At 43.6% G+C, this 60,948-nt stretch overlaps 1 protein-coding gene across 1 annotated transcript; it reads left to right on the plus strand.

Moving 5' to 3' along the window:
• The first annotated feature begins 7,621 nt into the window (after positions 1 to 7,621).
• On the plus strand, positions 7,622 to 60,677 carry LOC120910119 (hippocampus abundant transcript 1 protein-like). Its single transcript, XM_040321995.1, has 12 exons — positions 7,622 to 7,833; positions 27,376 to 27,471; positions 27,556 to 27,618; positions 27,724 to 27,851; positions 28,209 to 28,323; positions 33,303 to 33,521; positions 37,095 to 37,208; positions 48,711 to 48,782; positions 49,100 to 49,212; positions 56,565 to 56,662; positions 59,315 to 59,481; positions 59,757 to 60,677. The coding sequence occupies exons 1-12, from the start codon at positions 7,750 to 7,752 to the stop codon at positions 59,967 to 59,969; spliced, it is 1,482 nt and encodes a 493-aa protein (XP_040177929.1). The 5' UTR covers positions 7,622 to 7,749; the 3' UTR covers positions 59,970 to 60,677.
• The last annotated feature ends 271 nt before the right edge of the window (positions 60,678 to 60,948 follow it).

Consider the following 60,948-nt stretch of genomic DNA (forward strand, 5'->3'; position numbering starts at 1 on the left):
CTTTAGGGGTGCGCGCTATATGCGGGAGCGCGCTATACCCCGATAAATACGGTAGTTCTATATATTTATCTTTAATTTTTTAGAAACTACATTGTTTATATGAATAGAACTATAAAGCATTAACTAAAAATATGAATGCCTAGAAACAAACACAATCAATTTATTCATAAATCTGCAGTTGTCTTAGTATTCATAAGAATATGGGTTTTTGAAGAGGGTTGGTAAGAAGCAATTATTATCATACACAAACATTGTGGGGACACTGACAGATAGGGACACCTCCATATAGCTGGGTGCTATGATTAATCCCATTTTATATAATGCTATACGGTGGTGTATCATCCATGGGTGCAATAGGGGGCTCACACATTTCACAACATAGGGAGACACAGGTTCTCTGTCTGGGGAAGGAGCCAAGCGGGTCGTGTATAGCCCTTGCTATTTGGATCATTGTTCCATCTTTATCACTTGTTATGTGGAGAAGATCTGGCGTTGTAAGAGAGGCAGGGGTAAAGGATTGAATGAAACATCCCTATATCATCCTGAGAGATGACAGCATGTACTCACGTAACCAGCGTGCAGGGCCGGACTGGGGATAAAAACCAGCCCTGGAAAAAACATACCATCCCCACAGCATTATACCAGCGTAACAGCATAGCGTCATTATTTTCTTGTTCATGAAAGGGAAAACCATACATTTCAAAGCACATTTGAAGAGCGTATTATATATAGATAAGACAGATATGAAATCAAATAGGGCTTTATATATATATATATATTGTAACGGAACATCCCACACTCCGCTTGAGTGCTTCCGTCATATACCGCTTCCTATCAGTCTGGATATAGATATCAGATGTTCCAGCTGCTCTCAACACACAACGAGACAAGACTTGTTTGTGTGCTAAACATGGAGGCCTGGATTCACGTAGCACTTACGCTGACGTATCTACAGATACGCCGCGTAATTGTCAATGTGCGCCGTCGTATCTATGCGCCGTGCCCATAGAACTAGATACGCCTGAAAATAGGCTTCCTCCGACTGACGTAACTTTCCTACGCCGGCGTATCTTGGGCGCATATTTACGCTGGCCGCCTAATTGCAAATATACAAATGAGGGAGATATGGCGATTCACGAATGTAGTTGCGCCCGGCGCATAATATATGCGGTTTTCGTAAGGCTTATGTCCGGCGTATAGTTATTCCACCTAAAGGAGGCGCATCCAATGCAAAGGTATGAACTAGGGTTGTCCCGATACCGATACTAGTATCGGTATCGGGACCGATTCCGAGTATTTGCGGGAGTACTTGTACTCCCGCAAATACCCCCTATACGAAATAGAATACTTGCACCCCCCCGCCGCCGCCGCTACGCCGCATCCCCTTGGTTAATACGGGCGGGGAACATTACAGCTTTCATTTGAATAGCTGTAGTGTTTCCCGCTGCGTATAGACACTCCCCCTTGCTCGGGTGAACTGTCCAATCCCGAGCAAGGGGGAGTGTCTATACGCAGCGCGGCGCGAAAGACTACAGCTATTCAAATGAAAGCTGTAATGTTCCCCGCCCATATTAACCAGGCGGCGGTGCGGCAGCAGGGATGCGGCAGCATGTACGGTAAGGGGGACATGGCTGCATATATGGGGGGGACATGGCTGGATATGGGGGGAACATGGCTGCATTAGGGGGGGACATGGCTGCATATGGGGAGGACATGGCTGCATATGGGGGGAGACATGGCTGCATATGGGGGGAGACATGGCTGCATATGGGGAGACATGGCTGCATATGGGGGAGACATGGCTGCATATGGGGGGACATGGCTGCATATGGGGGGGGACATGGCTGCATATGGGGGGGGACATGGCTGCATATGGGGGGGACATGGCTGCATATGGGGGGGACATGGCTGCATATGGGGGGACATGGCTGGATATGGGGGGGACATGGCTGCATATGGGGGGGACATGGCTGCATATGGGGGGGACATGGCTGCATATGGGGGGGACATGGCTGGATATGGGGGGGACATGGCTGGATATGGGGGGGACATGGCTGGATATGGGGGGGACATGGCTGCATATGGGGGGGACATGGCTGCATATGGGGGGGACATAGCTGCATATGGGGGGACATGGCTGGATATGGGGGGACATGGCTGGATATGGGGCACATGGCTGCATATATGGGGGGGACATGGCTGCATATATGGGGGGGACATGGCTGCATCTGTGGGGGGACATGGCTGCATCTGTGGGGGGACATGGCTGCATTTGTGGGGGGACATGGCTGCATTTGGGGACACATTTAAAAAAAAGTATCGGTATTCGGTATCGGCGAGTACTTGATAAAAAGTATCGGTACTTGTACTCAGTCCTAAAAAAGTGGTATCGGGACAACCCTAGTATGAACGATGGAAAAGCCATCGTATTTTACGTTGTTTACGTAGTACTACGTGAATAGGGCTGGACGTAGGTTACGTTCAGTGATTCGACGTATCTTAGGCGTTCGTTCCAACGTGATTCTGGGCATGCGCACTGGAAAGCGTCCACAGGATGGTGCATGCGCTGTTCGTTCGGACCATCATTTGCATGGGGTCACGGTTCATTTAAATGGATCACGCCCACCTTCCACCTACTTTGAATTAGGCGGGCTTACGCCGAGGAATTTACGTTACGCTGGCGCAACGTTGGGAGCGAGTGCTTTGTGAATACTGTGCTCGCCGCTCTGCGCGACATCGGCGTAGCGTATATTCGATACGCTACGCTGGCATAACTATGCGCCGATCTACCGGCCCGGAGTGTTTAACCACTTAAGACCCGGACCTTTAGGCAGCTAAAGGACCTGCCCAGTTTTTGCGATTCGGCACTGCGTCGCTTTAACTGACAATTGCGCGGTCGTGCGACGTGGCTCCCAAACAAAATTGGCGTCCTTTTTTTCCCCACAAATAGAGCTATCCTTTGGTGGTATTTGATCACCTCTGCGGTTTTTATTTTTTGCGCTATAAACAAAAATAGAGTGACAATTTTGAAAAAAATTCAATATTTTTTACTTTTTGCTATAATAAATATCCCCCAAAAATATATAAAAACATTTTTTTTCCTCAGTTTAGGCCGATACGTATTCTTCTACCTATTTTTGGTAAAAAAAATCACAATAAGCGTTTATCGATTGGTTTGCTCACAATTTATAGCGTTTACAAAATAGGGGATAGTTTTATTGCATTTTTATTAATTATTATTTTTTTATTACTAATGTCGGCGATCAGCGATTTTTTTCATGACTGCGACATTATGGCGGACACTTCGGACAATTTTGACACATTTTTGTGACCATTGTCATTTTCACAGCAAAAAATGCATTAAAAATGCATTGTTTACTGTGAAAATGACAATTGCAGTTTGGGAGTTAACCACAAGGGGGCGCTGAAGGGGTTAAGTGTGACCTCATTTGTGTTTCTAACTGTAGGGGGGTGTGGCTGTAGGTGTGACATCATTGATTGTGTTTCCCTATAAAAAGGAACACACGATCAATGAGGGCGCCACAGTGAAGAACGGGGAAGCTGTGTTTACACACAGCTCTCCCCGTTCTTCCGCTCCGGGGACCGACGGCTGGGCACTTGAGGACGTACCTGTACGTGCTTGTGCCCAGCCGTGCCATTCTGCCGATGTATATGTGCAGGAGGCGGTCCTTAAGTGGTTAATAAAACCAAGAATGCAACCTTATATACAGTTTAAAGAGGAGGTAACCAGAACATAAATTAACATGAGCTAATTAACTAATCATTTACCCAGACGAGGTGACTCCGAGATATGACGTTTCAGAGTAGACGTCTAGTCTTCGCTCACCTGCTATACCATACCAGTGGGTCTCAACTCAGGGGTCGAATGATGATTTGCCAGGGGCCACCAAATCCTGGGCTGTTCCTGAAGCCCGCAACTCTCTCCCTCTCTTCCAGCCTTTTTGCAGTCGTAAACAGGGCTGTCCCTGGAGCCTGCGGCCGTCCACTCAGCCTCTTTGCAGCCGCCCATTCAGTTTGAGGAATGGCTGGGGGTCAGAGACTAGAGGTCAGCTAACTGGTGAGGAATGTGAAGTGGGAGGGGCTGGAGAAGACCCTATCTCCTTATTTTGGTAGAGGTGTCAGTGCTACGAGACACCACAAAGTCAGAGACACAGTAACACTACCTGTGATTATAGTTCCCACTACAGTCCCCACTACAAGTCCCTACTACAGTTCTCAGATCAGCAGATGACCTTGATCAAGAGCTGATCAGAACTCTCCCCAGCATTGCCACTCATCCCAACTCCCTGCAAGCACTGTCACTCATTCCATTCTCCCCCACAAAGGAGTAAGAGAAGGAATACAAATAGAGAATACATGGAAGGAAGAAGAATAGAGGGGGATGAACCAAGAAAAAGGGAGAGAAAGAACAAGAAAGATGGCTAGAGAGAGGGATGGGGGACAAAAAACAAGAAATTAGGATAGAGAGAGATAAAAGGAAAAGAAAGGAGAACAAAGAGAAAGAGTGGTACATCCTAAAATGTACTATAAGGGGTTTTATTACTGTACGAGTGGAGGGGACTCAGGGAGCGCTAAATGTCCGTGGGTTAGGGGCGCAAATTACTGCTGGGCATCATTTCAGCCAGTGTCCATGTTGCCAGTCAGTGCCCATTTGTGGGCACTGATTGGCATCGATTGTGTTAATTTTATTTTTTTATTGGTGTTTTTTTTTTGCTCTTTTGAGCACCAGGGAGTGCCCCCCGGTGCGCAATCTACTGAGCTGGCCAGAACCACCTCTGCAGGGAGTCTATTCCACATTCTCACAGCTCTTACTGTGAAAAAACCTTTCCGTATTTGGAGATGAAATCTCATTTCCTCTAGACGTAAAGAGTACCCCCTTGTCCTCAGGGCCCTTTCACACTGGGGCATTTTTCAAGCGCTTTAGCGTTAAAAAAAACGCCTGTAAAACGCCTGAAAGAAGCTGCATCTGCAATCCCAATGTGAAAGCTCGAGTGCTTTCACACTAAAGCGCCTAAAAACACCCCAGTGTGAAAGTGGTCTTGGCGTTAAAAAAAAGCGCCCGAAAGAAGCTGCATCTGCAATCCCAATGTGAAAGCCTGAGTGCTTTCACACTGAGGCGCTGAGCTGGCAGAGCGTCAAAAAAAGTCCTGCATGCAGCTTCTTTGCAGCGCTTTAGACCCCTTTCACACTGGGGCGTTTTTCGGGCGTTTTTTAGGCGCTTTGGCGTTTAAAAAAAGCCTGTAAAGCGCCTGAAAGAAGCCTCATCTGCAATCCCAATGTGAAAGCCCAAGTGCTTTCAGAGGCCTTTCACACTGCCAGCGCCCGAAAAACGCTGGTAAAGCGCTGCTAAGACCCCTTTCACACTGAGGCGCTTTTCAGGCGCTTTGGCGTTAAAAAAAGCGTCCTCAATGGGAAGGGGGCTTTAGGAGTGGTGTATTAACCGCTCCTAAAGCGCTGCAAAGAAGCTGCATGCAGGACTTTTTTTGACGCCCTGCCAGCTCAGCGCCTCAGTGTGAAAGCACTCAGGCTTTCACATTGGGATTGCAGATGCAGCTTCTTTCAGGCGCTTTTTTTAACGCTAAGACCACTTTCACACTGGGGTGTTTTTCAGGCGCTTTAGTGTGAAAGCACTCAAGCTTTCACATTGGGATTGCAGATGCAGCTTCTTTCAGGCGTTTTACAGGCGCTTTTTTTAACGCTAAAGCGCTTGAAAAATGCCCCAGTGTGAAAGGGCCCTTAGGAGCGGTTAATACACCGCTCCTAAAGCCCCCTTCCCATTGAGGAAGCTTTTTTTAAAGCCAAAGCGCCTGAAAAGCGCCTCAGTGTGAAAGGGGTCTTAGCAGCGCTTTACCAGCGTTTTTCGGGCGCTGGCAGTGTGAAAGGCCTCTGAAAGCACTTGGGCTTTCACATTGGGATTGCAGATGAGGCTTCTTTCAGGCGCTTTACAGGCTTTTTTTAAACGCCAAAGCGCCTAAAAAGCGCCCGAAAAACGCCCCAGTGTGAAAGGGGTCTTAGTGTTGATCGTAAAGTGAATAAGACCCCTTTCACACTGGGGCGTTTTTCGGGCGTTTTTTAGGCGCTTTGGCGTTTAAAAAAAAGCCTGTAAAGCGCCTGAAAGAAGCCTCATCTGCAATCCCAATGTGAAAGCCCAAGTGCTTTCAGAGGCCTTTCACACTGCCAGCGCCCGAAAAACGCTGGTAAAGCGCTGCCAAGACCCTTTTCACACTGAGGCGCTTTGGCATGCGACTTGACAGTTCCAAGTCGCATCCCATTGGCGGCAATGGAACCGTTCCAATTGCTGCAACTCTGAAAAAAGGTTCCTGCGCCATTTCTGTGCGAATTGCTAAATTGTGAAATTAAGTCACACAGATATCAGCAAGCTGCACGTGAAATCACACTGCTTTGAAGTAGTGCTGAAATAGCACGACTTCAAAACCGCACTGGTGTTATCCAGATCTTAAAGTGGGAGTTCACCCGAAAAACTATTTTTAAGATTGATTCATGCTCATTTTGTGAAGGGGAATCGGCTAGTTTTTTTTAAATCGAAGCCGTACTTACCGTTTTAGAGATAGATCTTCTCCGCCGCTTCCAGGTATGGTCTTCGGGACTGGGCGTTCCTATTTGATTGACAGGCTTCCGACGGTCGCATACATCGCGTCACGAGTAGCCGAAAGAAGCCGAACGTCGGTGCGGCTTTATACGGCGCTTGCGCACCGACATTCGGCTACTTTCGGAAAATCGTGACGCGATGTATGCGACCGTCGGAAGCCTGTCAATCAAATAGGAACGCCCAGTCACGCAGCCCATACCCGGATGCGTCGGAGAAGATCGCTCTCTAAAACGGTAAGTACTGCTTCGATTTTAAAAAAAAACACCCGATTCCCCTTGACAAAATGAGCATCAATCTAAGGTTAAAAATTACGTTTTTGGGTGAACCTCCACTTTAATTGATGCGATTTGGATCTGACGTTACAGGAAGATTACACAGGCATTCCCTGAAGCTGCTCCTAAGTCGCTTGGCAAAGTCGCACGACTTTCATGTCGGAGCTACGTGCCCCCAGCCATAGGCTCAGTTCACACTGCCGCAACCTGAAAGTCGCATCAAAGATTGAAAAGAACTTTTGCAATCATGTTAAAACTTATAAGAGCCTTTAGTAACTGTGGTTAGATATGAGTAAACTGTGAACTTGCTCCAGCAGCTTCTCTGTTTCTAGGTGCAACCCCCAAAGCAGGGCTGTCATTGCATATAATGCTGATAACCATTCTAGTGTCCCTGGAGAGAGCTAGAACTGCCTCAGTGCCTCTCAGTGTTTATATGACCGCTAGAAACATGGACACATATGGAGAGGTCGCACACAGCTGCTAGTAGCCGTAAAAACCATAAACATATGGATTCCACTGCCTGTAATGACAGCTCACGCTTGTGCCACACTCAATATGGAGCCGCTTTCTAGTCCCTCATCCACGGCGCGTCACATGCCCCAGCCAATCAGCGTCTGCGTTAGAGCTAAAGGACATCAAAGTCTACCAATGATAGTCTCCGGCGAGAAAATGCTGACTCCTCATTGGTCCCACAGAAGGCGATGGGTGGAGGGAGCACTGGAGCCCGGAAGCGGGTGAATGATGCGGAGGGGGGGCCGCCGTTTCCATGGTAGTGTGGCCCGGTGAGCTGTGAGGGCCTACCTGCGGAACCTTTCCCGGTGTCGGGATGACGGGCCTGAGCTCACCATGACCGGGGAAAAGAAAAAGAAGAAGAGGTTAAGTCGCAGCATCCTTCTGGCTAAGAAAATCATCATTAAAGATGGAGGGACGGTAAGTGAGTGATGGCAAGGCGACACACAACTGGTGGTTTGGGAAGTGTGGTGACAGGAATCATTCCAACACTCTCCGGGGTGACAGGAACATATGGCGGGCACTGGTCATTTGCATATGATGTCATGGTGGTGCTATTGACCTGCCATGGTGTATGACTTCGTACACTAGAGGCAGCTGGCAGCTGTCAGTGATGGGATGAGACCTGAGAGTATGGCCCAGTGCTGGGGATTGGTGGATGGATGGGGAGACTTCTATACATCTACAGGTGACACAGTGCTTCTGAGGCCTTCCAGGCCTGGAAAGTTCCATACACAGGGGCTTCATGTGTCAGGGTTTGAAGTGCATGAGTCGGTCTGTGTTGTCAAATGGCAGCCAATCAGATTCCTGCCTTTTATATTCCTTGAAAAAGATTGATTGATTGGCAACCTCATGCCTCCATACATGAGCCAAATTCTTTCGCCTTTTATATTCCAGGAAGGATTTGCTTCGGGCACTTTAAAGTAGTATATTAAACCCTCAGCGTTCTGCTCCACCCAAAAGTGCAAGTTCTGCTTTATGCATCCCCCTCCTATGCCAGATTTGGCATGTTGTATGTTTTTTGGGGATCCCTAGCTCCCCCATTTGGGCTGCCTAGGCGACTCAATGGAAGTTCTCTTCTCCCCCTCCCTCGCTGCAATCTTCTGGGACATGTCACAGGTCCCAGAAGATTACCCGGCCATTGAGGAGGCGCAGTGTGCATCCAGCTCTAAAGCCACAAGCTGTCACTGCCAGGTGCCGGCACCGGGGTGAGGAGAGAACGGAGGGTTTTCAGGCGGCCGCATCACTGGACAGTGGGACAGGTGAGTGTCTGTTTGTTTATTAAAAGTCAGCAGCTACACTTTTTGTAGCTGCTGACTCTTAATAAACAAAAAAGGACTAGAACGCTGCTTTAAACATGTGGAGTGCTATAAAATAAACATTCCCCAGACCCTACTTAAACACTTACCCTCAGTTCACATTTGCCTGCAGCCTGTGGGCTGGATGTGGGTGCAGGAATCGCACCCGTTCCCCGCAGACATATCGCGTTGCTCTTATGTGGCACACATTCTGCATGGCACCCCCACGCATCTTAGTTTGCAGGTGCGGGAACCAAAGGGATCTCAGTCCAGTGATGTGCCCATCTGCAGCCGCTCTTCTCTCTTTTCTCACAGGACACTTGCAAGCAGCTAGAGCTATTGGCTCCTGCTGCTGTTAGTCAAATCCTGAGAGGAGGGAGCGGGGCTGAGCCCCTGTGTGTGAGTGTGTGTCTCTCTCTCTCTATATATATATATATATATATATATATATATCTATCTATCTATCTATCTATCTATCTATCTATCTATCTATCTATCTATCTATCTATCTATCTATCTATCCATACATACATACATACATACATACATACATACATACATACATACATACATACATACATACATATCTCTCTATAGATATACATACATACATACATACATACACACAGACACACACACAGCCCAGCTCAGGACTGAGCCTGCACTAGTGCCCCCATAGCAACCAACTTGCTATGGGGACATGCAGAGAGGAGAAGGAGCTAAGATTGCTGATGGGGTAGAGGTCCCACAAGAGGAGGAGCCAAGATTACTGATGGGAGACCCCACAGGAGTAGGTTCATGGCCACTATGTGAAAAACCATTGCACAGGTAGGTATAACTTGATGCCTGTGTTATAGCCAAAAGACAGCTACAGCGCGGGCCTAAATTGCTGGGAGCGCGTACATGGACGTGCTCGCGCGGGCGATGCATTCTGTGATCACCGAGTCCTTTACCATGTGATCAGCTGTCAGCCAGTGACGCTGATCACATGATGTAAACAGAAGCCTGTAATGAGATAAAAAAAAAGGAATAAAAAATAAGTCGATTACCAGCTTGAGTAAACAGGACATCGATCCCACACACTGACAGCCAGTGCTGCCAATCGGTGTCCATCAGTCTCGCCTATCAGTGGAGCCTCATCAGCGCACATCAATGAAGGAGAAAAATTACTTGTACGCAAAATTTTATAACAAACTATGAAAGTTTTTTTTTTTCTTCAAAATTTTCATTTAAAAAAAAAAAAAGTTTTTGCTAAACCCAGCATTGATTAAATACAGCCAAAAGAAAGCTCTATTTGTGTGATATAAATTTCATTTGCATACGGTATAGCATAACCGCGCAATTGTCATTCAAAGTGAAACATCGCTGAAATTGGCCTGGGCTGGAAGGGGGTACAAGTAAGCAAATGGTTAAAGTCAAAACCAAAAGGTACTTATGGGCCAAATGCTGCTTGAAATGTTCCAGCTATAAAGAAAACCAGCGCTGACAGAAAATGGAAGTAATGCAGTTGCTGAGCTTCTGCTTGGCTTGAGTACTTTATTAGCTACAAGCATGGGGCAAGCAAAGTCAGAATAAAGTTTGACCTGAGGATCCTCAAACTTGTTCTACATGATTGTCAGCCAAGCAACTAGCATGGTCAGGAAAGGTGACATATTTCTCTCAGCATACGTTCCCTTGGAAACAAAAAATGAAAAAAACTTGGAAATAAAATGCACTCAGACTTATTCAAAGTTAAGCTTCACTTTAGGGCTTCGATGCCAAGTCATGCACACTATTCCTGCTCTGCCAAATATTATATATATATTTTTTTTATGCCACACACATGACTTCACTGTTGGTTCCCGCCACACTGCAATCTCCATTAACCACTTAAGGACCTTGCCTGTTTTTCAGACTCTGTGTTTACAAGATTAAAACAGTTTTTTTGTTGCTACAAAATTACTTAGAATCCCCAAACATTATATATTTTTTTTCTAACACCCTAGAGAATAAAATGGCGGTCGTTGCAATACTTTTTGTCACACCGTATTTGCGCAGCGGTCTTACAAGCACACTTTTTTTGGAAAAAATTTACTTTTTTGAATTTAAAAATAAGACAATAGTAAAGTTAGCCCAATTTTTTTTATATTGTGAAAGATAATGTTACGCTGAGTAAAATGACACCCAACATGTCACGCTTCAAAATTGCGCCCGCTCGTGGAATGGCGTCAAACATTTACCCTTAAAAATCTCCATAGGCGACGTTTAAAAAATTCTATCGGTTGCATCTTTTGAGTTACAGATGAGGTCTAGGGCTAGAATTATTGCTCTCGCTCTACCAATCGCGGCGATACCTCACTTGTGCGGTTTAAATACCGTTTTCATATGCGGGCGCTACTCACGTTTGCGTTCACTTCTGCGCGCAAGCTCGTTGGGACGGGGCGCTTTAAAAAAATATTTTTTTTGGTTTCTTATTTATTTAAATTTATTTTATTAAATTTTTACACTGTTTTAAAAAAAAAATGGATCACATTTATTCCTATTACAAGGAATGTAAACATCCCTTGTAATAGAAAAAAGCATGACAGGTCCTCTTAAATATAAGATCTGGGGTCAAAAAGACCTCCAATCTCATATTTGGACTAAAATGCAATAAAAAAAAAAAATGTAATTTGAAAAAATGACAACAGGAAAATGTGCCTTTTTAAGAAGCATGGGCGGAAGTGACGTTTTGACGTCGCTTCCGCCCTGCTATGGAGACGGGTGGGGGTCATCTTGCCCTTGCTCACATCCACAGCAAGCAGAAGACGGGACCCGATCGCCTCCGCCGCTGCCAATGGCTCCGGTAAGCGGTGGAGGGTGCAGGAAAGCGGCGGGAGGGGGGGGCCCCTTTCCCGCTGCCGATAACGGTGATCTTGCTGCGAATCCGCCGCGCAGACAACCATTATCGTTTAAACTTTAAAGGACCACTCACTGAAAAGATGGATATCTCGGTTGTGGCAGCAGCTGCTGCCGTTACCGAGATATCCCTCTTCAAAAAGAGGACGTATATAGTCATGCCCGGGTCCTTAAAGGGGTTGTAAAGGAATTTTCTATATTTTTTTTTTTTTTTTCCCTAAATAGCTTCCTTTACCTTAGTGCAGTCCTCCTTCACTTACCTCATCCTTCGATTTTGCTTTTAAGGCTAGGTTCACACTGCTGCGAATTCAAAATCTGCGATTTTGCCGCGATTTCAGCCGCGATTTAAGAGACATCTGTGCAGTGTTCAATGTAAATCGCGGCCCGAAATCGCAAAAAGTAGTACCGGAACTACTTTTTGAAATCGATGCGGCGTCGCACTGATTAAGACAGTGCCATTGCCGGCAAATGCCGCCGATTTGAGATGCGATTTGACATGTGAAATCGCATCTCAAATCGTACCAAATCGTACCCAGTGTGAACCTGGGCTAAATGTCCTTATTCCTTCTGAGAAATCCTCACTTCCTGTTCTTCTGTCTGTAACTCACCACAGTAATGCAAGGCTTTCTCCCTGGTATGAAGAAAGCCTCTTGAGGGGGGAGGGGATGAGCAGGAGTATCAGGACGCCCAATAACACACAGCTCCTTTCTCTATCTGCAAAGTAGAGTGTCCTCGCCCCCTCAAGAGGCTTTCTCCACACCAGGGAGAAAGCCTCACATTACTGTGTGGAGTTACAGACAGAAGAACAGGAAGTGAGGATTTCTCAGAAGAAATAAGGACATTTAAAAGCAAAATGGAAGGATGAGGTAAGTGAAGGAGCACTGCACTAAGGTAAAGGAAAGTATTTAGGGAATTTATTTTTTTTTCATTTACAACCCATTTAAGTGGTTAGCTCTAATGTGGTGTTCAGACTCCACTAGGTCATGTGAAGTATGAACTTTAGCCAATTGACCTCCGGAAGGTTTTACCCCCTTCATGACCCGGGTATTTTTTTGCTATTCATAACTTTGCTGCTTTAACTGGCAATTGCTCAGTCATGCAACACTGTGCATAAATGAAACTTAAGGCTCCATGCATACTAGCGTTTTTTTATAAGCTCAAAAAATGCTAGAAAAAAAACACTGGATGAAAAACGCTGATAATGGTGTTTTTGTGCCGATTTCTAGGAGCGTTCGTGTTTTTTTGCGTTTTTACAGTACATTAAGAAAAAAAATTGCTAGTAAAAGCTGTACGGAGCGTTTTAGTAGCGTTTAGTGTTTTTTTTTTTTTTTTTATTTTTTTTCTGCCAGGAAAACGCTCTCAAAATTTTTATATATATATATATATAAATTTTTTTGCTCTTAGATGCTGGAGCTCATAAAATGCTAATAGACACATGATAACACTATTTAGCTTCTAGAAGAAGAAAAAAATGCTATTAACAGCTTCTAGGACGTGCATGGAGTCTATGTCATTTCTTTCACACAAACAGCTTTCTTTTGGTGTTATTTGATCACTGATTTTTTTTTTTTTTAATTACTATATACCGTATTTATCAGGGTATAGCGCGCACCCCTAAACTTGCCCCGAATTCCTGTGAAAAAAAGATTTTTTTGTACTTACAGTTTTGGTGTCTTCCGCAGCGTCCATCGGCGGCCTCGTCGGGTCCGGCGTCCGTCTGCGGCTTCGGGTGTCCTCTTCGTCGGGTCCGGCGTCCTCCCCGCTCGTTTCCCGCGCCGAGTTTGAATACTGCGCCGACATATACCGAGCGCAGTACACTCGTGTATCGTCGGGCAGGCTCGGCTACTCTCGCGCCGACGTCCTGTACGTCCAGTGTACTGCGCTCTGTATATGTCGCGGGAAAGCGGGTATCGGCGTATACCGCGCACCCACGATTTTGCCCTGATTTTCAGGGCAAAATAGTGCGCGGTATACGCCGATAAATACGGGAAACAAAAAGAAGACCGACAATGTTGGAGAAAAAAACCCCTTATAAAACACATCCAATAAAAACAATTGCAATTTCTTCTTGCATTTAGGCCAAAATGTATTCTGCTACATGTCTATGGGATATATATTGTTTGTTTTGCAGCTATAGACTCTATACTGTGATGGGGTGCCAGCAATCTGGCGCTAACAGACACTATCTGGGAGGGTCAGTAACTGACACTGACAATGCTAGTGGCACTAATACAGTGATCATACTGTACACTGGCGCTGTACCCATGACAATGGCTGGGAAGGGGTTGACATCTGGGGCAATCAAAGAATTAACTGTCTGCCTAATAAGTGTAATGTGTGTAATATGTGCTGCTTTTATGAGGAGATCTGGCTGTTTTTTTACTGTGTGTTTGTAAACAGCCGATCAGTAGGTCTCAGCCATAAGGCTCCATTCACACTAATGCGTTTTTTTATGCATTTTTCAGAAATGCAGGGAATTTTTTCAACATGGTTCACATCAATGCTTTTTTGTGCCTCTGCGTTTTTGGAAAGGGTCAGGGACTTTTTTTCCTGCAAAAAGCAGCGTTTTGCATGTAATAGAATTCAATGGACCTGCATCCAAAACGCAAGTACCGCGTTTTTTCCGCGATTTTGCTGCAATTTGCGGTTTGTTTGTTTTTTTTTTGTTTTTTTTTTTTAACCTGTTTATAGCTGGTTGTTAAAGGAAATGTAAAAACAAAATTACAAAAAAATTGCGGTAAAATTGTGTGTCGAATAACGCAGCAAGCACCCAAAAAGCAGTGCAAAAAAGCTCAAAAGCAACATGCATAGGGGTGAATCGAGCCTAAATCATTGTCCGGGACCTGCTGACAAAATCAACAAGGGTGCGCACCACGCCCCAAATCCGAATGCAAGCTGACAACGTTTACTTACATTGCTGAGAATGCAGCTCAGTCAAATCTAATGTGACTAAACTGCAAGTAGTTAATGATTTTAAACATTTTTGAAGAAAAGGGGAAATGGAAGTGTATGTAAACCCTAACAATGAACTTGTCCCCTTTTTGGTCTGTTTAATACACCATTGAAAGTATTTGTTATATTTAGTAAGTGCAAAAATACCTGTTGATCCTGCCAGAAATCTGCACTCTATGCCTGTACAGCACTACTTATCAGTCGGAATGCTCTCATCTATCTTTGAGGACTGTAGAACACATCTCCCACCTATGTTGTTGATGTGAAGAGAGGGGAAGGTGTTCTGTAGTCCTAGTCTAGGATGACAACAGTGAGTGTCCAGTGATATGGAACAGTGGGGGAGTGTTGTCATATCAGGACAGAAAATGTGTTACCGGCAGAATCACTACATGAAAATAAAGAGGAAAAAGGTCTAAAAAGAAACCATCTGCATCCATAAAATAGACTAATAAGCTGCAATATACTGCATTATATGTTCTTATTGTCTTTAGATACTTTAAGGGACTGCACTGGAACCCAGTAAGTGCATCTCCACTAAACTTGGAGTTAAACATTGGGGCAGTGAGTGTGACGTTTAACAAATAGTCACTGGTCACCAAACAGCAAAGCGTCACTCCTGCGGCATGTGTACACTCCTGTGTGGCTGCTTTTGCAGCTTATAGTGTTACTAAACCTACAACAGTCTGTATATGCCTTAAAGCCTGCTTGTTATACTCACTGTGGAACCTAAGGGGTTAATCCTCTGCATTATGTAAAAAGGCTGTTTGATCCTGTATGCACAGATCCTCCCCTTCTTGCAATGTCTCCAAAACATGTTCGGATAAGACAGAGTTACTGGATTCAGGCTTCACATGCTCAATTTCTGCACTGAACTGTACTAGAATGCAAAAAAATGCACTGGAATGCATGAAAACGCATCAAACATGCACATGCAAAATGGCATCCTGTGGTGTGAACCCCGGCTCACAGCCTAAATTTAGACCACTTTCACACTGAGGCGCTTTCACACTAAAAACAGCGCCTAAAAATCTCACGAAAACCTATTTCCATTAAAATCACTGATTGCTTTCACAATTGGGCAGTGTGCTGGCAGGGCTGTGAAAAACTCCCCTCTCCATTGAAATGAATGGAAGGCTCTTCAAAAGTCGCTCAGTGTGAAAGTGGCCTTATACTTGTGTGGGGAACCGCATGTGATTCGGACAGGATTTGCACCGTATTCCTGTTCAAATCACATGCAATTCTTTGCAGTGCGATTTCAGCCCATTCATATTGTATGGCTCAAATTGCACCGCATCCACAGCAAAATGAGGCAGGATCTTTTTTTTTTTTTTTTTTTTTTCGCACCGGAATTGCATTGCATTCGATCCAATTCAGGCAAACACACTGCATTTTGCAAGCTGTTTTGGGTTGTCATTAGTTTGACATTGACACCTGCAGCAGATTGCATGAATGCTGTGCGATTTCAGTGTAGTGCGGGAAATGCACAGGATTCTCGACGGCATCTCGGCTAGATTCGACAGGCGTACGTCTTCGTACGCCGTCGGATCTTAGATGCAATTTTTCGGCGGCCGCTAGGTGGCGTTTCTGTCAATCAGCGTCGAGTATGCAAATTGGCTATTTACGGCGATCCACGAACGTACGTCGGCCCGGCGCATTTTTTTTCGTCGTTTGCGTTCGGCTTTTTCCGGCGTATGAGGCGTACTCAATGTTAAGTATGGCTGTCCTTTCCGCGTACAATTTAGAATTTTTTGCGTCGTTTGCGTAAGTAGTTCACGAATAGGAATTTGCGTAGAATGACGTCACTGTTGTAAGCATTGGCTGGTTCCGGTTTAATTTCGAGCATGCGCACTGGGATACCCACAGGGACGGCGCATGCGCAGTTAAAAAAAAACGTTGTTTACGTCAGGTCATGACGTATTAACATAAAACACGCCCCCATCACAGCCATTTGAATTCCGCGCCATTACGCCGCGAGAGATACACTACGCCGCCGTAATTTACGGCACGGATTCGTTGTGGATTCAAACTACAAAAGATAAGTTACGGCGGCGTAGCGTATCTTAGATACGCTGCGCCTGGCGCAGATGTATGTGGATCTGCCCCTATAACTTTTGCACAAACCAATCAATATACGCTTATTGCAAATTTTTATTACATTTTTTCTACCAAAAATATGTAGAAGAATACATATGGGCCTAAACTGAAAAAAAAATTGTTTAAAAAAAAAAAAAATGGATATTTATTATAGCAAAAAGTAAAAAAATATTGTTTTTTTTTTTTTTTTTTTTCAAACTTGTCACTCTTTTGTTTATAGCGCAAGAAATAAAAATCGCAGAGGTGATCAAATACTACCAAAAAGCTCTATTTGTGGGGGAAAATGTTCATTTGGGTACAGTGTTGCATGACCGCGCAAGTGTCATTTAAAGTGTGACAGCGCTGAAAACTGAAAAATGGCTTGGGCAGGAAGGGGGTAAAAGTGCCCTGTATTAAGGTGGTTAAAGAAAAAAAAAAAACTTAAAATGCATACAAAAAACACTGGTTAAAATGCACTGAAAAATGCATCAAGCGCAGCTGCATAGATGTGAACCTAGACTGAATATTTTGTAGCTTGAAGCCCAAGGCCTCGCACACTAGCTCTTATGGGTGTTTTTTCTTTCTGAATCTAAACACTCCTTCATGTTAGCCTATGTGTCCATGCCCACACAGGCATTTAGAGGAGTAGGGAAGGAAAAAAAATAAAACGTGCCAATGCATCCAGGAGTGTTTTGGCAGAAAAAACACTTGACGCCTGTAGACGTCTTTAGCACTTCAGAGTTGATTCATTCATTTGAATGGCCAGAATAAATTATTATAGCCAATTAAAGTGGTTGTAAAGGTACAATTTTTGTTTTCTTCTGTCTGTAACTCCACACAGTAATGTGAGGCTTGCTCCCTGGTGTGGCGTGACATGCTCGCCCCCTCCCTTGGACTACAGGAGAGTCAGGACACCCACTAATACACAGCTCCTTTCTCTATCTGCAACGTAGAGCGTCCTGACTCTCCTGACTCTCCTGTAGTCCAAGGGAGGGGGCGAGCACGACACTCCACACCAGGGAGAAAGTGTTTCATTACTGTGTGGAGTTACAGACAGAAGAAGAAAAAAATTGTACCTTTACAATCCCTTTAAAGCCCAAGCGCTTGATTTTTTTCTGCCAGGAGGAAAAGCATCTTGGAGAGATGGCAAAAACGTCCAGCGTGCATGAGGCAAAATAAATGTCGGTACTTATAAATAAAGGCAATTTCAGCGACTTTTCACTATCCTATGATTGCAGCATCAGAAGTGAGACCTCATTTTAACTTTTATTTACTTATTCAGCTACCGTGAATTTTGCCACCACTCACCAGATGTGTTGACCGCCTATATTCAGTAATTCAAATATGGCCGAATTATGAGACCACATTTTTTTTCTACATTATTGGGTAACAAAAAATAAGCATTGGGCTGATAAAGGGTTAATGCTTTTAAGTATGTCTGAAACCCTGCCAATATGAAAGCTTTATACAGAGCAAATATTAACTCAGGAGCAGGTTACTGCTGTTCATAGCCTCTACCCCCAGCTCTAGTCTGACGCTCCACTTTGCTTGGTGTTGCTCACCAGTTTTCATCCTTTTTGTAAAATGACTATAAGCTTAGAAAAAAAGGGGGGGCTGGACCAGGCTAAGATATATTTTTATGTATATATTTTAACCTCAGCATTCTGACCACTGAATATTGGAATGACTAGAGAATAAAATATAGGGTAATTTTTTTTGTAAACAGAAGAAAACTGATGAATACTGATTCAGGTTCCACCAGTTTGTACATCTGTCATCAGTTCAGTTTACATTAGTTTGCACTTCAGCTCTGATCAGTCTACATCCGTTTTTGCATCCTTTTTTTTTTATTTGTTGAATAAACAAATCGGGTTCAGGTGACTAAAGTATATACAAGAAATATGTCTCTTGCCTAAAAACAGACGACATCCACTTGCATCTGTTCAGATCTGTCTAAATGGGAAAGGATGCAGCCTTGTTCATTTTAAATACAGGCCGATAAGTTCCGATATGTGCATTTATAACCTCCGCTTTGCTGCTGGTGAATAAACTCTTTTCCAATATCACACTGTGGGGTTTATTTACTAAAGACAAATCCACTTTGCAAGTGCAGTCGCTGTGGATCAGAGGGGGACATGCAAGGAAAATAAAATAGCATTTTTGATTGCTCATGATTGGATGATAAAATCAGCAGAGCTTCCCCTCATTTCAGATCTACACCTCAGATTTACAGCGACTGCACTTCCAAGTGCAATTTCAGTGCAATTTCAAGTGTACTTTGCACTTGTAGTGCAAATTGGATTTGCCTTTAGTAAATCATCCCCTATTTATTTGTGTGTATATATATATATGTGTGTGTGTATATATATATATATATATATATATATATATATATATATATATATATATATATATATATACACACACACACACACACACACACACACACACACACACACACACACATATATATATATATATATATATATATATGTGTGTGTGTGTGTGTGTGTGTGTGTGTGTGTGTGTGTGTGTGTGTGTGTGTGTGTATGTGTATATATATATATATATATATATATATATATATATATATATATATATATATATTATATAAATAGCGTTTTGATAGGTCTGAGGAGAGTATTCTGAATGTGACCAGCTACCCTGATACTTATATGTGGCAAAAGCGCAGTTGATCTCTTTGTAAAAAAGGGTCTAGCTATTTGGTAAGGAGTGCAATTTTTTTGTGTGGTGGTGAAGGCTTGCCTTTGGATTGCAATTCACATGGTGTGCTAACACTACAATTTTATTTGGACTTGTAAAAAGTATTTGTCTGTATACCTATATTTTTATATGTTGCAACACTGTTTGTTTTTGTTTGCACTATGTTAAAGTGATGGTACCATATGTGGATGTATGTGTGTGTGTGTTCCGATATTTTTGGTCGATTGACCAGGCCATTGTTTTTGCTATTCAGCATGGGCGTCCCCTCCATAGGGAAGGGGGGGCAATTCCCACCCCCTCTGTAATTGCAAGAGAGGACACTTGACTTGCCCCCTGTGTTACAATGGCCGCCACGGCCGTCTCCGCGGCAGCCGTGGACTTTTTTTTTCTAATTCTACTGCTGGCCTGGGGCTGCTCTGTCTGTTCCGACTTATTCACCGCGATACATACAAACACATCCGTACCTCCCTCCTCACCCCTGGCCCGAGGATCGGATTAGCTCTGCTGCTCGGGCCCCTGCTTAACCTTTCTGGCTATTCTGTTCCGTGATTGGCTGCCTCAGCTTGCCTGCCTGTGTAAATGTATGTTGCACTTGCTATGCCTATGCCGATCCGGCCGGCACTGGCTCCTCCCACAGGTGCATGGTGTGTAGTGGCTGAGGCGAGAGAGAATACGCTGCCAGTGCCTGCCCTGGGCCTATGATCGATCGCTGAAGAACCACAGGTAACATCAGCAGTGCCACAAACACTGTTACACACACACACACACACACACACACACACACACACACACACACACACACACACACACACACACATATATATATATATATATATATATATATATATATATATATATATATATATATATATATATATATATATATATATATTTTTTTTTTCCAGCAATAGCTCAGCTCTCCAACTTTACAAGCAGCAAATTGCAATATATAATCTCCTCCCAACTGGCACAGTGGTGTGGTACAGGCTGTGCCACACCACTGTGCCATCTAGGAGGAGAATATTATATATTGCAATTTGCTGCTTGTAAAGTTGGACAGCTGATCTTTTGCTGGAAAAATATATGTGTGTGTAACGGTGTATGTTATATAATCTTCAGACTTCTTCACTGTGTATGGAACTGGAAGTTACTCAGTCTCTCACTCTCAGGCATACCAGTCCATGATGCCCAGCAGCCCATATAAATATAACCTAGAGATTAAAGAATGTACATCTTTTTGTATTGCAATACATCTGTGTTGTGGGCGGCCATATTTTGATCTTGATGAAAACAACCTATACAGTTTTGCTTCAGGTTTCTCAAACCTTTGCATGCCTGCGCTTTATGCGATAATGACTAAGCCCCTCCCCTTCATGACATTGTCAAAAAGGGACCGAGCATAGGTGACCTTAAAATGATGCCCCCCTGAAAAAAGTTCAGCAGACGCCCATGCTATTCAGCACTGTGCTACTTTTAGACCCTATTCACACTGAGGAGCTATAACGCTAAAAATAGCGCCCTGAAAGAGCTGCTGCTGTCTCTCCAATGTGAAATCCCCGGGGATCACACTGGAGTGGTGCGCTAGCAGGACAGTAAAAATGTCCTGCTAGCAGCATCAGATCCCAGACAATCGGCCTATTTTTCATAATAATCGGCTGATGCCGATATCTTAAAAAAGGCAAAATATCGGCTAATATAGCGGCCGACCTCTAGTCATGTTTACATACAGGGATGCACAGCTCTTCCATGCATCCCTGTGCAGGCTGTACCAATCATGGCAGTTTTGGATGCAGCAGCTGCATAGACACAGCCGCTGCTCTCTATTTGAGATCCATGCAGATGCACGGCCCCAAACGCAGACAGCGTGCATATTTCTAAAGGGTAACTATAATGCCTCGTTCACTTGGGGAACCGCCTGTGGAGGGCCGTGTTTACTCACATGGGGAATGTCTCACAGGTGCATATGTCACATTGGAAGCAGCTGCTGTGTCCCAATGGACAGCAGTGGGACTGCCTGCACGTGGATGAGTTTGTTTTCGCATTGTGAGTGTTGCGTTTTCATATATCTTTGTTTGGCCCTTTTGCAGTCATTGTTTTAAAGTGATGCTAAAGGATTGTTTTTTTTGTTTTTTTTTAAATAACAAACATGTAATTTTTACCTCCACTGTGCAGCTCGTTTTGCACAGAGTGGCCCCAAACATCCTTTTCTGGGGTCCCTTGGAAGCTCTTGTGGCTCCTGCCTGCATTAGATGACCCCCTAGGAGAAGCGCTCTCCCGAGGGGGTTACCTTGCAGGCACGCTCCTGAGTCCAGCATTTGCGTCCATAGACATGAATGCCGGACTCGCCCTAACCCCAGCGCCTGCCTCATTAGATTTAATTGACGGATGCATTAAGGTGGAAAAAACACAAGCCTTTACAACCCCTTTAAGGAAGCTGTGAGTTCACACAATACCATTTTACAGACTGTTTCTGCCAAGTTTCAGATTTTCAATGCAAAGCCACTTTAACTGACAATTGTACAGTCATGCAACACTGTACACAAATTAAGTTTATATACTTTTTTCACACAAATGGTGTATTTGATCACCACGGTTTTTTTTATTTTATTTTTTATTAGTAAAAAAAAGACCAAAAATGTTGAAGAAAAAAAAATTGTACTTACCGTATTTATCGGCGTATGACACGCACAGGTGTATAACACGCACCCTAACTTTAAGAGGGAAGTTTCAGGATAAAAACTTTCCACAGCCCCCTCCGTATAACACGCAGCCACAGTTTACCCTCTTTTTTCAGGGTAAAAAAGTGAGTGTTATATGCCAATAAATACAGTAAATATCCAATAATAATAATAAAAAAATCTTCATAGATTTAGGCCAAAATTTATTCTTACCAAAATGGAAATTTTGGTAAGAAAAAAAAAAAAGAAATTCCCAATAAGTGTATTTTTTTTATTGGTTTGTAAGAAAATTATGACATCTACAAGCTATGGTGTGTGTGTGTGTGTGTGTGTGTGTGTGTGTGTGTGTGTATTTTATATATATATATATATATATATATATATATATATATATATATATATATATATATATATATATATATATATATATATATATATATATATATATATAATCTCACACTTTGTACTGAAATTTATGTAGCTATAGACGCTATAGTTGGACTGTGATAGTGTGGCAAGCAATCTGGCGCTAACCGACACTGATGTCGCTAGTGACACTAATACAGTGATCACTGATAACACGGTACACTGACACTGTACTGATGACACTGGAAAGGTGTTGACTTTGTGCTTGACAATTGTAATGTGTGCTCCTTTTACTTACTAATCTGGCTGTGTTTTCTCCCTCCTTTTCACAGAGAAGAAACAGCCAAATGTTTTTACACACTGAACTCTGTGTGTGTGTGTGATTGGACACACCTAATCCGCAAGTTCCAGCCAAAATCATTGGCTGAAATCTGCTGCCGAACTCGTGCTGTGCCCAATCACAGCAAGGGTTGGCAGGGGGCGCCTGCATGCGTACCCCACACCCAGATGCAAGCCGGCAATGTACATTTACGTTGCCAAGCTTGCACCTCCCACCTGCTCACAGTAGATTTACTCGAATGAGGAGTGAGAGTCCCTGGAGAGCCGAGGCTGTCGTGCACATTGATGGGGATCAGGTAAGTATTGGCTTGGGGGCTGCTGCACAGAGAAGGTTTTTTTACCTTCATGCAAAGAATGCATGAAGGTAAAAAACCTTGATCCTTTAGATTAGAACCACTTTAAAAGAGAAGTATTTTTTTTTTTTTTTTTTTTTTTTTTTTAATTACCTATTCATACTTACCTCGGTGGATGGAGCATCAGACCAATGCTGCATCTGTTCCCCGTCATCTCTGCACTGAGAACCGAGCCACCGAACACCACCAATGACTCTGTTCTCACAGATCCCCAAGCAGAGCAATGCTGACTGCCAGTCAGCATCGCTTCTGCTCTATTTCTCAGCGCTCATTGGATTGCTGAGCAGTGGAGGGGCAGGGAGCGGCCGTCTCATCGGCTCGCTGAGACTGCCGTCAATCAGGGCAGCTGGCGGATCCAGACTTGGAAGTTGGGATGACGCAGTGCCCTGACTGATGGCAGTGACGTCAGCAGAGAGCGGACTTCAGACCACTCTCTGCTGAAAACGGGTCACAGGAGTGCAAAACTAATTACACTTCTGTGACCCAGAGAAAAAGCCCAGCCTAAAAAGCTCAGGCTGGACTTTTAGTTTATCTTTAAACTTTATTCTTTTTGGTTATATATCACAATGGCTATATCTGTGTCTGTAGTGCGTATTCAAGCCTTAATACTAGGGGTGTAACGGATCGTCACCGATCCGTGATCCGAACGGGCCACCCCGTTCGGATCGGCACACCCCGCGATCCGCGGAGCGCTCCGGAGCCTAGGCCTAGGAAAGTCCCCGGCTTCGGCCTAGCTCCGGAGCGATCTTGCTCCACCCAGTCTGCTTGCCAGAGCCCAGCGTGACACGCCTCCCCGCCTCCCCGGGGAGGCGTGTCACGCTGTGCACTGGGCTCTGGCAAGCCGACATGGAGAGGGAATAGTAGCAGAGAAGCACTAGTGTGAGAGGAGGAGGGGGGGGGGGGGAGAGCACATTTCACAGGTGGATTAAAGAGGAAGCAGGTGAGGCTGTTTGGGACTTGTTAAAAGTACAATCTTGATGTTTTTACAGCTCTATATATAAATATATATATATATATATATATATATATATATATATATATAGAGAGAGAGCTGTAAAAACATCAAGATTGTACTTTTAACAAGTCCCAAACAGCCTCACCTGCTTCCTCTTTAATCCACCCGTGAAATGTGTGTGTGTGTGTGTATATATATATATATATATATATATATATATATATATATATATATACATATATACATACATACATACATACATACATACATACATACATACATACATACATGTATATATTACACACACATTTTTTTTTTTTTTTTGCACTGATCCGAAAATGATCCGATCCGTGACTCCTGATCCGAGGATCGATCCGATCCGTGAGTTTTTTGATCCGTTACACCCCTACTTAATACTAAAAAATACTAAAATACGGCTAAAACGAAAATGGCATTTTAGTTGGACTGACTAAAACCGAATCGAAATTTGACATCAAAATGAAAATGTAAGTTCACCTTTACAGAAAAATCTGTAAGGTAACCTTACACAGGACCCCCACTTTGCGCCCCCCCCTGTCAGCTGACCTGTATGGTGGGGATCGCACGTTCTGAGCCCCATATTGCCGCCTCACGGCTCCGGTGCTTAGAAATCCCCTCAGTTTTCTCTCTTCTTTTTCCCCGCTGAGAGGACGGGCTACGCGGGTTCTGATTAGTCGGCGCCGACCAATTAGAATGCTCCTAAACGTCTCTCCTGACGGGGTACGTTTTTAGGAGATATAGCTTTGGGGATTTCTAAGCCCCGGAGTTGTGGGCCGGCTATACCGAGGCTCAGAATGGGCGATCCACCATGCAGGATTAGGAGGGGTTTTCTGTAAAGGCAAATTTGCCCTTTAACACTGCATTTGAGCCTCAGTAGGGCTATACAATGTTACCTCCTAGTTTCCTGGGGGGCTGCTAATGATATCGCTAACTCTCATGCCAAAGATTGTGGTTGTATTTATATGTTCTATCTTGCGTTTACATGACGCAATGAAATTTTTTTTGTAACTGTTGTGAACCCTAATCTTAAATTATAAATGAAACAAACAAAAAAATCAAAAATTTCTGTGCAAGATATGGCTATGGCCAGGTTTATGAATTGTCATTTTTCTTTATATTAGTTGTGTTAAAATTTACTAGTAAGGCCCCGTACACATGGTCGGACCGAACCGATGAGAATGAACCGAAGTTCAGTTTCATTGGTCCAAACCGACCGTGTGTATGGCCCATCGGTCTGTTTTCCTTCGGTCCAAAATTTTAAAACATGCTTCAAAACCAAACCGATGGACCGCTGCCCGATCGGACCAAACCTATGGTTAGTACAGAAAGGCATCGGTTCAAAACCTGCGCATGCTCAGAATCAAGTCGACGCATGCTTGGAAGCATTGAACTTCGTTTTATTCAGCACGTCGTGTGTTTGACCTCACCGCGTTCTGACCCGATCGGTTTTTGGAACGATGGTGTGTACACATCATCAGGCCACTTCAGCAGTGAACCGATGAAAACGGTCCGTCGGACCATTCTCATCAGTTTTGTCCGACCGTGTGTACGGGGCCTGAGAGGGTGGGTTTTAGCATTTTGTGTATGAGCTTGTGTAAGAGGCCTGTCTCTCACTCGTACCATATGGTACACTTGTTGCTATTTTCTTATTGTCCTGTTTTCTATTCTTTAAAGTGGTTCTCAAGGCTGAAGTTTTTTTTTACCTTCATGCATTCTATGCATGAAGGAAAAAACCTTTTCTGTGCAGCAGCCCCCAAAACGTACCCGAGGCCGATCTTCCTTCAGCGCTGTGCACGAGAGCCTCAGCTCTCTGGGAACTCTCCATCATTTGGTTGAGACAGCAGCGGAAGCCAATCAATCACAGTCATTGAAGAGCGAGGGGCAGGGCAGGGCTGAGCCACGCAGAGCAGGGGTTGGGAGTGAGTCTGCCTGGGTGCTCCTAATAGAAATTAGCTTACTCTTGGGACAGGAGGGAAAGCCACTGCACAAAGCAGGTTAGTTGGACATGTTTATTATTTTAATGTAAAAAATCTGAGCCCTTTTAATCACTTCCTGCCGGCCGTACGACTATGTATACGGCCGCAGTGTGGATGCCAATTGCCGGGAGGCCGTCTAAATACGGCCTCCAGCCACAGGGGGGCGCGCGAGCACCGACGACGGTGGCGCAAGCATGCCCGCCGCATCACTGAGATGCCGATGCGCGTGCCTGGTGGCCGCGATGTCCGCCAGGCACCCACGATCAGCGGTTACACAGACAAGGACGTGGATCTGTCCTGTCAGGGAGAGAGGAGACCGATGCTGTGTCCCTTGTACATAGGGACACAGATCGGTCACCTCCCCCAGTCAGTCCCCGTCCCCCACAGTTAGAAACACTATGCAGGGTACACATTTACCCCTTCCTCACCCCCTAGTGTTAACCCCTTCCCTGCCAGTCACATTTATACAGTAATTAGTGCATATTTATAGCACTGATCGCAGTATAAATGTGAATGGTGTCAAAAGTGTCTGATGTGTCTGCCATAATGTAGCAGTCCCAATAAAAATCGCAGATCGCCGCCATTACTAGTAAAAAAAAAATAATAATAATTCTGTCCCCTATTTTGTAGGCGCTATAACTTTTGCACAAACCAGTCGCTTATTGCGTTATTTTTGGTAAAAAAAAAAAATGTAGAAGAATACGTATCGGCCTAGACTGAGGAAAAAATAAGTTTTTATAAGAAAATTGGGCTATTTATTATAGCAACAAGTAAAAAATATTGATTTCTTTTTCAAAATTGTCGCTCTTTTTTTTGTTTATAGCGCAAAAAATAAAAACTGCAGAGGTGATCAAATACCACCAAAAGAAAGCTCTACTTGTGGGGGAAAAAAGGACGTCAATTTTGTTTGGGAGCCACGTTGCACGACTGCGCAACTGTCAGTTAAAGCGAGACCGTGCCGGAAGCTGAAATTTCACCTGGGCAGGAGGGGGGGTATATGTGCCCAGTAAGGAAGTGGTTAATATCACTTTAATACAATATTAAAGAAAAAAAGAATTGTGCAAAGTTGTAATTCTGCATATGTTGGCACTTGGCAACATTATATAGGAGGCTGGAATAATGAAATTTTGTATAAACAGATTGACTAGCTATGTGTCTTCTTTCATTTTAATATAACATGCCTGACACCAACTTGTAATTATCCGACTCCCAGATCACGATTACATATGTCAAATATTATTTGCTTTACACAGCAAGAACTTGTTGGAGCCATTTGACCTTCATATAGGTAATGCACATTCACTTCTCTTTTCTCTTCTCTCTCTTACCCAGCGGCAGGGGGTTGGTGAACCAAGTGTCTACCATGCGGTGGTGGTTATATTCCTAGAGTTCTTTGCCTGGGGTCTGCTGACAACTCCCATGTTAACGGTAAGAGAGATCGCCACCCAGATCTGCTGTAAATGTTACTCACTTTTTCAGGAGAAGCTAAACATCTGATGGTTTTTCTTACAGGTACTGCACCAGACCTTCCCACAACACACATTTTTAATGAACGGTTTAATTCATGGAGTTAAGGTAACAATATGGCAATGAATGCCTATCCACATAAAACAACTACACATTACAGCTTTAGTTTCTTGTGTGTATCTATGCCACCCTAATTCTGCCTCAATTCTTCAGGGAATTCTCTCCTTCCTTAGTGCCCCCCTCATTGGAGCATTGTCAGATGTGTGGGGCAGAAAGTCATTCCTTCTCCTCACTGTTTTCTTCACCTGTGCGCCTATACCTCTGCTCAAGATCAGCCCTTGGTATGTAATGACAGCAGTCGTAGATAGTTGGCAACAATATATATACTATGTTGTATCATTTATCAAACGTACAGCAATGTAATAGTTCATTCAGGCACAATCATAAATGAGGCTACATTTCCTTCTTTTCATTTCTCTATGTAACATTTTGTAAAAAGTGATTTTTATTTCTTGTGAAATTGTATTTCTCTATACAACTCATATAGGAAAAATACAATGTTTGCCTATTAGTTTCATGTCATTATGTTTTTTTCTCCATGTCTTTCTTGATATAACTATTATGAATGTGGGATTATAGTTTACCTTGTTATCTTTTTTTATACTCTCCCACTCTGATGCTTGTGGGATTTCATACAGGTGGTATTTTGCTGTGATTTCTATGTCGGGTGTCTTCGCTGTCACATTCTCTGTGATCTTTGCTTACGTGGCTGATATCACCCAGGAACATGAGCGGAGCACAGCATATGGCCTGGTGAGCTCTACATATTTACCTGCAAAATGATTTTTAATTTTAGATGATACTCGAAAAATTTGAATATTGTGCAAAAGTTCATTTATTTTACTAATGCAACTTAAAAGGTGAAACTAATACAAGAAATAGACTCATTACATGTAAAGCAAGATAGTTAAGCCGTGATTTGTCATAATTGTTATGATTATGGCTTACAGCTCATGAAAACCCCAAATCCACAATCTCAGAAATTATAATATTGTGAAAAGGTGCAATAGTCTAGTCTCAAAGTGTCCCACTCTAATCAGCTAATTAAGCCATAACACTGGCAAAGCGTTCCTGAGCCTTTAAATGGTCTCTCAGTCTAGTTCAGTAGGAATCACAATCTTGGGAAAGACTGCTGACCTGACAGTGGTACAGAAAACCATCATTGACACCCTCCATAAGGAGGGAAAGCCTCAAAAGGTAATTGCAAAAGAAGTTGGATGTTCCCAAAGTGCTGTATCAAAGCACATTGATAGAAAGTGGAAGGGGAAAGTGTGGAAGAAAAAGGTGCACAAGCAGCAGGGATGACCGCAGCCTGGAGAGGATTGTCAGGAAAAGGCCATTCAAAAGTGTTGGGGCCTTTCACAAGGAGTGGACTGAGGCTGGAGTCGGGGCATCAAGAGCCACCACACACAGACGGATCCTGGACATGGGCTTCAAATGTCGTATTCCTCTTGTCAAGCCACCCCTGAACAACAAACAACGTCAGAATCGTCTTACCTGGGCTAAAGAAAAACAGACCTGGTCTGTTGCTTAGTGGTCCAAAGTCCTCTTTTCTGATGAGAGGAAATTGTGCATCTCATTTGGAAACCAAGGACCCAGAGTATGGAGGAAGAATGGAGAGGCCCACACTGCAAGATGCTTGAAGTCCAGTGTGAAGTTTCCACAGTCTGTGTTGATTTGGGGAGCCATGTCATCTGCTGGTGTTGGTCTTCTGTGCTTCATTAAGTTCGGGGTCAACGTAGCCTTCTACCAGGGTATTTTGGAGCATTTCATGCTTCCTTCCGCAGACGAGCTCTATGGGGATGATGACTTAATTTTCCAGCAGGACTTGGCACCTGCCCACACTACCAAAAGCACCAAAACCTAGTTCAATGACCATGGGATTACTGTGCTTGATTGGCCAGCAAACTCACCTGACCTGAACCCCATAGAGAATCTATGGGGCATTGCCAAGACAAAGATGAGAGACATGAGACCGAACAATGCAGAAGAGCTGAAGGCATCCTGGTCTTCCATAACACCTCAGCAATGCCACAGGCTGATAGCTTCCATGCCACGCCGCATTGAGGCAGTAATTGCTGCAAAAGGGGCCCAAAGCAAGTACTGAGTACATATGCATGCTTCTACTTTTCAGAAGTCCGATATTGTTCTACAGTATATACAATCCTTGTTTTATTGATGTCATGTAATAATCTAACTTTCTGAGATTGTGGATTTGGGGTTTTCATGAGCTGTAAGCCATAATCATCACAATTATGACAAATCACGGCTTGGACTATCTCATATATTAGTTTCACCTGTAACTGGTGATTTGCTCTACAGCAATATTGAACATGTTGGTAAACCTGCCTTTCCACTTGTAGTCTGTGCTTTATCATACTGTGCTTTTTTACCACCTGGCAGCATTAAGGTAGTCTCTACTTTGTGTTACAATAACAGTAAATAAACTTGTGTGTGCTTAGTTGTCTTACTGTCTACACCCTTCCTAAAGCTAGGAAATGGGCACTGGGCAGATCACATATCACTGAATATTTAATGCAAAAACATTGCTACTATTAAATCTTAGTTTCTCCAAGGAGCCAAACATTGCCATTCTAACTACACTGCACCTGCTTTTAAGCCCTCAAGCCAGAGATCTTGTTCCTAAAAGCTGTGGTGCCTGCACACTGAAAGAACAGCCAAACTCCAAGATTTATTTGTATTTATTAATCTTTGTCTGAGCTTTGCTCATGTCCTGGGCATAGAGGAGGGAAAGATACAATTAAGATAATTGACACAATGCTAAGCATCACTTAAATCCTCCTCCCCCCCCCCTAATTTTCTGTCTCCATTGGGAAGCTTTCCCTCCTGTCACTCAAAACAGAGGAAATCCCTCCAAAGTGAGATAATCCCTTGTCACCATAACAAGTGTCCCTATTGAAAGATTTTCCATCTTTTCCTCTTCTGGGAACAACCCAAAATGTAGGATTTTCTTTTACTTAAATCTTCAGTGAAAATGGTACACAAGACAAATCGGGTGAATCTCCCTAAGGAGGGCATAAACGGCAACAAAAACCTCACAGGTGTTTTTATCCCCCCCCCACACACACACACACACACACACACACACACACTCTCTAAAACAATATTTTTGCCTTTGTTTATATTGCAGTTTACAAAATTCTTAAAGGATAAGTTCACCTTTTTTTAAAAGATATTTATAAATGTACATCTTTTTGCAGGTAAAAAAATTTGCATTTATTTAATTTTACTAGGCCATTGCTACAGTTACATTTTACACCCTGAATATGGGTCTAACATGTTACAAAGGCATAACTAAAGGAAGAGATGCTCCCCCTTTTCAACAATCCCTCCAGCTCCGACATGTTCTCCTGTGTGCCGGTTTTCAGGCCTCTTTTTATTGGCCAGCGGGGGATGACGTCACTCCTGTGCATGCGCAGGAGATAATCATCCTGGCACGCAAGATCGGGCACCCTGTAAGCTGAGCCACACATGCACAGCTCGGCTTACGTTGCGGGGATCGATGTGGTCAGGCAGGTTGGTGTAGTTTATTGCAGAAGAGACATTGTATGTCTCTTCTGCAATTAAAAGCCTGCATGCTCACAGTGAGGTACAGCAGAACTTCAGTTCCACTTTAAATATGATAGTGATGCATTTTTTTTTTCCAGCCACTAACATATTTCCTGTCTCCATTCCATATAGAGGACTAACGGAAATGCCATTGGACAGCAGCATTGCCAATTTGGGGAAAGGATAGTGTTAGACTAAGAGATTTAGATGTACTTTTAACATTTTAAAGCTGAATTCAGCTAATATTTTTTAAGCAGTGTACAAAAATGAATACAAGCTGAGCATTCTAAGCAACTCATGTTCATGTTAAATGGTTTGTCTCAACTCTCTAACCGATACTTTATCTGGACAGCTTAGTCTGTTAAAGAAAGTTGGCTGCCTCGCCAAGTGAAAAAATTAAACAAATTCAGCTAATACATCTAATAATTGGAAAGCTGCATTTAAAATACATTTTGTTTTTTTTGGTTTAATGGCACTTAAAAAATCTCCCACTAGAAATCCCTAGTGGGTGCTTTTCCCTGCTTCAGAAAATGACCAGCATGTTTCATTTTAATAAATTGAAATATGCACTGTGGGTTTGAGTTTGTGCAGATTGGTTTTGTAAAACCTGCTCTGTGCTTGGATTGTTGTGAAGGAGCAGTCATTGAAACCTGCTGCACTTCATACTTTGAGACCTGGAGCACTTGTACAGTAATTATAAAGTATGCCTTGCAGCAGGTAATCCCATTGGAACTTGTAAAACTAGAATGGATGCCCTTGGGATGCTGTGCTATAGGACACAATCTGCTATGTTATGTTTTTTATTCTTTATAGTTATATGCACTTTAAAATAAAGTGCTCTTATCTTGCTTTCCTTTCCTTCTGTGTGTCAAACTAGCTTTCCAGATGCATACTTACCTCAGCCTAGCAACCAAGGCCTTTGGGATTTGTTTACATCCTGTTAATAAAGTCTGCATATTGGCGTCTCCTTAGTATATCCTCCCTAGTATAATTATTTTTACTTGACTTGTTTTAACAACTGAAAATAGGCATTGTTAGACTGGAAAGTCCAGTATGGCTAATTAAGAATTCTTTTTGCAAGCAATTATTGACAAAGGTAGTGTTCTTCCTCAAGCACGTGGTAATCTCTACTGTAACAGCCTAGATTTGGCTAGAAGGAATCCTCCACTGCAAACCTACCGCCACTTTGTCCCTGAATGTTTACACTCAATTTAATAATACTGTGGGGTAGATCCACATACATTTAGATCCGCGCAGTGTATCAGAGATACGCTACGCCGTACCTTACCTGGCGGAATTTCGAATCCTCAACGATTTCGCGACGTAGTGTATTTCTGGCGGCGGAATTCAAATCGGCGATTAGGGGGCGGGTTTCATTTAAATGAAGCGCGTCCCCACGCCGAATGAACTGCGCATGCGTCGTCCCGAAATTTCCCGCCGTGCATTGCGCTAAATGACGTCGCTAGGACGTAATTTTTTTAACTTTGACGTGAGTTACGTCCATCCCTATTCACGGATTTACGCAAAAAATAAAAAAAATCTAACTATTCACCGCAAAACACCAGCTTTAACTATACGCCGGAAAAAGCCGACTAGAGACGACGTAACAGAATGTGACGGCCGCGCGTACGTTCGTGGATCGTTGTAAATCGCTAATTTGCATACCCAACACGGAAAACGACGCAAACTCCACCCAGCGGACGCCGAAGTATTGCATCTAAGATCCGAAGCCGTACGCCTGTCGGATCGAACCCAGATGCCGTTATATCTTGGTTTGAGGATTCAAACTAAAGATACGACGCGGGTAATTTGAAAGTACGCCGGCATATCAGTAGATACGCTGGCGTACTCGCTCTAAGGATCTACCCCTTTATGTCTACGAAAAGCCAGATGGAGAAATGCACAGTCTGCTCTCTGTATGTTTGTATGTGGTAAGGCTAAAGTGTGTATGTATGTGTATACATACTTTATTCTGTAATGCCAAAATATTGATGTTGTTCCTACATTTTAGAACAAATTCCAATAAAAATTAAATAAAAAAAGGAACATCAAGCTTGATGTCTGTGAGGCATATAATTTTATTTTTTCCCTAAATGTGTGCTTCTTTAACCTCTGTATTCTATGTCTATATAATTTCCACCAATGTTGCCCATTGTTTTCAGGTGTCTGCTACTTTTGCTGCCAGCCTGGTAACTAGTCCAGCAATTGGTGCCTACTTGGCTCGAGCATACAGCGACACTCTAGTGGTAGTATTGGCCTCTGGCGTGGCACTTCTGGATATAGGATTCATCATAATTGCTGTTCCCGAGTCGCTTCCAGAAGAAATGCGCCCAGTTTCCTGGGGAGCACCCATTTCTTGGGAGCAAGCAGACCCCTTTGCGGTAAGAAATATGTCGCTTTGTAGGGGCATTTCTATGATTCTGTAAAAGGTGTTTAAGAATGAGAACTTGTACCACTTCAAGGGATTTTGTATCATATAGAATACACAAAAGAATGTTCTGATTACTAAAATATGAAGTTTGACTACCCGTATTTATCGGCGTATAACACGCACCTTAACTTTAAGAGGGAAGTTTCAGGAAAAAAACTTTCCACAGCCCCCTGCGTATAACACGCAGGCACAGTTTACCCTCTATTTTCAGGGTAAAAAAGTGTTCTACGTCAATAAATACAGTAATTGCTTAACAAAATAGTAAAAATACGTGCATTGAAATCTGTAGCTGAAATTTCTCAGGGAAAAAAATGTCTGAAGGAATTGCCTGCTTTTGAGCCTGTTGTTGCCAGTGCCTCATTCAACATAAAATGAATAATGTAAAGAAGTCTGCTATTTTGTTTTTCAAATGTTCTTCACAGAGCTTGAACAGCTCTTGTTTTACAGTTGCCTTTACAGTGAAAAGTGTAGTGTTTTCTTTTTTTTTTTATCTGACAAACATTAGTTTTTGTAGCTGCTGGCTGATTTTCTTTGACCGCTTGGTAATACAACATTAAAATAAACATGACATTCAATAAATACACTTCCATCACCAACACAATTCTGAAAATACAAGTAGGTTGGCTATTATGATGACCCTCTGAATCTATTACATTCTGAATTACTCAGCTGGAACAAGTCAGGAAAGTTGTTGGAAAGTCAGAGTCCTTATCTGCATTTGATCTGGGTTAGTGACAGTCATTTAGCATTTTTAGCAGAGCATAGCAATGTTGGGTAAAAAAAGGACCGCCGACAGGACTCGCCTAAATGATTTAATTCACTGTAATCCTACTTGTACTTGGTGGAATTTGTTTTAGCTCTTAAAAATATTACACTCACCCAGACTAATGCTGGCCATACACTCTACGAAAAATCGTCCGAACGAACTTTCGAAAAACGAACGTTTATTTGTGAGCGCAAACGATAGTGCCATCATGTAATGACCGATAAATCGTTCAGTGGACATAAAGAAAAAAAAATTGCTTCGTTTTTTTTTTTTTACATATACCTAGTGCAGAAAGTTTGGACAGGAAACACATTAACTTTCCGATTTATCGTTAGTTTGGCAGAAAATTTCCAAACTTGCCCTTCGTTTTTTTCGGCTCAAAAACATCACAACGATTATCGATTTTGTGCCCATTAACTGTTCGAAAACGAACGAACTGTCTGAACAACCGATTTTCGCCTGATTTTTCGTATAGTGTATGGCCAGTATAAGACATCAAGGGGGAGATTTGCTAAAACTGGTGCACACAGAATCTGGTGCAGCTGTGCATTTTAACCAATGGGCTTCTTAATTCAACTTGTTTAATTAGGCTTTAATAATAAAACCTGGAAGCTGATTGGCTACTATGCACAGCTGCAGCAGATTGGAAACCAGGCAAACCGCTCATCTGTCAGGGAGCAAAAGAGGGATCTGGTGTTTCAGCTAAGGCTGGGTTCACACTACGGTTTTCCCGTCCGTCAGCCGCATACGATTTATATGAAAAAACGTATGCGGCTGAAACGGACGGGAACGTATGGAACCGCACATATGTACGTTTTCCATTGACATTAATGTTAAAGGAAAACGTATGCGGTTGCCATACTGTTTTAAAAACGACCGCAAAACCGTGGTTGAACACGGTTTTGCGGACGTTTAAAAAACGTTTTGCCAGCAAATCGTACGCACCCGGATGCATCTGAGTGCATACGATTTGCAATGCATTCTCTATCTATACGTTTTCCCGTCCGGGCCCGTACGTTTTCAATACTGAAATCGTATGCGGCTGACGGACGGGAAAACCGTAGTGTGAACCCAGCCTAAGCTTTCTTATTTCCTCCAGTATATCCATCCCCCATGCAGTTTGTAAGCACCTCCCAGGGACACACTTAACCTTTTGATCGCCCCTGATGTTAACCCCTTCCCCGTTATTGTCATTTTTTTCTCTTTTTAGCACTGGTCACTGTAATGGTGTCACTGGTCCCCAAAAAGTGTCACTTGGTGTCAATTTTGTCTGCCGTAATGGCCCAGTCCCGCTAAAAAAAAAATGGCTCATCGCCAACATTCCTAGTAAAAACAATACAATAAAGAAGTCCCTAAATATATCCCATAGTTTGTAGGCGCTATAACTTTTGCACAATCCAATTGATATACGCTTATTGAGATTTTTGTTTACCAAAAATATGTAGCAGAATATATATTGGCCTAAACTTATGAAGAAATTAGATTTTGACATTTTTTTTCTTTTTTTATGGGGAATGTTTTATAGCAGAATGTAAAAAATGCTTTTTTTTTTTTTTCAAAATTACTTTTTTTTTGTTGTTTATAGTGCAAAAAATAAAAACCGCAGAGGTGATCAAATACCACCAAAAGAAAGCTCTATTTGTGGGGATAAAAAGAGACAATTTTATTTGGGTACAACGTCTCATGATCACGCAATTGTCAGTTAAAGTAACACAGTACCATATCGCAAAAAATGGCCTGGTCAGGAAGTTGGTAAAACCTTTCAGAGCTGAAGTGGTTAAATGTTATCCAAGTCCCTATTGATTTTTTATTTTTTTCTAGCCTTGAGATTTGTTTTATGTCCTTATACAGGAAATGTATCCTTCTAGTCTTGTGTCTCATGGTAATCCTTGAGACAGAAAATGAAATCTCCCATACAGAGACACAGACAGACAGGGAAAAAAAAATACTTTTGAGATTCTACCTTTTTCATCAAAGAAATTATATATTTTTTTGTCTGAAATTGAACTTAAAATAGCAAAAAGGTAGAATCGCATTTTTAGCAAAATATCTCTCAATGGTTAGCAGTAGCTCTAATTGTAGACTAAATTTTACCCTTGGAGGCCTCTTGGGACTAGAGTCGGAAAATGTGCTAGGCTAAATAAAGGTTCTCGGAATTGGTTAGAACTGCATCAGGGGGCAAATGGGGACTATACACATCTCAGGCGGTGTTTTCCTTGTTTATAATACAATCCGCTTCATGACGAGAAGTAAATAATGGATATGACATCTGTGATGGATTTAGGGAATATACAAATATGCAGATAGATATCAGACAATACTTTCCAAAAGGATGTTAGCGTTACACTTCCACCTATTCTGTTTAGTTTTGTGAAAGTTTTTCTGGCGCCTTGTTAAGAGTTTCACGTGTGTTGCATGTCGCAGGCGTTGCTGATGTCAGCAAGCTGAAAGCTGAATTTGAGGTTTAAGCTGAAAATGAATATCCACTGTTCTTTTACATTATGTACATGGGTGTTGTTCCTTAGGCTAATTTCTATTTCAAGTATGAAAATACCTACATACACATTTGTAAATTGTATTAATAAATGGTATACATTGTATATAAGTATGCGTAAGGTTCGTTTTGTAAGCATGCTTTTAAACATAAAAAAAATGAATTTTAAGCATTAGAAAACTATGGGCTGAGAGGGTGGTTCTGAAGTATTTTCCCAAGGGACATATTTTTAATTTTAACGTATGTATTTCCTTTTTTCACAGTCGTTGAGAAAGGTTGGCCAGGATTCCACAGTACTCCTCATCTGTATAACTGTCTTTCTGTCTTACCTTCCTGAAGCTGGGCAGTACTCAAGTTTTTTTCTCTACTTGAGACAGGCAAGTATGAAAATTCCAGATTGATAACATTTATTTTATATTCTACATGTACAGTGCCTTGAAAAAGTATTCATACCCCTTGACATTTTCCACATTTTGTGATGTTACAACCAAAAACGTAAATGTATTTTATTGGGAATTTATGTAATGGACCAACACAAAGTGACACATAATTGTGAAGTGGAAAGAAAATGTATTCAGCACCCTTTACTCTGATACCCCTAACTAAAATATAGTGGAACCAATTGCCTTCAGAAATCACCTAGTTATTAAATAGAGTCCACCTGTGTGTAATGTTAATCTCAATATAAATACAGCTGTTCTGTGAAACCCTCAGAGGTTTGTTAGAGAACCTTAGTGAACAAACGGCATCATGAAGGCCAGGGAACACACCAGACAGATCGGGAATAAAGTTGAGAAGTTTAAAGCAGGGGTCCAGTTATAAAAAAATATCCCAAGCTTTAAACATTTCACAGCCAACAGCCAAGAGGCCCATGGTAATTCTGGAGAAGCTGTGGAGATTCACAGCTCAGGTGGGAGAATCTGTCCACAGGACAACTATTAGTCGTGCACTCCACAAATCTGGCCTTTATAGAAGAGTCACAAGAAGAAAGCCATTGTTGAAAGAAAAGCCATAAGAACTCCTGTTTGCAGTTTGCAAGAAGCCATGTAGGGGACACAGCAATTGTGGAAGATGGTGCTCTGGTCAGATGAGACCAAAATTAAACTTTTTGGCCTAAAAGCAAAACGATATGTGTGGCGGAAAACTAACACTGCACATCCCCCTGAACATGCCATCCCCACCATGAAACATGGTGATGGCAGCATCATGTTGTGGGGATGCTTTTCTTCAGTAGGGACAGGGAAGCTGGTCAGAGTTGATGGGAAGATGCATGAAGCCAAATACAGGGCAATTTTAGGAGAAAGCATGTTGGAGTCTGCAAAAGACTTGAGACTTGGGGGGAGGTTCACCTTTCAGCAGGACAACGACCCTATACATACATACAGCCAGGGCTACAATGAAATGACTTAAATCGGAGCATAATCATGTTTTAGAATGTCCCAGTCAAGATCCAGACCTAAATACAATTGAGAATCTGTGGCATGGCTTGAAAATTGCTGTTCACAGATGCTCTCCATCCAATCTGAGGCCTCGTACACACGACAGAGATTCTCGGCAGAATTCGCCGAGAAACTCGGTCAAAACCCGGATTCTGCCGAGAATCTCTGTCGTCTGTACAGTTTTGGCTCGATGGAGCCGCCGAGGAGCTCGACGAGAAAATAGAGAACATGTTCTCTATTTTCTCGTTGGCCGCGTTGTTCTATAGGAGAAGGCGGCCCGCCGAGCTCCTCGGCGGCTTCATCCCAAAACGAGACGAGGAACTCGACGTGCCAAGCACGTCGAGTTCCTCTGTCGTGTGTACGGGGCCTGACAGAGCTTGCTGTATTTTTTAAAGAAGAATGGGCAAAAATGTTCACTCTCTAGATGTGCAAAGCTGGTAGAGATATACCCAAAAAGACTTGCAGATGTAATTGCACGCCACACTTTTCACATATCAATTAGTAAAAAAATGTGAAAAACAATTTTCCTTCCACTTCACCAATATGTGCCACTTTGTGTTGGTCTATCGCATACAATTCTATTAAAATACATTTGCGTTTTGGTTGTAACATGACGAAATGTGGAATATTTCAAGGGGAATGAATACTTTTTCAAGGGACTGTATTTGCTTGAAAATTTTCATGTACAGTATCTCACAAAAATAAGTACACCCCTCACATTTTTGTAAATATTTTATTATATCTTTTTATGTGACAACCCTGAATAAATTGGTTTGCTACAATGTAAAGTAGTGAGTGTACAGCTAGAACCGTGTAAATTTGCCCTCCCCCTCAAAATAACTCAACACATTACCATTAATGTCTAAACCGCTGGCAACAAAAGGGAGTACACTCCTAAGTGAAAATGTCCAAATTGGGCCCAATTAGCCATTTTCCCTCCCCAGTGTCACGTGACTTATTACTGTTACAAGGTCTCAGGTGTGGATGGGGAGCAGGTGTGTTAAATTTGGTGTTATCGCTCTCACTGTCTCATAATGGTCACTGGAAGTTCAACATGTCACCTCATGGCAAAGAACTCTCGGAGAATCTGAAAAAACAAATTGTTGCTCTACATAAAGATGGCCTAAGCCCTAGGCTATACGAAGATTGCCAAGACCCTGAAACTGAGCTGCAGCACAGTGGCCAAGACCATACAGTGGTTTAACATGATGGGTTCCACTCAGAACAGGCCTCGCCATGGTCGACCAAAGAAGTTGAGTGCACGTGCTCAGCGTCATATCCAGAGTTTGTCTTTGGGAAACGTATGAGTGCTACCAGCATTATTGCTGTTGAGGTTGAAGGGGTGGGGGGTCAGCCTGTCAGTGCTCAGACCATACGCCACATGCTGCAAATTGGTCTGCATGGCTGTCTTCCCAGAAGGAAGTCTCTTCTAAAGATAGTGCAAAAGAAAACCTGCAAACAGTTTGCTGAAGACAAGCAGACTAAGGACATGTCCTGTGGTCTGATGTGACCAAGGTAAACTTATTTGATTCAGATGGTGTCAGGCGTGTGCAGCAGAAACCAGGTGAGGAGTTCAAAGACAAGTGTGTCTTGCCTACAGTCAAGCATGGTGGTGGGATTGTCTGGGGCTGCATGAGTGCTGCCAGCAATGGGGAGCTACAGTTCATTGAGGGAACCATGAATGCTAACGTACTGTGACATACTGAAGCAAAGCATGATCCCCTCCCTTCAGAGACTGGGCCGCAGGGAAGTATTCCAACATAATGACCCCAAACACACCTCCAAGATGACTGCCTTGCTTAAGAAGCTGAGGGTAAAGGTGATGGACTGGCCAAACATGTCTCCAGACCTAAACCCTATTAAGCATCTGTGAGGCATCCTCAAACAGAAGGTGCGCAAGGTCTCTAACATCCATCAGTTCTGTGATGTCACGGAGGAGTGAAAGAGGATTCCACTGGCAACCTCTGAGGCTCTGGTGAACTCCATGCCCAAGAGGGTTAAGGCAGTGCTGTTAAATAATAGTGGCCACACAAAATATTGACACTTTGGGCCCAATTTGGACATTTTCACTTAGGGGCGTACTCACTTTTGTTGCGGTTTAGACATTAACATTAATGACATCAACATTGTGTTGAGTTATTTTGAGGGGACAGCAAATTTACACTGTTATACAAGCTGTACACTCACTACTCATATTGTAGCAAAGTGTCATTTCGTTGTCACATGAAAAGATATAATAAAATATTTACAAAAATGTGAGGGATGTACTTTTGTGAGATGCTGTATATTTAATCAACGCTGCTAAACAACTGAGTGTGTGTGTGTGTATATCGGCTTACAACGGCTTATACGTGAGTATATACGGTGTATATATATATATTGTATGTGTGTGTATGTATGTGTGTGTGTGTGTGTATGTATATGTATATATATATATGTATGTATATGTGTGTGTGTGTGTGTGTGTGTATGTGTATATATATATATATATATATATATATATATATATATATATATATATATATATATATATATATACTCAAGCCAAGACCCTGATTTTCAACACAAAAAAACTGGGAAAACGTATTGACTCGAGTATAAGCCTAGGGTGAGAATGCAACAGCTACGGTAAGCGGAAAAGAGGGTCAACAATGCCCATTTGCAGCCTTACTGTGCCCATTGCAGCCTTACTGTGCCCATTGCAGCCTTACTGTGCCCATTGTAGTCTTACTGTGCCCATTGCAGCCTTACTGTGTCCATTCTCACTGTGCCCATTGTAGCCTTACTGTGCCCGCTCTCACTGTGCCCATTGTAGCCTTACTGTGCCCGTTCTCACTGTGCCCATTGTAGCCTTATGTGTCCATTCTCACTGTGCCCATTGTAGCCTTACTGTGCTCATTCTCACTGTGCCCATTGCAGCCTCGGTGTACCTGTATTCTTGACAGGCTGCGGGCATCCATTTTGCAAAAGTCGCGGCTTCCTCCTGGTTCCGTTCCGTGATAGTCAGTGTACCTGTCGGGTCGCGGGCGTCTATTTTTCAAAAGTCGCGACTTCCTCCTGGTCCGCGATAGGCATTTGACACTGTGTTCTGCTACCGCCTATCATGGAGGTCCTCTCATCCTTGGACTCGGTTTCCCAGGCTCGAGTATAAGCCAAGGGGGGTATTTTCAGCCCTCCTAAAAAACATTATATATATATATATATATATAAAATATATTAGTAAGATGTCAAAGTGATTAAGCTCTAGTGGTGCATGCGAGTTGAAGAAATCATGTCAGTCCCGACTGCATTTTCAAGGGCATGGCAGCCCATTTTTATACAAAATAAACAAAGTTCAAAAATAAACAGCAGATTCCTTTGCAGCGGTATTCAGCATTACAGTCCTGTTTCAGAACAAACGGCATTCAGCCTTCCTGGCTAAAAACTCAGCACTCCTGCTTAGGCCTTACACCTGGGTCCGTCTCCCCCAGACTTGCTCAGCACCTCTATACTTGCAGCTTTGTGCTGCACTGACTCCCTTCTGCCGGGCGGAGCCATCTCCAAGGATGAGCACAGACCTCTATTTCTAGGATGTTTATGAACCCAGCCCACAGGTGTGTAATTGGTATTCTTGCGAAAATCAGGCGTACATTGCTCATATGCACCTGTGACACGGGGTCACATCTACTAAATAAATATAACCAGTTGTTTTGCAGCATTGATTAAACATACAGTATGTATAAATATACATTTTTATTTCTTAATCTTGGGTAAAAAAAAAAAAATTGTCACGCAAAACCAAAGAAAGTTCTCTGCTCAACTTGCCAACCAGCATGCAACCAACTGAATTCTCCTGTCTAACAGTTTGCGTTAAAAACAGGGGTTTAGTTTGCACACATTTGGAAATACATAAGTAACAAACAAAATGGCCCCTGCCCCCACCTATAACTGGCCTTCACAGCAAGGAGCACATGGAAGGGCAACGCATGCAAGACCAAACCAGAGAAATTCACAGCTCAACTCGCCAACCAACTGCTTACCAACCAAATTAACCTATCTAACAATATGTGTTAAAAATAGGGGTTTAGTTAGCACACATTTGCAAACGCAGGCGTAAGCTGCAAGGCAACTTCATGGCACCCTGTATTAACTGCTGTCCTGCAGTCCTAACTTCTAATTGAAAATGTATGAGTCTTCACAGTGGAAGCACACTGATTAGAATGCATGTGCTTCCACTGTGGAGACTCTCATAAATTTACAGGAATTAGGACTGCAGGTAATACAGGGTGCTGTGAAGTGGCCTTGCAGCTTATGTATGCATTTGCAAATGTGTGCAAACTAAACCCCTCTTTTTCTCTTTCGTTCATGGACGGACACGGTAGCCTTTGACCTTATCCGCTTCCTTCCAGGAGAGTTAGGCAGAAAAAAAGCACTTAAAGTGTTAACAACTTTCCTCAGTGCAGCTCCTCCCAGGGGGCGTGGCTCCCCGGGTATAACCCACACCCTGCTCTAGCAGCCTCAGTTTTTTTTCTGCCTAATATCGGGAGAGGACAGGCACTTTAGAGTCCTTGTACTCTGGGGATTTTTTTTAGTTTTGTTCCTGCATTTTTGGATCCTGAGATTCTTCTATCAACTGCCGACTGGGTGACAGGCTGGGTCTTGACTCTTGTAGTCCCCCCATGTTCGGCCATCGAGCGTGTGCCGGCCCTCAGCTTTGCTTTGGGGCGTCCACGACAGGCCCCATTGCTCCAGGGGCAGCCGGGGAACTACATGTTCCAGGGCACGCATATGACCGGTCTCTATGGCTTTGTCACAGTGTGTCTGGCCGACAGCCATGCCGTTAGTGGACGTTGGTTCTGTCTGGGATACCTCCAGCCGGTGGTCGCAGGACGGGTAAGTAGTTTACCCTTGCTCAGGTAAGTTGGTATGGCTGGTATTTTCCCCTGGGAGGTCGACTGAGGGTTCACCCTGCTTTCCTCTCTCCCTTATTTCCTCTCCCTCCTTCCCTATTTGGGTAGCGGCTGTGAGGGGGGGCCTTCTGGGGTCTCTTTATTACCACTGGGGCCTGTGTGTATAGCGGGGACTGTGTTTTTTACAGTACAGGTGTTTGTGTGCTGCGCTGTGTGTACTGTGTGCTGCGCTGGGTGCTGTCACTGGGGGTCTTTTTAAACTGCACACCGGCCGCCATTTTGCCGTGGCCGCAGTTTATATGGCTCGGTGGCCATTTTCCTGTAGTCCTATGGTGTTTTTTCCTCATACGGTGGCCATCTTGGATTTCTATTGGCCTCGTGCTGTGGTTTTAGCGCTGCAAAAAGACCGCAAATTTCCCTGAGGTGACAGACGCAGCGCAGCCAGCTTTTGTGCACACCTCAGTTTTTTTCTCAGCTCACGCTGCACCGGGTGGGCTGGTGAGTTCCCTGGGGGCCTCTGCCTCTGTTGTTGGCAGCAAGGAGGTGACCGGTGGGTGGTTCTGCCTTGCAGTTCCGGGTGACACAGTGGTGGGGCATTATGGAGCCTGAACCTGCTACTTCTGCCCCAGCAATGCCTGAGTTAACCCTTGGTGCCCCTCCCCCTGCCACATCTGTTGAGGCAATGTCGGCTGTCCTGGAGGCGTTTCTCGCCAGGTTTGAAGCGGCTAGTGGCCAGAAGGAGGATAAAAAGCGCCCCCTCCCTGAGCCTGCTTCTGGGGATGTCTCTGACATGGGATCAGGCCCTGCTATTGCTTCTGCCTCTGGTTCTGTCATGTCAGATGATGCGGGTTTAACCCACGCGGACAGTGAGGACGACTCTGCTTCAGGGTCAGTTGCTGATAAGGAATTTGTTGGAGCTCTTATTTCTGCAGTGCGTGATACTCAGAAACTTGTGGATCGGCTGTGAGACCGGTTTTGTCCGGGACTCTGGTGTCGCAGACTCTGACCGAAAGGGCGAAGCTTCTGCTGCAAGAGCTGGAGGAACAGGATGCTTCCGAGACCTGTAAGGACCTGGCTGAACAATTGGTTCAGGGTCTGAAGTTCGCCTGTGAGTCATTCCTGGATACGCTCCCCTTGCTTTCCAGGGCTTCCATCTATGCAGTGGTACTGCGCCGCCTTGTGTGGCTGAAATGCTGGTCTGCGGACCAGTCCTCAAAAAAGGCCTTGGTGGATTTACCCTTTAAGGGTGAACGGCTTTTTGGGGCATCCCTGGATGACATCATTAAGGATGAAGGTCTGCCCCCGCCCATGTCTCGGGTGGCGGGCCGGCTTCGCGAATTTGCCGCTCGGTGGAGGTCTGTTCTTTCCGACCGTTGGGTTTGCGAAGTAATTTCCTCGGGGTACAAGATAGTTTCTCTCTTGTCCGCCAAACAGATTCTTTCCTTCCAACCTCCAGCTTCCTCCGGATCGCCGGCAGGCTCTGTCAGGGGCTGTCCAGGAGCTACTGGGCAGGGGAGTAATTGTTCCAGTTCCCTCGCAGGGGTTTTACTCCAATCTGTTCGTGGTCCCCAAGAAGGAAGGGGTCCGTCCAATCCTGGACCTCAAGGCCCTCAATTGTTTTGTCAAAGTGCAAAAATTCAGGATGGAGCCGATACGCTCAGTAAAAGCGGCGCTCCATCAGGGGGACTTTCTGGCGTCCTTGGATATCATGGACGCATACCTGCATGTTCCCATATGCACAAAGCACCAGAGATTTCTGCGCTTTGCAGTCAGGGAGGACCACTTTCAATTTGTGGCCCTCCCGTTCGGCTTGGCATCGGCACCACGGGTTTTCACCAAGGTGCTCGCCCCGATACTAGCCCTGCTGAGGCATCAAGGGATCGCTATCGTGGGATATCTGGACGACCTTCTCCTGCAAGCTTCTTCAGGCTCAGAATTAGAAGAGGACGTGTCTATCACGTGTCAGAGTCTCCAAGAGTACGGCTGGCTTCTGAATGTCCAGAAGTCAGTGTTAGTTCCGTCCCAGAGACTGGAATACTTGGGACTAGTCCTGGATTCCGCGGAGGCGAGAGTTTTCCTCCCGACGGAGAAACTGAAGACCCTGCAATCTGCAGTGAAGCAGTTGTCGACCCAGAAGTGGTCGTCTCTTAGATTCTGCATGAGGGTTCTGGGTCTGATGGTGGCCTCTTTTGAGGCGGCCCCGTATGCCCAATTCCACACCAGGGAATTACAGAAGGAAATTCTGTCACATTGGGACAAGCTCCCATCTACTCTGGATTACCAGATTCAGTTTAGCCATCTGGTCAAGTCTTCCCTGGTGTGGTGGCTGACGTCTCCGGTGCTTTGGACCGGGAAGTCTTTTCTACCGTGCCGCTGGACAGTGGTCACGACGGATGCCAGCCTCTCCGGTTGGGGGGGCGTTTGGGGCACCCAGTCAGCCCAGGGGCGCTGGACTCAGGAGGAGTCCCGCCTACCGATCAATATTCTGGAGCTCCGAGCAATCAAGCTGTGCCTTGCGAGGTGGTCCCTGGTTCTGCAGGGCCGACCGGTCAGGATCCAGTCCGACAACGCTACGGCCATGGCGTACGTCAATCATCAGGGAGGCACATGGAGTTCAGCTGCAGCGACGGAGGTCGCACACATCCTTCGGTGGGCCGAAAGGTCCGTTCCGGCTCTATCAGCTGTGTACATTCCGGGAGTACAGAATTGGCAAGCCGTCTTCCTAAGTCGCACAACACTAGACCAAGGAGAGTGGTCTCTCCATCCGGAGGTGTTTCAGAGTCTGTGTCAAAAGTGGGGCACTCCAGACGTGGACCTTCTAGCGTCCCGTCTCAACCGGAAGGTGCCACGGTTCGTGGCCAGGTCGAAGGACCCGTGGGCGGACGCGTTGGTGGCACCTTGGGGTCACTATCGCCTAATCTACGCCTTTCCTCCTCTGAAGCCTCTTCCTCGTCTGCTGCGCAGAGTGGAAGCCGAAGGGATTACAACAATCCTGATCGCCCCAGATTGGCCGCGTCGCTCCTGGTACGGAAATCTACTTCTAGGAAAATTTACCATCGTACGTGGAAGGCCTACATCTCTATGTGTGAGGAGATGAAGTGGCACCCCGTGCATATGTGATGTCCCGGATTCTGCTGTTTTTACAGCGGGGAGTGGACCAGGCTCTCGCCTTGAGTACGGTCAAGAGTCAAATTTCTGGTCTGGCTGATTCATTTCAGCGACCCTTGGCAGCGCACTCCTTGGTGTGCACGTTTGTGCAGGGGGTCCGGCATGTGGCCCCTCCTGTGCGCCCTCCACTGCCCCCATGGGACTTGAATTTGGTCCTCTCGGTGCTTCAAGACGCTCCCTTTGAGGACATTCGGAAGATCCCCTTGTTGACTCTGTCACAGAAGGTGGTTTTTCTGGTAGCAATTACCTCGATCAGACGGGTGTCTGAACTGGCGGCCTTGTCCTGCAAGGCCCCCTACCTAGTCATCCATAAGGATAAGGTGGTGCTGTGTCCTCGGCCTTCTTTCCTCCCAAAGGTCGTTTCGGCTTTTCACATTAACGAGGACATTGTTCTTCCATCCTTATGTCCTCGGCCGAAGAACCCGAAGGAGGCCACTTTACATTCCCGGGATGTGGTTTGAGCCCTTCGAGTGTACTTTTTGGCTACGGCTCCTTTCCGGAAGTCGGACTCACTGTTGGTGTCGGCGAACGGTCCTAGAAAAGGCCTGGCAGTCTCGTCAGCCACCATTTCTCGTGGATCCGACAGGTTGTGCTTCAGGCCTATGCCCTGAAGGGGCGGGTGCCTCCCTTTCGGGTTACGGCGCATCCGACCAGGGCGATCGGTGCCTCTTGGGCTTTCCGTCATCAAGCCTCTGTGTTGCAGGTGTGTAAGGCAGCGACCTGGTCGTCATTCCACACTTTTTCAAAGTTTTACAAGGTGGATGTGAGTGCATCTACGGATGCCTCCTTCGGCCGCAGGGTATTACAGGCGGCAGTTTAAGGTTGGAGTTCCTCCGTTGAGTAACTCCGGTTTTGTTTGGGGTGAAGTTTGGTTTGCTGTGTTGTTTTCCCACCCCTCAAAATTTTTGACACTGCTTGGGGACGTCCCTAAGGTCAAAGGCTGCTGTGTTTGTCCATGAACGGAAGAGAAAATAGGATTTTTGTACTCATTGTAAAATCCATTTCTCTGAGTTCATGGACGGACACAGCACCCACCCCTCCTTTGTTTGTATTGCTTGTTACGAACTGAGGCTGCTAGAGCAGGGTGTGGGTTATACCCGGGGAGCCATGCCCCCTGGGAGGAGCTGCACTGAGGAAAGTTGTTAACACTTTAGGTGCTTTCTGCCTAACTCTCCTGGAAGGAAGCGGATATAACCCTAAGGTCAAAGGCTGCTGTGTCTGTCCATGAACTCAGAGAAATGGATTTTACGGTGAGTACAAAAATCCTATTTTAACGCATACTGTCAGACAGAATAATTTGGTTGGTGAGTTTAGCTGGGAATATCTCTGGTTTGGGCTTAAAGGGGGTTGTAAAGGTTTGTCTTTTATTTTCTAAATTGGTTCCTTTTAAGCTTGTGCATTGTTGGTTCACTTACCTTTTCCTTCCATTTCCCTTCTAAATGTTTTTTTTCTGTCTTTTGAATATCTCACTTCCTGTTTCTCCTCAGTAAGCTTTCCACCATCATCCGAGCGGTGGAAAGTAATTTAGAACTGCTTACTATGAAAAGGTTAGTGAACCAACAATGCACTAGCTTAAAGGAACCTATTTAGAAAATAAAAAACAAACCTTTACAACCCCTTTAAATACATGAGTAAGCTGCAGAGATACTTTTCTGGCACCCCAGTATAATCTACAGTCCTAACATTTTTGAAAACCTCCATAGTAGAAGCACATACATAATAAATGGGACGGTAAGCCTGGAGGAAGCCCATCCCTGCTTAAAGGCATAGGGGTGCACTGGACACCCAGCATATAGCACAATGTCAGCATTGGTGTCCATTGCATGCTCTCACTGCTTTGTTTGACATGCATCACCCTTCCATGGGCTCCTTTCTGTGATGGCTAGTTTTTTTTTTGTAGTCTGTATCAGTTTTACAACAAATGGAAGTCGGGCAAGTTGCTGAAATGTTTATTTCATTAAAGTGGAGGTTCACCCAAAAAATAAATTTTTAACATTAGATTGAGGCTAATTTTACTAAGCGGAATCGGGTGTTTTTTTTTTTTTTAAATGAATGCAGTACTTACCGTTTTAGAGATCGATGTTCTCCCGCCGCTTCCAGGTATGGGCTGCGGGACTGGGCGTTACTATTTGATTGACAGCCTTCCGATGGTCGCATACAGCGCATCACGAGTTCCCGAAAGTAGCCGAACGTCGGTGCAAGACAAGAATATTACAGACTATTGTCTGAATTAGTCCATAGACCAGCCAATCACATCAGTCATAATCAAAAGCTTGTAAAATTCTTTATTAATAATCAGTAAGAATATTTAACTTGAAACCCAATCACAAAACTTGCCTTTTGTAAATATATTTCAAACATCCCTGGATCTTTTTCTTAACAGGTGATTGGCTTTTCATCAGAAACTGTGGCTACATTTATTGGTGTTGTTGGAATATTGTCTATTTTAGCTCAGGTAAGTTTTAATATGTGCCTTCGGGTCTGCTTGTACTCATTCTGAATGTTGTTAATTGTTGCAGTGCCTCTACCCTATATGAATAAGTTTAAGAAAGAACTGTATATAGTAAGAGCCCATATGTTACCCTTGACTTTAGTTGTGTTTCCATCACTGTCTTGACATAAGCGTTACAAACAAAAACTAGAACTCTTGCATTAATGTTCATGACTGATTTTTTTTTTTTTTTTTTTTAATATATATAGAATTTTTGTTTTATTTTTCTTTGTTTTTTTGTTGTGAAAAACTGTATCATATATCCTTCATTCTGTCTCCAGACTGTGGTGTTGGGTGTTCTCATGAGATCTATCGGTAATAAGAACACTATTCTCCTTGGGCTTGGCTTTCAGATCCTGCAGTTAGCTTGGTATGGCTTTGGCTCTCAGCAGTGGTGAGTGATAACAGATTCTATTTGTGGAAACCAACTAAAGTATGCATTTCTCTTGTAGGTTGAGATTTATAGAGTAAATCAATATTTTGTTTAAAAATACAAAGCATTTAATGTTTAATAATATTCTATAGGATTTTTTTTTTCCGGTTCATATAGGGACAATAATAATAATCCAGTTAGTTAGGTTATGCTACTAAATACAGGATGTTTGGTCCTTGGCAAACGGAAAAATAATAAACTACGAGCCCATGCATTACCCGGCCAGTATCCTCTTTAATCTGAGACTTTAATCATGATATAGCAGCTATCTGGATTGGTGTTTTTCTCGGCACTAGCTTTGAAGGCTATATTTGCACCCCACTGTACTGGGTGTTCAGAGCCTGGAATACAATCTTTAGGCACTGGGCTCTGTATTATGGCACCATTCAGGACGGACTATACTGTGTTAACTGCAAAGAGCTTTCTGGGTCCAGATCTGTGCCACAGACGCAGGTGTAACCCTGTCTGTCTGAAGACTCACTTGATGAGTGAGACTGGTTTGGTTGACATATCAGGAGCTACCTCATTGTTTGCACTGCTGGGTACCTTTTTCAAATTTCCCACCATTGCTTGTGTTACCACATTAAAGGTTAAGGCTGAGGAGACCAAGTGATGATGTCATCTGCTGGGTGGAGCTTTGCACTCTTTTCTGCCATGCCGCCTGGAGGATGCATCACCTCGCTGTAATCTGGAATTACTATTGTTATAGGGTCAACATTACTGCAGTCTTCCTTAGCTCTGTTGAGTGAGGGCTAGATCTTTTGTCATGCCATATGGAACTTCAGGTTCACTCAGGTCTTATTAGTGATCAGCTATTGGGGCTATCAGCGCACAGAGGGCATCTGGTGCTATCCCCCGCAGAATTGGTCTCTGACCTTTCAGAGCCCTTAAATCAAGCAGCACCTGTAGCCTGGGCACACCATAATCACCCTGTTTGAATTAATTATTGCTCTGTGTGCCAGTGGATCTCCCACTGAGCGGCTCTGCTTAAAGGACAAGCGTGGAAGCATTTCTCTCTCGCTTTGGATCTTTAGGCAGGGAGGTCATGTGCCGACGGGGAAGAGTGCCACAAGAAAGAGTGTGTGTGTGTGTGTGTGTGTGTGTGTGTGTATAATATAAATACATACATACACACACACGCACACATACGTTTTGAGCTTTGGTATGCCTTCAACTTAACCTTTGATAAAACAGTACCCACTCTTTGTGTTGAACCAGCATTATCTATCATGACATTTTTTCTTCTCCATTAGTGGTCTGTAAGACCTTTTTTATTGTTGGAAGCCTATGCTGGGGGTGAGACATCCAGGGGTCTGTATTGAACAAGAAGTCCCTGGCGTGTCCCATCAGTCTCTTTGGGTGAACAGAGTGGATTATTCTTACTTGTCATGGTGTTTTCCATACCTGAGGTCTCAGTCTGGCTCCCCAGAATACAGTCCCCTCCTCCTCTTTGGAGAAACTCACAGTGAGTTGATTTCTTGAGTTGGACTCTCTTAGATATCAGATGAGACCTCTTTTGTGGCTGATCCACACCCCCTTTAGGAAGTCTCTTCCTTCATTGGTGAATTATGTTAGCTGTATGGTTGTTTCCTTCCTCTTGCTTCGGGACTATTGATATTTTGTTGGACCAGGTAAATCAAGAGATTCTAAAGGCCCATACACACAATCTGACTTTTTGACAACAAATGTCCGACTGACCTGTTTTATCGGACAATCGGACCGTGTATGTATGCCCAATCAATTGTTTTTGCTTTTTCAATTCACAAATGTTCGCTGTGTATGCTCTCAAACTTTCCGTCAACAAATGTCCGATGGAGGATAATCCTATCGTGTGTACACCAGTCCGTCGGACTAAAGTCCAAAGTACAAACATGCATGCTCAGAACCAATTCTAAAGATCAGCCAACAATAGCAGAAGTTGCCCAAAGGGTGGCGGTAAAGAGCTGAAAAACCACGTGATTTGGTGAAAGTTGATTGAAAATGTTCTGCCGTGTGTATGCAGAAGTTCACGGCCATTGCCCATTCAGACAAAAATCCACGGAAAAGTCAGATGGAGGTCCGATCGTGTGTATGAGGCTTTAGAACCATTTTCAAAGACACCTCAGGAGGTTAAAGGGGTTGTAAAGGTCCGTTTTTTTATTTTCTAAATATGTTCCTTTAAGCCAGTGGTTCTCAACCTGGGGGTCGGGACCCCCTCGGGGGTCAAATGATGATTTGCCAGGGGTCACCAAATCCTGGGCTGTTCCTGAAGCCCGCACCTCTTTTGAAGCCACCCAGCAGGGCTGTCCCTGGAGCCCACAGCCGCCCACTCAGCCTCTTTGCAGCAGCCCATTCAGTTCACAACATGGCTGGGGGGGGCAGAGACTCTAGGTCAGCTGACTGGTGAGGAATGTGAAGTGAGACATAGAGTGAGTAACACTACCTGTGATTATAGTTCCCATTAAAAGTCCCCACTACAGTTCTCAGATCAGAAAATGACCTTGATCAAGAGCACCTAAGTTGGCAGATCAGAAATCTCCCACCAGCACTGCCACTCATCCCATTTCCCCCCACCAGCACTGCCACTCATCCCAACTCTCCCACCAGCACTGCCACTCATCCCAAGAAATTAGGATAGAGGGATAAAAGGGAAATAAAGGAGAACAAAGAGTGGTACATACTAAAATGTACCATAAGGGGTTTTAATACTTCACAAATATAAGGGTTAGGGGCGCAAATTACTTGTTTTGCCTTGGGTGCTGACAACCCACGCTACGAAAATGTTTACCGTTAGGGGTCCCCACAACTTGGGAAATTTTATCAAGGGGTCACGGCACTAGAACGGTTGAGAACCACTGCTTTAAGCTAATGCATTGTTGGTTCACTTACCTTTTCCTTCGATTTCCCTTATAAATGTTTGTTTTTCTTTGTCTGAATTTCTCACTTCCTGTTCCTCCTTAGTAAACTTTCCACCATCATCTGAGCTGTTTTTGCTGGGGGTTAGTCAGCGTGCTCGCCACCTCCCTTGGAACTACATCCCTGCGGGGGTCACTCCCTTTAATGTAGATGGTGTTCGTTCACACCACCGTGGGGTTGTGATATACAGTGGGGCAAAAAAGTATTTAGTCAGCCACCAATTGTGCAAGTTATCCCACTTAAAAAGATGAGAGGCCTGTAATTGTCATCATAGGTATACCTCAACTATGAGAGACAAAATGTGGAAACAAATCCAGACAATCACATGGTCTGATTTGGAAAGAATTTATTTGCAAATTATGGTGGAAAATAAGTATTTGGTCACCAACAAACAAGCAAGATTTCTGGCTCTCACAGACCTGTATCTTCTTCTTTAACCACTTACCGACAGCCCACTGTATATATACGTCCTCTTTTTAAAGATGGATATCTCGGTAACGGCAGCAGCTGCTGCCACAACCGAGGTATCCATCTTTTCAGTGGGCGGCCGTGTAAACGATAAACGATAAAGAGATTCGCCGCGAGATCGCCGTTAGCGGTGGCGGGAGAGGGGCACCCCTCTCCTGTGCCCTCCGCCGCTTACCGTAGCCGTCAGTAGCGGCGAAGGAGATCGGGTGCTGCTGCCTAGTGTGTGAGGACTCGAGTGAGGGCAAGATGGCCCCCACCCGTCCTCATATCTTTGCTACTTTTTGACCCCAGATCTCATATTTAAGAGGACCTGTCATGCTTTTTTCTATTACAAGGGATGTTTACATTCCTTGCAATAGGAATAAAAGTGATAAAAAAAAATTTTTATTTCAGTGTAAAAAATTATAAAATCAATACAAATAAATAAGAAAACAAAAAAAATAATTTTTTAAAGCGCCCCGTCCCGACGAGCTCGCGCGCAGAAGCGAACGCATACGCGAGTAGCGCCCGCATATGAAAACGGTGTTCAAACCACACAAGTGAGGTATCGCCGCGATCGTTAGAGCGAGAGCAATAATTCTAGCCCTAGACCTACTCTGTAGCTCAAAAAATGCAACCTATAGAGTTTTTTAAACGTCGCCTATCGAGATTTTTAAGGGTAAAAGTTTGACGCCATGCCACGAGCGGGCGCAATTTTTATGCGTGACATGTTGGGTATGATTTTACTCGGCGTAACATTATCTTTCACAATATATAAAAAAATTGGGCCAAATTTATTGTTGTCTTATTTTTTAATTAAAAAAAGTGAATTTTTTCCAAAAAAAGTGCGCTTGTAAGACCGCTGCGCAAATACGGTGTGACAAAAAGTATTGCAATGACCGCCATTTTATTCTCTAGGGTGTTAGAAAAAAATATATATAATGTTTGGGGGTTTTAAGTAATTTTCTAGCAAAAAAAAATGTTTTAGTCTTGTAAACGCCAAATCTGAAAAACACCTTCTGTCCTTAAAGGAACACTAAAGGTTTGTTTTTTATTAGATCAATTGATTGCTGTAAGCTAGAGCATTTAAATATCACTTACCTCGTTTTTCCTTTTGACCTCCAAAATACAGTAATCCAGGTTTGAAAATGCCATTTCCTGTCTCTCCTCTTCTTGCTTTCCACCAGCATCTGAGCCGTTTTGCATGGTGGAAAGCAGAATGTGCTCACCCCCTCCCTATGACTACAGCCCTGCGTGAAGATGCTCTCTTATCCCTCACAGGCATGGAGGCTAAGCCTAATGGGAACTGTAGTTCCCATTAGGCCGTGATGTAGCAAGAATGAATGCGCACCGCAAACCAGGAAGTCAGTGACAATTCAGGAGTGACGGAGGTGAATAAAACAGCTCGATTTCAACAGGTATCAAACTAGCTATAATGAAAAACATTACTTTTTACTTTATCAGCTACTGTCAGACTTTAATTTAAGAGGAAAATATTTTTGTCTTTACAACCCCTTTAAGTGGTTAAGAGGCTCCTCTGTCCTCCACTCATTACCTGTATTAATGGCACCTGTTTGAGGTTGTGGACAGGTGTGTTTTATACTGATAACAAGTTCAAACAGTCACACTCCAAACTCTACTATGGTGAAGACCAAAGAGCTGTCGAAGGACACCAGAAACAAAATTGTAGACCTGCACCAGGCTGGGAAGACTGAATCTGCAATAGGCAAGCAGCTTGGTGTGAAGAAATCAACTGTGGGAGCAATAATTAGAAAATGGAAGACATACAAGACCATTGATAATCTCCATCGATCAGGGGCTCCACGCAAGATCTCACCCCATGGGGTCAAAATTATCACAAAACCGGTGAGCAAAAATCCCAGAACCACACAGGGGGACTTAGTGAATGACCTGCAGAGAGCTGGGACCAACGTAACAAAGGCTACCATCAGTAACACACTACGCCGCCAGGGACTCAGATCCTGCAGTGCCAGACGTGTCCCCCTGCTTAAGCCAGTACATGTCCGGGCGCGCCTGAGGTTTGCTAGAGAGCATTTGGATGATCCAGAAGAGGATTGGGAGAATGTCATATGGTCAGATGAAACCAAAGTAGAACTGTTTGGTAGAAACACAACTCGTGTTTGGAGGAAAGAGAATGCTGAGTTGCAACCAAAGAACACCATACCTACTGTGAAGCATGGGGGTGGCAACATCATGCTTTGGGGCTGTTTCTCTGCAGAGGGAAAAGGATGACTGATCTGTGTACATGAAAGAATGAATAGGGCCATGTATCGTGAGATTTTGAGTGCAAACCACCTCCCATCTGCAAGGGCATTGAAGATGAAACGTGGCTGGGTCTTTCAAAGATTTTTTTTTTTTTTTTTTTTTGCTCTCGCTTCCGCTTGCACAGCAAACATTGTTTTCATATGTAGGTGCACTGGCACATGTATTTACAGTCATACTGTATGTGGCTGTGTGTAGGGAAAGGGTACTTTGAATTTGATTATTTTTTTTAACAAGTTATGGAACAAACCCCCTATATGACGTATATATTGAGTAAAAGATTCTCTTTAATGAGATATATCAGGGATCTATTGTCTCCCCTGCACGCTATTGAAGTTAATAAAACACCTATCGTGCTTAATTAGCTTCTCCCTCAACAGCAGCCTGAGAATGACCACGCTAAACCTGGAAGTGATGCTCAAGGTGGCTTCAGTGGCAGCACATTGGCTTAGCGATTTAGAACTTCTGCCTTGGGGTTCTCTGTTTTTGGATCTCAACCAGTACACAATCTGCATTGATCTGCATTGATTCTGAATGTTTTCCCTGTGCTTGTGTGTTTTTTTTTCAGGTACTGCTGTTTCCCCTACTCAACATGTCAGACATTCTGGTAGGTTAATTGGCTCAATTAGTGCATCGCAGATGGCTGCCTCACTTCACTTTGAGTCCCCAGGGAGAAAATGCTATAGATAAATACAAATTAAATTAAGACCACAAAATAGGGTAATATCTTAAAAAAAAATAAAAAATGGTTTTACTGGATCGACATTAACTTTACACCTCAATACTACACTCTAATGGCAAAGCCATAAGATTTCTCCCTAAGGGAGCTACAGCAAGACTGCATTCAAAGCTCAATATTCATCAGAGTGTACTGTCCTCTCAAGAGGACATCTTGGGGATGAAATCCATACCGACATGCATTTCCAAGCGTGCCTACAGACTTGCCCATCCTCGTTTCCCCCTTCCTTCCTTCCTTCTTTCCCCCTCTCAATCCTTCACCACTATTCTGTTTTCCCTCTCTTTCTCCTGATCTCTACCCCCATATTTCTGTTTTTTTTACTTTGCTGACAGATGATGAAGCGATAAATATGGGGAGATGCTATGAAAATGTATAAAGCCAGTGGTCCTAAGCACTCCTTTTTTTTTTTTTTTTTCTCTCTAGGTTTTTTGTTCATGTAGAGGCTGTTAACATATGTCATAATGTACACAGACCAGTGTTCATTTGAAGAATTTATTTTGTACAACACTGAAAACATATAACATTGGTGTGTGTGTGTACAACAGATGTGCAATTGTCGCGGACTATTTATGTTCATCTTTTTCCTACTGCTAAATCTATTCTTTGTAACCCGTACAAGGCAAAATAAAGAATCTGAATAATAGTAACACTAATGTGGCCATTAAATATTATTCAGATTCCTCATGGAACCAAACCCCAGTCCTTCCCGTAGAACTGTTCCTACAGTGATAATTCAGCAACTAAAATATACTTATAGAAAGCCCGGAAGGGCGAAGCAATGTTTAGTTAAAATGGAAAGCCCTTTAGAAATATGTATTTGGATTGTTAATTGTGCCAGTATATGTGGGTTATGTGCAGGGGCTGTAATGCCAATCGTGGCTCAAACTTGAACTTGTTTGTTGCTTGTGTACTTGTTACGTTTATTAAAACACTGTTTTTAATGTTTCAGGATGATGTGGGCTGCAGGAGCAGTAGCTGCAATGTCCAGCATTACTTTTCCTGCTATTAGTGCTATAGTGTCACGCAATGCAGATCCTGACCAACAGGGTGAGTTGCTAAATTGTAACCATGTGAAAATGCTGAGGTGACCTATGAATACATACTGTTTATGCACACCACCAAGTTATGATTGGCTAGTGTTATAGGGCCAAATCCTCAAAAGGGATACGCAGGCGGATCTGCTGTTCCGCCTGCGTATCCCTGTGCCTATCTTTGGAACTGATCCTCAGAAGCAGTTTTCCAAAGATAGGCAGAAGATCCGACATCTGTAAGAGACTTACACTGTCGGATCTTAAGATGCAGTACCGCATCCGCTGCTGGGGGCATTTCGAGTCGAAATGCCGCTTCGCGTATGCAAATGAGGACTTACGGAAATCAACAAAGCTTTTCAGCTTTGTTTTTTCTCCGTAAGTTTACGTTTGCATGCGTAAAATTAGGGATGCTTTTACAAGGTGTAAACTGTTTACACCTTGTAAAAACAGACCTTTTTTTCGATCGCCGCGATTTTTTTTTTTAATTTGATTTTTTTTTTTTCGCCGTATCTTTTTTTTTTTTAACCTGTCGCAACTTTATTGTCCCGTCGCAATCCACAAAGCCCAGCGTAACGTAATTTCGCGCGATGCACGTCGGGAAAATGACGTCACGAGCATGCGCAGTACGGCCGGTGCGGGAGCGCGCCTCATTTAAATTGTCATCGCCCCCTGGATAACAGGACCGCCTTGCGCCGGGAGAATTTAGGTTACACTGCGTGAAATTTCTAGGTAAGTGCTTTGTGGATCGGGCACTTGGGTAGAAATTTCCCGCCAGTGTAACTTAAATGGGAAAAATTAAGTTAGGCTACGATTTTGAGGATTTTTTTTTTATATAGAGAAATTAACCAAAACATGATGTCTACTTAACCCCAGAAATACTTTTACTAAAAATTCTATTATAATCCGAATTTCTAAATTAATACAATTAACTAATCATTTCATTCAGTGGCCAAATGCCAGACCCAGAAAAGATGTAGATGATCTAGAAATTTTAAATTGCATGACTTTTTATTTTATATCTGCTATTGTCTGTTTTGTAATTTCTATAATATCCACATACTCTCACGGTATCTGTGCAGTAGAGTCAGCTTGCTTATTTCACTGTAAACTGACAATTCCTAAAGTGTTGAAGCCTTCTACTTTTGGACTGCCTGCACTTCCACTTCAGCAACAAAGGGAGGCTCCTGCTTATGAAAGGGCTGCTTTTTTGGGCTATTTAAATAACTGGTTGAAGTGGGGAAATTGCTGACACGTCTGCAGGCAGCCTAGAATTGCAAGGCTTCAACTCTCCAGGAAGTGTCAGTTTATTGTAAAATAAGCAAGCTATTAAGACCACACAATCTATAGGGGCTAGTGTAAGCGGATATTATGGAGATTGTGAAAATGTACTATGTAGATATTGGACAATATGGTGGTGTCTCTTCACTTTTAACTAGGATTTGAATTATTCAAGCTCATGTACAGGCTAGGCCTAAAGGGGCTCCACATGGGCTTGCTGGGCATGATTGCATGCACTTCAGTGCCTTTTAAGGTTTTGTAATTTGCCCGTGTGAAAGGGGTCTAACAGGTTATTTCTCTCACATGGCATATGCATTCTTGCAACTACACCCCAAAATACATTCTGCTTTTCCTCCTTATGGCAATACCAAATGTGTGAGACTTTTTCACAGCCAGGCCACATGGCCCAATATGCAGGGAGCACCCTCAGGCTTTCAAGGAGCATATATCACACATTTAATTTCTTGGACAATGGAAATGCTCACAAAATAACCTGATTTTGGAAAGGAAACACCCAAACACATAATCTAGGAGGTATAATGAGAATTTTGAAAATCTATTTTTTTTCCACATGTTTTTGGAAAATGTGGAAAGAATTTTTATTTTATTTTTAAGATATTTCTAACACATAGCATGTACATAGCAAAAATGTCACCACAAAATACATTCTGCTCCTCCTCCTGAGTATAGTGATACCACATGTGTAGGCCACATACAGAGAGCACCATTGGGATGAGCACTGATGTGGCATGTATGAGGCACTGATGAAGCACAGATGGGCATGTATAAGGCATGAATGGGCACAGATCAGCACTTTGGACAGCTCAGATCCAGCCCACAGCGCTGGTGCACCGTCTCCTTCCTCTCCTTACGTGCTGTACCGATCAGTGTAAGGAGAGAAGAGAGAGCTCAACCGGACATGCACTGATTTGTTGACAAGTGATCGCTTTGTCATTGGACGTGGTAAAGGGCCGCCGTCATCGGCCCTTTACCCCGATCCGTGAGGTGCTGGTTTGGATAACCCGGCGATCATGGACGCTTTTAAGTGCGCGCCCCAGGGAGCTCGTCATCGGGAGGACATCCTTGGATGCCCTGCCAGAACTACCTGACCACGCTGTAGCTGTCCTTTCGCTATGGCCCGGTCGGCAAGTGGTTAAACAGATGCATACATGTTTGTCTGGTAACATATATAACAAATGTATAAGTTCTTCTTCTAATTTTACTAGTTCAACTACTTAGTTTTTAGTTTGACACGTTAATTTATAAACTCTGTAGTAGTGATATAGAAGCACTGTGAATTGTATAATTCATACACTAGCTGTCATTAAAGTTTAAACCATAAAGGGTGATGGATGTCATCTTAAAGTTTACATTTTTTTCCCAATCACAGGTGTAGTTCAGGGAATGGTAACTGGAATCCGTGGCTTATGCAATGGTCTGGGACCTGCTCTGTATGGCTTTGTCTTTTACTTGTTCCATGTGGAGCTTAATGAGATGACTGATGTGGAGCCTTCTGAAAAGATCCTTAAACCCAACATGGCCAACCCCTCTGATGAGGTAAGCATGTGCAGCAGTGCAATTTAAGAAGTGATTGCTACACTAGGATGAGCAGCTGATACTAGAAGAATTTACATATGGTGCTTTTAAAGCTGTTCCAGTGCTTGTGCACAACAATGTTATTTCAGACACCCATAATGATATGGTTTCTCTACGGAGACCTTTAATGTCAAAATATGCTTTTGATGGTTATGGTTTGTGTTCTACTAAAAGTGCACCAATGCCATCTCTGTGTCTACATTCTAACCATTTTTTCCTTTCATTCCCATCCACAGAGAAGTATCATCCCAGGCCCACCATTCTTGTTTGGGGCCTGCTCTGTTTTGCTGTCTTTGCTGGTGGCTCTCTTTATCCCGGAACATAACAACCTTACATTGCGCTCTGGTGCTTATAAAAAGCATAGCAATGGTGCTCAGAGCCATGCACTTTTGCCTCCGGCTCACCTCCCAGAGGGCAAGGAACCACTTCTCGATGATAGTAGTGTATGACCAAAACACTGTACATGGGCATCCGAGCTATTGGTCTAGCAACATCATGGACTGCTTTGTCACACACTGTGGGGAAACCTTGACTGCAGGAACGGAAGCAGCAGGAGTCAAATTACAGTGAAAAGGACTGTGACTGTGTCTTTTATTGCCCCAGTACAGGGGTTAGATAGAGCAAAAGCTCTTTACAAACAGGTTACACTTAAGTGTGCCACTAAACGTGGCAGCAGAAATCACAAAGATTGCCTGTTAAGCAGGTGAACTACATGGCTAATTTTAATATGTATAATTCTGGCAGCTGTCTGTAGACAGTGTGTAGGAGTGGGATGTATGTATATTGAACAATAAAAGTGAGCATAACTGTGGAAGAGGCAAAGAAATTGGGATATCATTTGCCAAAACAAGACTAGGATCTGCCTCATGACCTAGCCCTAGAAGCCGCACCTGTGGCATTGTGAAAAAAAAAAAAAGAAACGTTTTTTTTTATTTTTTTATTTAATTTTGTTTTTTAATTATTACTATAATTGACTGAAAAGAGGGCTACACCATGGCCCTGCTGTATGATCTTTTTTTTAAATCATGTTAATTCTGCTTTCCCGTCTCTTCTGTATACCACAGTGCAGCCCTGAGAGAGTTGGATGAAGTACCCTTGTTGTGGTCTGACAGACTAGCCTCTGACTGTACAGAATTAAAGTTAATTTTTTCCTAGAATGCACTCTTTTCACTTTTTATTTACCAATATTTGATATTTCATTTTGGAAAACAATGGAGATGCTCATTTGTCATATGTCAGTGGGAAAAAGCAATTGCAATATAAGCAGTAGAACTTTTAAGAAAATATCGCTCAACTTGTCATTTATTGAAAGTAAGTAAGCACCTGCTACCTAATAAGCAGTGTTTATTAACCACTTAAAGCGGGGGTTCACCCTAAAAACTAATTTCTAACATTAGAGCCAGCATACTAAGGACATTTACTTTCGGC

The sequence above is a fragment of the Rana temporaria genome, chromosome 1, assembly GCF_905171775.1.
Source record: "Rana temporaria chromosome 1, aRanTem1.1, whole genome shotgun sequence".
Lineage (NCBI taxonomy): Eukaryota > Metazoa > Chordata > Amphibia > Anura > Ranidae > Rana > Rana temporaria.

Bases quoted from the DNA above. Each gene is read 5' to 3' on its own strand.
- LOC120910119 (XM_040321995.1), top strand. From the start codon at position 7,750: ATGACCGGGGAAAAGAAAAAGAAGAAGAGGTTAAGTCGCAGCATCCTT. The intron at 27,852-28,208 runs GTATGTAATGAC...GATTTCATACAG, and splicing joins CTGCTCAAGATCAGCCCTTG to GTGGTATTTTGCTGTGATTT. The intron at 28,324-33,302 runs GTGAGCTCTACA...CATTGTTTTCAG, and splicing joins GGAGCACAGCATATGGCCTG to GTGTCTGCTACTTTTGCTGC.